Source organism: Ursus maritimus, unplaced genomic scaffold, assembly GCF_017311325.1.
Source record: "Ursus maritimus isolate PB19 unplaced genomic scaffold, ASM1731132v1 scaffold_7, whole genome shotgun sequence".
Classification (NCBI taxonomy): Eukaryota; Metazoa; Chordata; class Mammalia; order Carnivora; family Ursidae; genus Ursus; species Ursus maritimus.
The window spans coordinates 36,475,637-36,547,725 of record NW_024426885.1 but is presented as its reverse complement, the minus strand read 5'-3'; the positions used below and the strand labels follow the sequence as shown (position 1 = coordinate 36,547,725).

Genomic DNA, 72,089 nt, shown 5'->3' with positions numbered 1-72,089 from the left:
CTAAGATAGGTTTTGAGTTGGCTTTGAAGGACGGGCAAGCAGGCAGGGGGGCTGTAGTTCAAGGTGCAGAGACAAGAGGCTGTGGGGTGTGTGTGAGTGCATGTGTGTGCCAGGGCAGGGGCTGAGTGCGCCGTGAGGCTCACAGGACAAGATCTCTCTAGGACTTCACCCTGAGGCTAAAGCCAGTGGGACAGGTGTCTCTTCAGCAGGCATTTTGGCTCCCTTATTGGGATCAGGCCCTGGGCCAGGCCTTGTGGAAACCCCAAAGGCAAGACACGTGTGGCAGTCGCCTCCTCAGAGCTGGGAGAGCCCAGTCAGCTACAGTACCTCAGGGAAGCCCAGCGGCTGAGGGTCCAATGGAGCACCCCGAGCCCCCTGGATGCACTCAAGGAGGCTTCTGGTGGTGTCTCTGTTAAGATCAGAAGGGAGGTGGGCGCAGGGAGAAGGGCTGGGCTGGGGGCAAATGGGAGAGGAGAGGATGGAAACAGCGAGCTGTTGGTCTGGTTACTTAGCCTCTGTAAGCTGCAGGGCCTCATCAGCGAATGGGATGACAGCCATGCCTCCCTTTCCAGTAAGAGGGCTGAGAGGAAATGCCCGTAAAGCACCTGAAACTGGGCTCGGTGCATGGAGAGCTCCCCGTCCAGGCTAGCAGTGATGGTGAGGATGGTGAAGAAGGTCAGGATAGAGAAGGCAGCGTAGCACAGAGCAAGAGTGGCCGGAAAGTCTGTGCCAGGCACCCGAGGAGGGTAGGAGGAGCCTCACCACATGAAGAGCTGGATGTTGAAGACAGCAGAATGGCTGGCCACGAGGGACTCCAGCGACGGCAATATCAGGACTACGTGGCATCATTAAAGAAAGATCCAAGTATTAAAATTAAGTGGATAGGTTAAGATTACTTAGAAGCACACCTTCCCATAATTGCAACTGTGGAAAAATGTACAGGCCTGAAAAAAAGCACGGAAGGGTCTAAGCAAGTTCACGGAGGTCCTTAGACCCTGGGGTTGGGAGTTGGGACTTTTCTCTCTTCCCCAAACCTGTTTGTGCTGCTTGTGTCTAGGACAGTCTCAGTGGCCCCTGTGATTTCAAGTGTTCTGTATCATCTGTGCTCCTCTCTCTTCACTCAGGGAGCCTGGATGTGCAAGGTGTCCATGCCTCAGAGGAATTCCTGGGGGCAGCAGCAGAAGCCCTGGCCCACCCATCAGTGTGTTCTGTGCAGTCCTCAGTCAGAGGCCCTGCGGTCAGCTGCTTATCCAGCCCTCCTGTGTCCACTCCCTCACCCCTGCTTCCTGGGATCACTCTCAAATTAAACACTTGATCACAAGACTTTTCTGTTTTCTTCTCTCTTTTTTTTACATTTAAAGTTTTAATCAGCTGGAATTGATTTTATAGTATGAGGAAGGAATTGATGTTTTCTCAGTGGACTCACTAGTTGTCCCAAGCACACCTGTTGAATAATTCATCCCTCTCCCGTTTCAGAATCGCCTTGAAGTGGCACCACCACTGCGGTCTGCCCGCTGGTCCATACCCCATGAGCCCCCTGGCAGGGCCCTGTTCCATCCCCTGAACACGACCCTGTGGCGGTCTCCTCCCCAAGGGACAGTCTCCGCCCAGGCATAAAATGCCTTCTTGGCAGCCTGCGCATCTCCTGGTGCCTCCGATCCCCACTTCCTTCCCCGAGCAGCCTCTCCATCTTCTCAGCTATGTTCCTTCCGCCTCTCCTCAGGCATGGGGCCACCCTAGGTCTGCCCTCCGTGCTCCTCTCTCTGGACTGTGAAGATACTCCCTGGTCCTCTCCTCTAAAACACGGACCCCAGGATGCATTTGGAGCTCAGCTGCTCTCTTGGGCACCAAACTCCTGCAGTAAACCGCCTTGCGGGCATCTCCCCTTCACTCCTCAACTCCAACCCCTGGGGCTTTAGTGAGCATGTGCAAGCACACACACACAGGCACATACGAGCACACGCATTCGTGCACATACCCCCCACACGCATGTATGTACACATACAGTTGTGCTAAAACATCTCTTTTACGTAGAAGAACCTCAGGCTCAAAGATGTGCCCAAAGTCACACAACTACTGAGTGGCAGGACCTGGATCTCTAGTGCTTTTAGCTCTACTCTGGGTGTTCTTTAATCACAGATTTACAAAAATACAGGGTTTCATAATAGGGAAATAAAATGAGAGAATCCACATTATGCAGTCATCCCAGTGCCTGGGAGTCTAAGTGCTAATGAAGCAATAACTGTAGTGAGTCATAATTATTATTGTCATTGTCAGCCATAGGCCTGGATCAGAGACACGGATGGGCTACCACTCCATCTCCATCAGGCAGGAGGTGGAGCTGGGAGCCCACCAGCTGTCCTTCTGCATTTGTTTGTCTTTGGTGCCCCCTCCTGGCCTCTACATGTAACTTCCGGTGATGAGGGCTGGGAGGGGAGCCCAGGCACGGTAGCATGCCTACCCAGGGACACTGGATACCCAGAATCACTCCGAGAGGTGGGACAGTCCTCCACCTTTATCCCCAGGATCATGAGAGAAAGGAAGTCTTCCGCACTGCTGGGAGCTGAGGCTGTCTCCTGCCTGAACACACATACGCACACACTCTTGCCCAGCCACAATACGTGCACACACTCTTGCACTCTCCTTCTCACATGGGAGCGTCCCTTAGACTTATACCCGGCTTGGCACCAATTACCATCAGAAAGACACATGGTATCAGAGCTGCGATGATTTCATTTGTTGACTGTATAGATGGGGAAACTGAGGCCCCAAAAGAGGACACAGCATTTGCTGACCGTGCACCAGGACTGGGTGTTAGGGTAGCAAGGAATATGCCATTTGTGGTCAGTTTCCAGTTCAGAAAACAGCACCCTGGGACCAGTAAGGATGTTGTCCAGGACCTTAGCATCCACTGGGAGAAGCAGGTGTCTCAAGAAACAGACACAACAAAGTATCACGAGAAATAGGATGGACACCTTCACAGAGCCCATAGGAACCAGGACCCAGTAGGCAGGGGCTGATGGAGGGGACTCCGGGGCTGAGCGTGAAAAACAAGATGTTACTGGAGATGAAGAAACAAGCAGGGCACGATGGGCAGGGAGGACGGTGCTGAGGCTTGGGTGGGAGGAGAAGCATGGCAAAGCCCCCTGGAAGAAGGCTAGCGATTAACAGGATGGCGAACTGAGCTCCCTTTCCCCCAATTCCCACACAAGCACCCAGAAAAGGCAGCAGCAGCCATCACCTAACACGGGGCAAGGAGCACTCCCACAACTCTGCCAGTGTTAACCCCCCAGTATTCCCATTTTAACGTGAGGAATGGAGCACAAGGAGGCTTAGGAAGCTGCTTAAGGTGGTACAACTTAATGGTGAAGGCAGGACTTGAAACAGGCAGACAAGTTCTAAAACCCACATTCTTTTTTAAAAAAATATGGTAAAATATACATAAAACTTACCATCTTAGGCATTTTAAAATGCACATTTCGGTGGTATTATTAAGTGCATCCACACTGTTCTGCAATCATCATCACCATCTATCTCCAGAACTTCATCTTCCCAAACTGAAACTCCAAAGCCATTAAACAACAGCTCCCCCTTCCCCCTCCCTGTAGCCACTGGCAACCCTTATTCTACTTTCTGTCTCCATGAATTTTCCTATTCTAGGCACCTCATGCAGGTGGACTCATGTAGCATTTATCCTTTTCTGTCTGGCTTATTTTACTAAGTATAATATCTTCAGGGTTCATCCATGTTGTAGTATGTGTCAGATTTTTCCTTCCTTTTTCAAGGCTGAGTAATATTCCATTGTCTACCTACACTACATTTTGTTCATCCATTCATCCACCAACAGATGCTTAGGTTGTGTCCACCTTTTAGCTATGTGAATAATGCTGCTATGACCATGCGTGTGCAAATATCCTTGCTTTCTTTTTTTTAAGATTTATTTATTTGAGAGAGAGAGACGGTACGAGCAGAGGTAGGGCAGAGGGAGAGGGAAAGAATCTCTAGCAGACTCCTGCTGAATGTGGAGCCCCTTGTGGGGCTTAATCTCATGACACTTGATCATGACCTGAGCCAAAATCAAGAGTCAAATGCTTAACTGAGCCACCCAGGCATGCCCAAATATCCTTGCTTTCAAAAAATCCACACTCTCAGCACCATGTAGAATCACCTCTCATAAACCCCAGGGAAAATGGGCATCAGTATTGAAGGGCAGAGAATGAGAGGTGAGAGAGCCAGACAAGATTTGGTGCAAGAGAGAAAGAGCTGCAGACTGAGGAGGTGCCCTGAGAGACACCACAGAAGGAGGAATGCCTGCTAAGGAACAGGTGTGGGGCCTACCTCCCAGACACCCTCCATGTCAGAGCGGCAGCAGCCCCAAAGGTGGGGGGGTCTTGGCAGCTTGCAGAATCCTGTGTTCCTCTTCATTCCTGCTAGGCTCATCTTCACACAGTGGGCTAGCCAGTAGCCCAGGCCAGGTGGAAGGCAGCTGACCAGCAAAATCTATCAGAAAAGTGGACAGTGTCTCAGCAATAACAACAAACAGAGGCGGGGGCCCCCCTCCAACCCAGGGCAAATGTACCTCGCTATGCAACTAACTGCCAACCCCCCACTCACTGTGCTCTCTGCAATAAGGGAGCACTTACCTGGCAAGGCACAGTAAGAGCAAATGAAAATGTTCCAGCCTGGACAAACAGATCTGGCCTCTCTCCACTCCCTTCAGCCTAAGCAAACAGAGAAACATTTGTGGATATGTTAAAAGATTCACTAGCTCCAAAGATGTGGGCCAACTATGCAGATAAGGCTGTTGAAAACAGGAGAATATCTCTAACTCGAGTTACAGAAATATTTGAACTCCTACCAGAGCCTTTGGAAACACTGGCCCTGTGCTGGGGGAGCAAGGAAACCACAGAACAGGAAACCAGGCTCAACAGAATGAGAAACAAAAAGACAAGGTTAAAAAATACATTTCGGAAACAAAATTAATTTCCACAATGGAATTTATAAAACATTTGGAACTCCATAACAATAAGGTATTTATACAAAAATTATGGACTTCAACAAAACTGGTAGAGAGAAATTTATATCATTAAATGAATTTGTAATTGGGGCGCCTGGGTGGCACAGCGGTTAAGCGTCTGCCTTCGGCTCAGGGCATGATCCCGGTGTTATGGGATCGAGCCCCACATCAGGCTCCTCCACTATGAGCCTGCTTCTTCCTCTCCCACTCCCCCTGCTTGTGTTCCCTCTCTCGCTGGCTGTCTCTATCTCTGTCAAATAAATAAATAAAATCTTTAAAAATAAATAAATAAATAAATAAATTCGTAATAAACACGATGAAAGAGAAGAGAAAGCTGAAGACAAAAAGCTGATGCGTGAAAAAGAAAACAAACACCAAAGTGAAAAACACTTTAGAAACAGACTACTATAAAAGCATAACCTGTTGGAAATGTCCAAAGAAGTATTCCGGGGGAACTGAATAGTCTTAAGTATATATGCATGTACCTAAATAGTATAAGAAAGATATAATTAGGGGTGCCTGGGTGGCTCGGTCATTAAGCGTCTGCCTTTGGGTCCTGGGATCTAGCCCCGTGTCGGGCTCCCTGCTCGGTGGGAAGCCTGCTTCTCCCTCTCCCACTCCCCCTGCTTGTGTTTCCTCTCTCGCTGTGTCTCTCTCTGTCATATAAATAAAATCTTTAAAAAAAAGAAAGAAAGAAAGAAAGATCTAATTAAGCAAATAACCCAAGAAGATTTCTTAAAAAAGGAAGAAACAAGATATAAAGTAATTTAACTTAAAAACAACCGTAATAAAAGTAGACTTGATAGAATCCACAAAACTGGTTCCTTGAAAAGATCATTAAAATAAGCAAACTTCTGGAAGTCAAGCAAAAGAAAAAACGAAAATGTATAACTATGCAAACATTAGATTAAAAAGTGACACGACTACAGATATGAAGGAGATACTTTAAATCACAAGAAGATAGAAGATACAGCTTCATTCTGACCGATTTTGTTTATCTGGATGAAGTGGAAGATTTACTTGGAATGCATAAATCACCAAAATCGGCTTACCAGGAGGCAGAAAATCTGAAAAGAACAATACACACAGAACGAATGAAGCAGGTAATGAAAGCATTACAGGGACTCCTTCAGCCTCCAGGGACAGGGGATTGCCATGATGGAGTTACCAAAGCACAGGAGGAAATGGGAAGCTCCCCAGTCCTCTCTACAAGATGAACACACTTTCTACAGGATCACACACACACACATATGCATGCCTGCACACAAGAGCTCACACACACACAGGCACCCTTTGCAATGATGCAGAAAGGTCCCCAAGACACATATACTAGCAAAAATAGAGAGTTCCCAAACAAAACAGTCCCACGTGTTGGTTTTTAAGACATCACATGGAGGAAAATAGCAGTATATAAATGTAAGTGCTAAAAGAGATCTGGAAGATGCATATCAGATCAGCACGGTCAGCTGTGGGGAGAATAATGAGATGAGAGGTTCGGGAGGAAATTACAGAGGAAACTGGTTCTGTTCACACTCTTCCTATATTGTTGGAGTGTTTACAAGCTGAATATATTCATATATTACTTCAAAATAATTACATTTTTTCAAAATAATTAAATTAAGTGTAAATCAATCAATAAAACTAAATAAAACCATAACTAATAACTTGTAATATTAACTTGAAGAGAGAAGTAATAGTGTTTTTAAAGATTTTTTTAAAGTAATCTCTACACCCAATGTGGGACCTGAACTCACAATTCCAAGATCAAGAGTCGCATGCTCCACGGGCTGAGCCAGCCAAGTGTCACAAGAAAAGTAATAGTTTAACAATTACTAATTATTTTTAGGCTAAAGAATAAAAATTAAAAATTTAGAAAACATGTGGAAAGATCTTTTATAATAGGATATTTAAAATAGAAGGTCATTTTTTTAAATTAAAGAGGTGGGAATGAATCACTCAAACATGAGGACACAAACTCTCAAAGCCGTAAAGGAAAATACTAGATTAGATTGTATGGGCATTTAAAACCTCTGTATAAAGAAAAGCATCACAGACTAGTTGAAAGACTAGTATGTGTCATATTAGGGAAAAAATATAAGATTTGTAAACAACCACAAGATTCATATCCAAAATACATAAGGAGGTTTTACAAAATTAATATGGCAAAACAACCCAACAAAAAAATGAGCAAATGATATGCACAAATCACAGAAGATTATGAGAATGGCCAATGAACACTGGAAAACATGCTGAAGCCTTCTGGTTATCTAATAAAAATGCAAATTTAAACAATAATGAAATATTTCTTGTGCCTGCCCAACTGGCAAAAATTAAAAGTATTGAGCACATTTACCACTGGCAGGAATTGGGAAAATTCTCCATTATTTTTCAGGTAATTCCTCTTATCTATTGGTCTTTTCTCTCCTCTGGCAGTTGTATTAGATGAATGTCTCTAACTCTCCACCTCCTTGGCCTTTCCTCCTCTCTTCTAGAAGAGCCCCAACCTGATGCCCGTTCAATCATTTTTTTCTTTTGCTTTTTAAACTTCCCATCAAGTTGATCATTTCAGCACCCATATTGTTCATACACAATATCCCCAGCTGGTTCTTCTTCATAACTGCCTCTAGCCTCCTATTTCCAATATCCTCCTGAGGATATTTATTATGCACATGTAAATGCTTTTCCTGTCTTGTCTATTTATCTGCTCCCTCTGGTGTTCAGTTTGTGGTCTTTTCCTCTCTGGGTTTACTCTTCTCATGCTCTATCTCCCCCGGGGACTTCTCATGGCTTTTTATCTTAGGTTCTGGGTTCTATCAATTAATTATCCCTTTTGTGACATCTCTAAGGTTTGGGTTCATAGGATACAGCTAGCAGCCCATATTAATCAATCATCTTATTAGGAACCAGAAGCAAATTTACAAACAAAAGTCATATCATCAGACATTTTCATGGGTAAAGAAAACGGATGTATGCAGGCATTGCTGGTAAAAGTATGAAGTGTTACTCCCTTCGAGGGACAGATATTGTGGCAACATATTCAAATGACTAAAAAATCGATTGGACGTTCCATTATAAGATGGAACAGATCGGTTCTATTATAAGATGGTGTAGACTTGCCTGTCTGCTCCTTCCCTCTAAACATCACTAAATGCACTGGAAATAATCTAACAGACAATCATAAAAGGACTCTATAAGGTTGAATAGGAAGGCAGACTGGCCAGGAGGCACAGGACTTGAGGAATTACTTTAGGAGTAAGGTCCTGGGTTTTCTTTTTATCTCCCATTGTCTTAGTCCATTTGGGCTGCTATAACAAAAATACCATAAACTAGGTGGCTTGAACAACAGAAGTTCCTTTCTTACAGTTCTGGAGGCTGGGAAGTTTAAGATCAAGGCACTGGTAGAAGGTGGGGGAAGTAGAGGAAAGGGAGGGAAGGGGAGGAGAGGGGAAGGTAGAGAAAGGACTAGGCAAAGCATCCTTAGACTTGACACCTAAAGTACAATCCATAAAAGGAAAAATTGAAAAATTGGACTGTATTAGAACTGAATTTTTTATTGCTCTGCAAAAGATCCTCTTAAGATGATGAAAAGACAAATCCCAGACTAGGACAGAATATTTGTAAATCATATACCTAGGAACATCTGTCTAGAACATAGAAAGAACTCTGAACATTAAACAGATAAAATTCAAACTGTATAAAAGAAATGAACAGATATTTGACCAAAGAAAATATATAGTTAGCAAATAAGGACATGAAAGGATGGTCAACATCATTAGCCATTAGGGAAGTGGAGAGCCCCAGGGAACAGGAAAGTACCAGGGAAATCATGGAATGGGAGGAGTTCAGAACAGTGTTTCTGAACTCCTGAGTCCCTCCTGAGTTGTGCATGCATAGATCTGACCCTAAACAGTGTATCACTGACTTTGAGAATGGACCTAAGAGATAGATCAATGTCCAGATCCCATACAGGCCACTGCATAATGCACACGTGAAACTGACCTTGTATAACACCACTAGAGCTTTGTAAATGGAACTAACAACTGTCAGAACTCATAGAAGGCTGATTAGGACTTGTGACTAAACAGCACTTACAGAGACATGCATAGGATTAAATGCTTGTATTAGAAAAGAAGAAAGGTCTCAAATCATTAACCTAAGCTTCAACCATAAGATATTAGAGAAGAAGAGCAGAATAAAATCAAGGCAAGCACAAGAAAAGAAATAATAAAGAACAAAAACCAATGGAATGGAAAATAGCAATAGAGAAAATCAATAAAACCAAAAGCTCATTCTTTAAAAAAAATCAATAAAATTAATAAACCCCTAGGAAGACTGACAAAGAACAAAAGTAGAGAAGACACAAATTACCAATATCAAGAACAAAGGAGGTGCTATCACTATAGACCTCAAAGATGATAAAATGATGATAAGGGAATCCTACAAATAACTCTATGCTCATAAATTTGGCAATTTAGATGAAATAAACTAATTCCATTTCATAATCTACCAAAATTCACTCAAGATGAAACAGATAATCTGAACAGCCCTATAACAATTAAAGATACCGAATTTATTGTTAAGAACACTTTTTAAAAAATCTCTAGGCCTAAGTGGTTCACTGCCAAATTCTATCAAACTTTTAAAGAAATAACACAAATTTCATTTAACCACTTCCAGAAAATAGAAAGGAAGAGAACATTTCCTAACTCATTTTATAAGGCCAGCATTACTCTGATACCATAATCAGATAAAGACACAAAGACTCTCTAGGTCCATATCCCTTACAAACACACATGCAAAAAATGCTCAACAAAACATCAGTGTGTCAAATATAACAAAACAGTAAAAGAATACTATGGCCATAACCAAACGGGGTTTATTCCAAGAATGCAATGTTGGTTCACTATTTGAAAAATAAATCCATATAATCCACCATATTAACAATCTAAAGATGAAAACCACATGATTATATAAGTTGGGGAAGAAAAGGCACTTGGCAAAATTCAACACCCATTCATGATTTAAAAAAAAAAATCCCAGCTAACTAGACATGGAAAAGAATTTCCTCAAACTGAGAAGAGCAACTACAAAAAAATTGGGAACAAGACAATGATGCCCACACTCATCACTCCAATTCCACATTATATGCGAAGTCCTAGTTAGTCCAATGTAACAATAAAAAAAGGCATACAGCTGGGAAGGAATAAAAACTGTCCCTATTTGCAGACAACATAATGGTCTATGTATAAAATCCTAAGAAATCAACCAAGAACAACAATAACAAAAGACTTAGAACTAATAAATGGGTCTAGTAAAGTTACAGGATATAAATTCAACACATGAAAATCAATCATTTCTCTAAAAACAGTGAACAATTTGAAAGCAAAATTTAAATAATTGGTATTATTTGCAATGGCTCTAAATTATTAAATTATTAAAAACCTAGACATAAATCTAATAAAATGCACACAGGATCTGTAGGCTGAAAACTATAAAATGGTGATGAAAGAAACCAAAGAAGACCTAAGTAAATGGAGAGAGATGGCAAGTTCACAGACTGGAAGACTCAACAGAGCAAAGTTGTCAACTCTCCCAAACTGATTCAGATTTAATGCAATCAAAACCACCACAGGATTTTTTTTTTATAAATGTAGGCAAGCTTATTAAAATTTATACCAAAAGGGAAGGGCCCTAGATGAGCTCCAACAATTTTGAAAAAGAGGAATGAATTTAAAGGAATCCCACTACCCATTTTGAGACAATATAAAGCTACCATAATCAGTTGTATGACAGAGTTAGACACATCGGGGTGCCTGGGTGGCTCAGTCGTTAAGCGTCTGCCTTCAGCTCAGGGAGTGATCCCAGGGTCCTGGGATGGAGCCCCGCATCTGGCTCCCTGCTCTGCTGGGAGCCTGCTTCTTCCTCTCCCAATCCCCCTGCTTGTGTTCCCTCTCTCGCTGGCTGTCTCTCTCTCTGTCGAATAAATAAATAAAATCTTAAAAAAAAAAAAAGTTAGACACATGAATCAGTGGAACAGAACAGAAAGCCCAGAAATATACCCTCAAAAATATGCCCAACTGATTTTTGACAAGCATGAAAAGCTATTTCAATGAAGAAAGGTTAGTCTTTCAACAAATGGCATCAGAAAAATTAGTTGTGTGCAAGTTAAAAAAAAAACAAAAACGCCCCAATCCAAATCTTAACATCTTACACAAAAGTTAACTCAAAATGAAAATCATAAAGCTTTAAAAGTTTTAGAAGAAAACAGGAGAAAATCTTCTTAACCTAGGGTTAGGAAAAGAGTTCTTAGTCATGACACCAAATACGTAACCCATAAAAGAAAAAAATTAATAAAATTAGATGTGATAAATGTTTAAAACTTTGCAAAAGACACTGCTAATGAAAAGACAGCTGTAGACCAGGAGAAAATGTTTGCAAATCACGTATCTGACAAAGGACTCATTCCAAAATGTATAAAGAACTCTCTATATCAACATTAAGAAAACAATCCAAATAAAAAGAAGGTGAAAGGCTTGAACCTAAACTTCACCAAAGAAGTCCCTGTATAAAGGCAATTAAGTATATGAAAAGATGCTATTATTGGTCATTAAGGAAATGCGAATTAAACCACGTGAGATACCACTACATACCCACTAGAATGGCTAAAATGAAAAGTACTGGCAGTACCAAGTGATGATGAAGAGGCGGAGTACTGGAACTCTCTCCCTCTCATTGGTGGTAGGAAAGCAAAAATGGTACAGCCACTCTGAAGGGTCTGACAGTTCTATTAGATCATATGACCGACTCCTACGCCTAGGTATTTACCCTGGAGTAATGAAAACTTATGTTCACATAAAAACCTCCACACAGATGTTTATAGCAGTTATATTTGTAATTGCCCCAAACTGGAAAAAACCAGTGTCCTTCCGTTAGTGAATGGATAACTAACTGTGGTCTACCTATACAGTTGGATAATATTTAGTAATTAAACAGAAAGCATCACTGATACACAGAACAACTGGGATGAATCTCAAAGGGACGATGCTTAGAGAAAGTAGCCGATTACAAGAGATTACGTGCCTTATGGTTCTACTTACCTGACATTCTCAAAACAAAGCTGTGGTGTGGAATAGCATGGCAGTAGTTAGCAGGGTGGGGTGGGGGACAGTTGGGAGGGCTACCTTGCATGAGTTAGTGCTTGGGAGAGAGAGGATTGTTTGGTATCTTGATTGTGGTAGTGGTTACATGAATCTATGTATGAGTTAAAATACATAGACTTACACATCTCTTTAAAATTGGACCAGAGGAGAAATAAAAATTTGAAAATCTGTTCTGTACTAGTCACTTTGCATGTAATCTCATTAAGTCCTTACATACTACAAGATTGGTTATTTACCCCAACTTACAGATAAGAAACTTGAAATTCAGAGATACTCAGCAACTTACCTAGTCACATCACAGTGAGTGGCAGAGCTTGAAGTCCACTACCCAGATCCATCCCACACCTCAGCACTGGGATAGTCAAGCTCACCAGCAGCAGTGTAAGACGCTGGGAAAGACAGGCTGTCCTGTTCGTTGATGTCGCTTACATGTCCTGTTCGTTGATGGACCTGCTCAGCTCTAGTCAAGTGAACTGCAACACAAACACTGGGCTTCTTGGGCAGCACTGCTCTGCTTATATGGGTTGGACTTGGTTATTTTGAGGTATGTGAAAATACTGAACCGACTGTGTTCAATTCTGACCCCTCCCTAGATAACTCAATCCACTTCCAGGAAGGTGTTGATGTCTCTTAGGAATGTGTTTTAAGCCCAGATAGTGGGTCAACCCGAGCTTCGGACAGTATTCCTTACTACCTCCTCAGATGTCTCCATATGCCTGTCCCATAGGTACCATGCCCTAAAACTGAGTTCCTCGCTACCCAGCAGCCCAGTCAAAGAAATCCTCAGTGCAAGCCGACACCTAGGAGTCCCAGGGATCTTTCCTGAAAACCCCTTTTTCTCACAACTCTCAGATCCACATACCTCCAACGTTACCTCTTAAAGCTCTGGCATCCACACTTCTCCCTCTCTGTACCATGTTCTAGCACTCCTGTGTCAGCCTCCTTCCAGGATTTACCTCTGGATTCCCTCTGCATTATTCTCTACCCAGCAGTAAAAGGAGTTTCTAAAAAATACAAATCTGACCATGTTTTCCCAGCTAAACATCCTCCAAAGGACTTTCCAGTATCTTGAGATAAAAACAGTTTCTTAATGCAGCCTTATCGCCTGCCTCTCCATTTCCTTCTCTATCTTCCTCTGCAGCTTCCTGCAACCCTCTGCCCATCCTGGCTCCAAACACACTGGCTTACAGGTATCGTGCTGCCTTATGCCACGGGGCCTTTGCACATACATTCTTTTGCCAAGTTAACCTGCTTCTTCAGATCATGCATCAAAAGTCACTTGCTTCCTTTAAGGAAGACTTCCTAGACCTCCTACACTATACAGCCACACTGTCCTCAACATAGCCACTGGCCCTGCAGGCTATCAAGCAACTGAAATGTCTGCTGCTGACGAACTGGACATTCAGTTTTGTTTAATTTGAATTTCAATTTAAAAACTGGTACTAAGTTCAGTTATATTTGAAACAACGAAGGTATGTCAATCTTACTTTTAACACTATAAATTTAATGAAATCTAAGCATAAATCAAGTATTTGCCACAAAATTTAGCATCTGAATTGAGTTGCTATAAGCGTAAAGCATACACCCAAATTTCAAAGGATCGCAAAAAACAGAAATGTCGAATATCTCATTAATGATTTTTGTATTGATCGTATGTTGCGGTAACATTTTAGATATATTGGCTTAAAAATAAAAGTACTAAAATTTGTTTCACCTGTTTGCTCTTCCCTTGCATTAATGTGGTAGTACCGTATTTCTATCAGATTCAGAGGACATTGTCCAGAGGGGAAAGCCTGACCACGCTGGCCCTCCAGGAGGGGGTTCTCGCTACCTACCCTCAGTGGAGGGCAGAAGGGCAGAAGGTTGCGTGGACCGGGATCTGTCTCGTGAGTCGAGCCAGCCTTGTGCACCAGGCCTATCTTCAGTTCCATCTCTTCAGTCAGGAGTCCACAGGAGGGAAAAGAAATTTAAGAGGATGGTAAAACAGCTCCACTTAGGTAACAACTCCCCTACAAGGATCTCATTACAAAGTTAACTTTCCCAGAACCTAGTTTGTAAAGCACAGCATCACATTCAAGTCCACCCCACCCTGTGACTGGCAAACCCCCTCTGCATCTGGGGTCTTGGGCAGGGGAAGTGTGTTCAGGAAGACACAGGGAGGAGACAGACAGCACGGAAGCAGCTCCCCTCCTGTCTTCCTGTACACTTGCTGCCAGGCCACGGCACCTTGGCAGCTAGGGAGAAATCGAAGCATATTCAGTGACAGAGCAGGAATTTAATTAATTCATCCCTGCATTTATTGTCCTCCTACAAGGTGCCTGACACCATGAGCATTCAGTTCTGGGTACAGAACCGGGAGCGGGCGAGCAGCACAGGTGGCCACCTCAGGAGGGAGTCGTTCAGGGCAGCACTGCCCAGGTATTTGGATCTCAAGGTCTTTCCACTCTTAAAAACGACCAAGGACTTCAAAGAGTTCTTCTTCAAGTGTGTTGTATCTATCAATTTTTACTATGTAAGTAATGACAGCTAAGAAAATTTTAAAATATTTTTTATTAATTTGTTTTAAAAGAACACAAACTAGCCCATTACATGGTTAACATAAATTAACAGAAGCCGCTGGATTCTCCCATCTGTAGTCAGGCTACTGAGCTACTGCACATCACACGGCCTCTGGGAAACTCAGCTGTGCACTGGACCATACGTTCTTTTCTAAAATTTTAAAGCTTGAGTTTTCCAGTCAATATTTTTCCCCCTCTGGAAGACCCACCATGAAGGTGGCAGAATAAGCAATTATCCACAATCATCAAGCATTCATCCCTAATGAAAACTATTAGGCCAAAATTAACAGGAAAGTATTTTAATGACATTTTCATAGCATAAACAATTAAACTGAGACAGGTAAGAGGAATGGGAAGGAATCTACAAAACCATAAATAATATTCCTTTAAATCTTGACAAAACCTAGATGCTGAGAATGAACAGGTGTCCTATCAGGAGAGTTTCCATTTCTCTTCTCAAAGGCACAGTGTGGGCGACAAATCCAACAAAGAGGCCTTTCTTGGGCTCCAGTGCCCTGTTGTCATTTACAAGTACTGTGATATTTGAAACCATCGATCTCTGCAGATGCAAACGACAGTGTCTGTCTGAAGCTCATTTTGATGGCTCCTCAGGCCCCTTCAGGCTGGACTTCTGATTTCTCCTTTCTTTCTGACCCTGAATTTGGAAGAGCTTCTTCCTGAGGTCCTTCTGCCGCTTCAGTTTCTCTTCCTCCTCCTTCTGCTTCACTTTGAAGTGTTCTTTATTGTGCACATGTCGTTGCTCCTTGGCCTTCTTCATCTTCTGACTGTGCACTGTACTCAGAGCATCCAGCAGTGCAAGGATCTGACAAGGACAAAACCCAGTGAACATCACGATACTCATACACCGTGCTTTCCTTCTATGTTTCAGGGGACCTAAACACCTCAGCTGATGTATCAAAACTAGAATCAATCCATGATCCAAATGAATATTAACTCAGGGAAAATTCATCCTGAACTAGGAAATCATAATTGCATGGAGGCATAAGTAGCAGCATATTTACTGAGCAAAATACTTAAATAATGGCCTTTACCACAAAACCACCTTTGTTAATCACTGTGGATATTATGTCCAACTAAGACAGAGTGACTTGCCAGCTGGGTGCCTATTACTCTCCATTAAAATGCGTAAGACACAGCATGACTAAACAAAAGAAGAGAAATGGACTCTGCCCTTTCCTCTAACTTCCGGTTCTAGTGCCTCAAGTAAGTCTGGCTCTTATCCTTCCCTGAAGAAAAATGAGAATGCAACGGAAACACTAACTGTGCTACTGAAAGCATTATTTTCACATCTAAATGCAACACGCAGGAAGCCATCTGCTGACAGTACCTTCCGCTCATGAGGTTCCCGTATGACGGCTGGTCTCAGCCTGTCCTTCGGCATCTTGCCTGCCTTTGCTTGGGTCTTAGGCTTGTTCTTAAATGGCAGGGCCTTCTGCAAGGCTTTTGGAATGTGCAGTGAATTAAAATGTTTCTTTTGCCTCACGATCGGCTAAAAAGAAAAATAAAAACAGCGATGTATTTAAATTATGATCTATATGCATTTAAAACTTGACTAAAATCTTCTCACTGGATTGACTTTTCCACATGATTTAACACCAGAGTCTGCTGATCATCAGAAATGGGAATTCAATCATCCATCAAATGTGATTGCCTCAATGGATGTACATTGCTCTAGGTGAAACAGACAAATACACAGAATATACTTACAATTCTCCCAAAAAATCAACTGTGTCCATGTCTACAGTATGAACTATGGAGATCTCAGCAGAGCAGATGAACATATTCAAAGTTTCTTTTAATGGAAAACCCACACCTTATTTTGGGGGACTGAGGTAGTTTCTTCTAGCCTAATAACAATAATCTGGGCATTCATCTTCACTATCAACGTCTATGGATTTAAGGACACAGCTCTTCTTCTAATCAGCAGCAGCTTAAGTGTTCCCATCCCTGATTCTCATTAAAGAGTTTAACTTTATTCTGTTTCTGACGGAAGGCCAGCTGAGAAAAATGAGATTTAAATGACATATAAAGCCCAAACACTCTCTACATTCAATGTTTAAGGTAATCTAAATTCTATGCTTAAATTGAGATGACCAAAATTCTTAACTGCCTCAGAAATAGTTAATAAGTGGCAAGTCTTGCCCCAAGGTCAATGTCAACTATATAGAGAATTTTTCTGCTATGTCTTTAAATTTATTATTAAAGACATCATCCACGATAATATTCAATATTCTCTGCTTACACCTAAAATGTTTAGAATAAAGGAACTCAGAGAAATCACATTCTGAAAAAAAGAGTAAGCACCACAAGCTAGAAGTGGTACTTGGAGGTACCATGTCCTATAGTATATTTTATTAGAAATTCATGTAACATGATTCAAAATTTTATTTTTAATTATTTTATTAAAAAAGTAATGCCTGGGAAATTTCTGTTTCTGGCAGAATGGCAGACTGATATCCTGAACCCCCTCTTATTTATAAAACAATTTATATTTATCCTGAATTAAAACAAATCTTTTCAAATGCACTGTTAACCTGTGAAGAAAATAATGAAAGTTCTGAAAGACCAAAATCCAAATGAAACGGGATTTTGAAAGGCACTGAGAACTTAAAATTAAAAAAATACTGATGATGCCAACTACTGGCAACTACTGTTGGAGGGAGTCTAACCTGGTAGTGTACACCAGAATACTATAGGCATCATACAGTGAAGCTGGACACATGCATACCCCGTACCTGGCAATCCCAACCTGGGGGGATCAAAGCAAAAGAAATGTGTGCACATGTACACCAAATAAGTTACATGTAAGTGTTCAGGGCAGCATTTACAATGGCCAAAAGTTGGAAATAATGTCCATCAATGAATAAACTGACATTATAACATAATAGATTTCTACTCAACAATAACCACAAATGAAAAACTGCAAGAACATGAATGAATCTCATAAAACTGAATGAAAAGAAACCACGCAAAACAGTATATGCTATATTTTATAAAACTCAAAACAGGCAGAACTAATTTACATGCAGGAGTCCAGAGAATGGCTATCTTTGAGGTGGAGGTGGGAGAGTGACAAGGAGAAGTCACAAGGGGGCTTTTGTTGTGCTGGTAATTCTATTGTTCCATCCAGGTGATGGCAATTTGATTGTGTTAAATTCATGAGCTGTATGTTACGATCCATATATTTTCTGTATTTATGTTAATACTGCACTACAAAGTTTATTAAAACTTTCCCCCAAAAAAACCCCACTCACATTGCTTCAATAAAAATTAGCACATTAATGTTTTTAAAAGTAATACATGTATCTGATGGGAAAAAAATAGTTCAAAAGAGCATACAATGAAAAGCTGGTCTCCTTTCCAACCCATGAAAACCCCTATTACCATTTTCCTGCATTCTTTCTAAAATATTCTATGAATATATATGTTCATTCAAATTTAATGGTAGACTTCCTACTTGAAAATTCAAACCATAGAAAACATTATGTACAAAGCATCTGGATGACCCCCATCTATGGAGCACGTGTGTGAGTGACTGTACCTTATACAAAGAGTCCTTGTTGGGCTTTAGTTTGACACCATGGGCAAGCCGGAGTTGACCAGTGGTCCGCATCCCTGACCAGGTGTCTTTCTCACCAACTGGTTTCAACAAAGATGTTAGTGGGTTATAGAAGGCTGGAATGGAGACAGGATACCAGGTTCTCATGAAGACAATATCTGGAAAAAGAGATAACTTACTTTAACATTTTCAAAAGAAGATTCATAACCATCTTGTCAAACAAAAGAACAAAAGCACTCAATCCCAAACTTCTCTAACTGGCTGCACAGTTTTAAGAGAGACTTCACCAAGTAAACTACTCCTGAATATCACAAATCTTGTACTGGGTATGAATCACATGGCTCCACACCCAGCATGACTTGGAATACTGCATAAGATGCTCCAACCAGGGAGAGCTGGAGCCAATTCTAAATTTCAACAACGAACTACAACCTCTACTCCACACTGACTACAAATCAATAGTGAATGGTAACACGCTGTTATGATTACACCACAAAGTTATATTTACCACTCATCAGCAACTTATCCTCAAAGCTGGCTCGGAAAGCTCCTTCTGGAGCCCGGAGTGCTTTCTTGATCTGTCCCCTTATGCCACTGACAGTTCGAATCACAGCGCCTTCAAATTTGGCCACTTCCAAGGCAGAATTAAACATTCCCTATAGGTACGTGAAAAAAAATACGTACACACAAAATCAGATATTTTACTTCTTAGTTCATAAATGAATCCTTGGTTTAAAAAAAACCAACTTCTTTAATAGTGATAAAATAATCAAAATGTTTTTTCCCCAGTAAGAGTGGAATTACTAGGTGAAAAGGAATACAATTCTATTTCATCTTCCCCAAAATAACATTAATCAAGATTCTACTGCAGGTTCATCAGCATGCTCATCACTGATATCTTTGTAGAAGAAAAGATCAAAAAGATATCTATTAGACTGAACTGGCCTAGAGAACCTTTGCTGTCATCGACCAGGGCTGGGCTACAGCTCATATCCTATGACTTAGGTGTGCATGCTCTGAAAATAAAGAGAGCTGGATAAATGCCGGTGACATTATTACCTGATATTACAAGAATATTTTATGATCATCTTAACTCAGGACTTTTATGGAAACCCCCACTAATAAGATTTTCAATAAATGTCACTCAAACTACGCTCCCACGTTATACTGCATAAAAGAGCATCCATTTCTCCATACCCCTGCCAACAAGTATTTTACAAAATGTCTATTTTTCTACTGAGGTGTTTAACAAACCTATGATTTCCCCCCTTTCTTAACACAAACCCAAAAGGCAGGAAAAAAAAAAAAAACAGTGAATGAGATTACATATTTTCAATATTAGTTCTGCCAGTGTCACATGGAATAAGGAATAACTTGATTAGTAAGTATCTCTATTAACGTCACCTTAAAATTTTCTGAGCATATTTAAGTAACATAGAGACCAATACAAAGAAGTAAACCAAAAACAGCAAAGACTAAGTTTATAAAAGATTCCAAATACTCTTTTGAAAACATCAGATTATATTTTAGAAGTATTTCATTCCTCCTTCAATAAAATATTCATTTATAAATATGTGAGTATACAGATATACGGACCTTAATGAATGACGTATTCTTGAAAATTTTATAAGGAAAACCAGTTAGCTTTAATTTCTTCACAATTTTTATGGATTTATCCAGATCGAGGACAACTCCCGTGGCAGCTATCCGGAAATCAGGCTGGGAAGAACCCCCAAAATTTGAATATAGGAATAAATCAGCAAGAGAAAAACTATAATTCTATGATGCAATAAATTACTAAAGTACATTTCACTTACAACCAGCTAAAATAGAACAAGAAAGAATATCTGAACATGCAAAGCAGTATTTTAACAAAACCAATTTCAAGCTACAATACATGTAAGCCAAACTAATGATGATGTCCTGAGTATTCTCTGGAGGGTGATTTTACTATAACATGATTTCAAAACAATGACCAATTTGGTATGGAAAGGAATAAGAAAATTTGGTTACAATGTTTAAGAAATTAAATCGTGGATCCCCAGGGGAGATTTCATCTGCTCATTATTCTGTTTTCTGTCAAATAGGGCCAATAAAACCTGCTCTAATCGATCAAATAAAGGCTGTGTGAACATACTTTGCTAAACCAGCATTACTAGGAGGTAGTCTTATGTAGCTGGTATCCAAAGTATCCTTAGAACCTAGTACAATGATTAGTACACGGTGAGCACTACTTAAATATTTTTAGAAAAGTAGGTTAAGCGACCGACTCTTGATTTCAGCTTGGGTCATGATCTCAGGATTGTGGGATCGAGCCCCATGTTGGGCTCCAAGCTCAGTAGGGAGTCTGCTTGAAGATTTTCTCCCTCTCTCACTCTCTCTCTGCCTCTGCCCCCCCACGCATATGTGCACACTCTCTAAAATAAATCTAAAGAAAGAAAGAAAGGAAGAAAGAAAGAAGCCCAAAAAATGCATAAAAATATAAAATATCATCAATACCATACTAATTCTACCTCTCCCTCATTCCCACATCCTACTTAAAAAGATGTAGGAAAATTAAAAGCAAAGAGAAGTTTGCTATAAGTACTAAAAATGAGTCATTTTCAACTTCAAGTTTCATGTACATGTTCCATATTCAAGACATACTTCTCAAACACAATCTGGAAAATCAAACATTCAAGATATTTACCATTATGCCACTGACAGACTGTACCGCCAAGAAACCAGTTCCCTGTGGAGTGATCGGACCTTAAAGAAAATAGGAAAAAGAAAGAAAGAAAAAGAAATACAGTGAATCACAAATTTTGGATTCTGTTTTACATATGTACTTCAATCCAAAAAAAAGAGAAAAATCTTATGAATTGGGATTTAATGGCGAAAAGCAAAACTATTAATGGCTTAAATTAACCTACAAGCAAGTTATTCCAATCACAAATTACCCCAAAAGGTTGCTCCACAATGCATGTGCTGTGGGGTGTATTTTAGAAGCCTTTGTCTTCCATTGTGGTCTTCGATATAATAGAGTGGAATAGTCTGAAACCTCCTCCACCCTACAGAAAAAATGATTGGATCTCGGGACTTGAGGATTTTCTTATACCAACGATGTTTCTTCAGACGCATCTGAGGGGAGAAGAGATTTCAATGAGATTAGTGGTGGAAGTATGTCCCAAGAACCCCAACTGTCGAAGCACGCAGCAAAGGGTACCTACCTGTACATATCCGACATTGCCTTCACTATTGCCCAAACCACCCAAAATCATTGGGTAATGGGGGTCAAAGTTAAGCACAAATTCACAGGGGACATTTTCTATCTCAATTCGAACATACATCCCAGGTCGAAAACCCTCATATTGAACTCTGGCTTCGTCATCTTGATCCTCAAATTCTGCTCGGTTAAGCTGTATATGAGAGCAGGAAAAAAAAAACCAACAATAAAAAACCAACAATGCTGTTATCTTTAACATATGTAAGATTAACATTTAAAAAAACGAGCACTTTCTCATAAAGGAACATGGACATAATCACTTACGCTTTATCCTAATTAAAAATAACATACATTCTTATCTGTACAGTTTGTTCAGGATATGACCCAACTGTCTTCTCCTTTGTTGCTCCAAGGTACAGCAAATGCGAACAACTCTGAAAGCAACCCTTATTGCTGGTCAGCCAACCAACACTCTCAGCTTCCCAGTCCACACTTTCTTTTCTTACTCTCCAATATCCAATATCCACTATCCAATATCTCCCTCCCTCATCCTCAGTCTCAGCCATTGACTGTTTCTTAGTTCACTCAAAAACTAAGCAGTCTGAAAGAATTTCCACAGCCATCTCTTTTACCAGGGTTTACACCCACATCCAGCCTTTTAGTATATCTTGTTTTTATTATATTACTTATTATATTATTGAAATTAATTAAAATTAAATAAAAATTTTAAATTCAGTCCCCTGGTCACAGTAGTCACATTTCAAGTGATCCGTATCAACACATGGCTAGTGGCTACAATATAAGACAGCACAGACAGACAGTTCCATTATTACAGAAAGTTCTACTGGGCAGCTGCTATAGATTTATTTTATGCCAAACTTCACTTGCATACTAGATATCATTCACTTCTACTGAAATTTATTCCAACAGGTCTTGCCTGTTATTTCTCCCATCTTAACATCTTCTTTTGACTCCACTTCCTCCAACTATTGCCCCATTTCTCTGCTTCTCTCTGAAGTAAAATGGCTTATAAGTTTTCTATAGTCATAGTCTCTAGTTCCTCTGCTCCCATTCTCTTAAATCCTCCCAACTTGGACTTTAACCCACACTCCATAAAAATGCTTGCCAAAATCACATAGGGCCTCCACATTCCAATCCAGTTGTCAATTTTGTCTTCATTGTGGTTAATACATCAGCAGGATTTAAAATAATTTATCCCTCCTTCTACAGTGGCTTCCAGATTACTTCATGTTCTCTTCGATTTCTTCTCTCTCCTGAGCACTGCTCAAACCCCACTGCTGCTTCATCGTCTCCGCCCAGCCTCTTACAATGGAGCACCCGCTGTCAGTCCTAGTCCTCTCCTCACCTGACTGCACGCTCACTTCCCAGGGCATCCCATCCACTTCACGGCTTTAAGTAGCAACCAGATGCTGAGGACTGTACACCTAAGTCCCTGGCCCCAACCTCTTTCCAGGGCTCCTCACTGACTACCTGAAGCTCCACTTGTCTGAGAGAGATCTCAAACCCAACAGCTCTAAACCTCATCTTTTTAGACAAACCTGCAGCAACTAGAGGCTTTCCTATCTTACTGACAACTCCATCCTTCCAGCAAGTTATCCTTGCTTCCTCTCACACACCCCACAGTCCATCTACCTTTGATCTACCTTTCAAAAGCATATTCAGAATCTGACTTTCTCTTTCGTCTCCACTGCCACACACCTCCTGACCCCCCCCCCCAAAGAGTCACCTTAATCTTACTGAACTCTTGCCACACCAATCCTTTCAAAGGTAAGCAGGTCATACATGTCTCTCCTCTGTTCGAAACCCCCCACGGGTCCCCACTTTACTCAGAGTAAAAAATTCAAAGTACTTTACAACAGGCCACAAGATTCTGGGTGATTTTAAGTTATAAATGGACTGAAGCAAAGACTTCAGAACTAGCTTTACACATCTTAGTTACTTCTATCAAAAGTCAGTACAGACTTAGAACCACTATGTTAATGACTAACCTGGAGATATTTTCTTCGAATAGATGAAAGCCTAGGTTGGGCAAAGCCCGCTGATCGCATTTTCAGAAATCATATACTTAACCTCTATAAGATATATTAAGGTATGTTCTAGCTTACAGGAATTATTGGTAGCCCCCCCTTGTCAAAGCACAACAAACACTCGCCATCAACTGCATACACATCTTTGTATCTCCTTCAGAGTGAGTTCATCAACTCAGTCTGTTCGGCATCCTGGGCAGGGGGGTCAGACCATCTTCTTTTTAGCAATCCACATGTTCCCTTTATCTCCACATCTGACCTGACACTTGAAATAGCCTCTGAACTCTGACCAAGGTGAGTTTTTAGAAAAGCTTCCCTGGAGAGCACTGGTGTGTGCATAGAATCACCTACCCATTCAAATTATTTAATTATGGTTCCAGGGAGCAGTAAACAGAATGCAAAGGCAATGCCTGCATTTAAATAAACACGGTCTCAAATCACTACACTGAGAGATCCTCAGCAGTAGCTGCCTATCTCAGCCATTTCTGCTTCCTCCAATGCTTGCTATAAAATAGACACTGATATCTTTCTGGTCAATTTCTGACTGAAAAAACAATCAGATGACTGCATGAATAAACACACTTATCTGCATCTTGACCTAAGAGTCCAAACCTGAGGCACAGAAGCAGGTCAAGAAGCAGAGACCTAAACAAGATTATGTATTCACAATACTGTATTATAGCCTTGAAATAAAGCTGATAGGAACCAAGTTTTCTTACCTGTGCTTGTTTATGCATTTCTCCTTTAAGATCATCAAAATACGTGCTTTCTCCTTCATCATATTCTGCATCAAACATCTCCTTCAATTTTCTCTTCTTATCCAAATGCTTTTTCTTGGCACTTTCCTCTGCACCGGGGTCAATTTCTTCCTTAACTTCTTCTGCATCTTCAATCTTAAATTTCCAGAAGAGAAAATTTTGTAAAAGTTTGTGGAGATCTGTTCTTTAAACACTGAAGCAGATTTCTAAAGTTCTATGTGAGCTGCAAAACTCTTGGTTATGATCATCATGAAAACAAAACAAAAAACAAACCAAACCAAAACACAGCCTTTGGTTCTAAATAACAAGTACAACTGCAAGAGACATTTAGACATCTGCACTACAATACACTGTCACTCCTTAATCTGGCTGGGAATGCCAAACATAAATAAAAATAACGGCAAGTGTCCCCCCCAGATGCTCCCCAAACAGTGTTCTAAAGAAATATCAGGGCGAATAGGGATTTAGTTTTTTTAAATGGGACTTAAATTTAAGAAGAGGAGAATGATGGCAAAAGGAATGGTAGAGAGAAAGACAATGACTCAGGAGCTAAACTTTCAGACTGAAGAATCAAAATGACAGCAAAAGGTAGCAGGTGTCACCCAAAAGATCAAGAAAAACAACCCAACAACTTCAATCTGTTCCCAAACTCCGTATTTTTAGGAAGGAATCTATCTACTCTGTAATCTACACAGATAATAAGATTTGCATTTCTTAATATGGGCCTCTCTCAGAACATATTGACCACAGATCAAGGACCAGTTACTGACAGCCAGCCATGACAAAATCATACCTGAGTATCTGCGCCCGGTTTTCCCTTGTGCACGTCCCCTGTTTCCAGGTCTTCAAAGTCACCATAGAGCTCCTCTGGGAAAAGAACACCCAAATGTCCTCTGTGAACAGGGCTTGCACATGACACTGTAGCACCACCAGGTGCACTGTGTACTCTGAAGCCCAAATTTCATTTTTACCCTTCTTATTGCTACACATCCCAGCAGAATCCTGTACTTACACAGGCTTCTTTTTCTTGTTGAATTGTCAGTATTTCACCACCTGTTTGGATGAAGCACATGGACCCAGCCCATATTTCCTTACTTTACTGCGATATCCCACTTAGCCAAGAGCTATTTTTCCAGTACAGGTGGTAAACACTTTGCAGCAGAGATGCACACAGAGATATATGCATGGCCCTACAGGTGAGTCCCTAAGACCAACAGTGACATGAACAAACCATGGCTTGATTAACAGCACATAAGGACTAAGAGTCTCAGTAGTAAGGTCAACACAACACAATGCATGGCATACCTAGGAAAAATCTTGGATTACATAAAAATACAGGACTTAGAGTAAGAATGGTACCCAAAATAATGCTGAACCACATGAAAGAGCTCATTAATTCACTCATCCATTTGTTTTTAGAACTCTAAGTTTGGCTATGGGTCCTATCCTTAAAAGAAAAAGATGCTAAAACTCCTTTGGGAAGCAATATTTAGAAGTAATATTTAGATAAAACATTTTCATATAAGAAAGGGCCAAAGAACTAAAGAGCCAAAGAAGATACAATAGATGGGAAGATTCTATTTGTAATAAAAACGAAAAAGGTCAAAATACTTAGGAATAAACCTTACAAGAAATGTGCCAAAACTTTAATTAAAAAACTTAAAAAGCTTTAATATGCTACCAAAGAACCCATGGAATAGACATCAGCTAACACTTTCAAGTGCTTTACAGACTTCGTTGCTCTAAGTACCTTAACTACATTCTTTTAACAGGACCTAATGAAGTAGGTGTGGTTCATGTTATCTACTGAACAAATAAAGATTACCATGTATTTGAAAAAGAAGACTCAATATCTAAAAGATGTTAATTCTGCTTTTATCACAGTTATAATAAAAAACACCACCAAGAGAAGACACCCTACTGAATGGGAGAAGATATTTGCAAATGACATATCCAATAAAGGGTTAGTATCCAAAAAATATATAGAACTCGATACCAAAAAAAAACCCAAATAATTCAATTAAAAATGGGCAGAAGACATGAACAGACATTTCTCCACTGACCAACAGACACATGAAAAATGCTCAACATCACTCACTGTCAGGTAAATGCAAATCAAAACCACAATGAGATCCAACTCACACCTGTCAAAATGGCTAAAATAAAAAACACAAAAAACAAGTGTTGGCGAGGATGTGGAGAAAAAGGAACTCTTGTGCACTGTTGATGGGAATGCAAACTGGTGCAGGAAGATAGTATGGAGGTTCCTCAAAAAATTAAAAATAGAACTATCACATAATCCAGTAATTGCACTACTGGGTATTTACCCAAAGAATATGAAAATACTAATTTGAGAGGATATATGCATCCCTATGTTTACTATGGCATTATTTACAATAGCCAAATTATGGAAGTAGCACAAGCATCTATTGGTAGATGAGTAAAGAAGATGTGGGTTGTGTGTGTGTGCAAATATATAAAATGCAATATTATTCAGCCATCAAAAAGAATGAAATCTTGCCATTTGCAACAACATGAACGGAGCTAGAGAGTACAATACTAAGCAAAATAAGTTAGTCAGAAAAAGACAAATACTATATGATTTCACTCATATGTGGAATATAAGAAACAAAACAAACGAGCAAGGGGGAAAAAAAGACAAACCAAAAACCTCTCTTAACTATAAAGAACAAAGAGATGGTTACCAGTGGAGAGGAGGTTGGGGGGATGACTGAAATAAGGGGATTAAGAGTACACTTGTCATGATGAGCACTGAGTAATATACATAAGTGTTAAATCACTATATTGTACATCTGAAACTAATATAATACTGTAAGTTAACCATACCAGAATTAAAATTAAAAAAAAAAAAAAACCAACACAGATTTCTGGTCTGGAAAAGACAGTGTAGACTTATTTCTTCTGTTCCTCCCAACTAAGTATAAACAACTCCAAAAATAACACAAGAGCCCAAGGAAAACCAAGAACTCTGAAAGGTGTAAAGAAAAAAAGGGCTGGTGAGAGTCCCCGGGACCAGAAGAATGACATAATGGCCAGTGGCTCACTATATCACAACCCACAGAAAGGCAATTCAGAGCCACTGTTTCCCAACCCCTAACCTAGCAAAAGAAGGTAGACCAGGTGGACTCAATGTTTCCTCAGATCAAACTCAGATCTTAGCAGCAACACCAGGTAAACTGGGTGCTTTGAAAGCCCCACTGACAATAAGTGATGAGGGGAAGTGTTTGCCTTCCCCGAAGAGCCTGAATCTCCTTTTATCCACCAAGATACACCAGGTGGCCAAGGGTTATTGGCAAAGGGAGATTCTGCCAGGCATGAGGCTCTCCTCCCCCATCTAAAAACAGGTGTGCTCTGGCAGGACCAGCAAAGATATCCCCACAGCAAGCAAACTATCCCTTCAGGCCAAGACAATCTTTGCCCACCTAGCCACAACAGGGGGCCTAGATGAGGGAAGCTCCTCTGTCTCCTCAGGCAGCACCTGAAGAGACCAGTGGCATCAGATAAACTAAGCAGATCAAAATAGCGTCAAAAAGGCTCTAAAATTAAATTGTCATTGGAACCATAGCCCATAAAGTAGACCAGGACTTGCACACTAAACCTAAACAAGAGGACAGCATGCTAAAATAAAAAGATTACATAGGACCCAGTGTCTCCTAACATAAAAACCAAAATGTGTAGGATACAATAGAAAATCACCTGTCATAACCCAATCCGGGAAAATTTTAACTGAAATGTGAAAAGACAACTGAAACCAACAATAAAATGAATCAGGTGTGGAAACTATCTGACTTGTATCTTAAAGCAGCCATTACAAAAATGTTTCATCAAGCAAATACAAATCCTTCGGCAACAAACAAAAAACTGAAAATCTCAGCAAAGAAACTGAAGAACGAAGCAGAAATTATAGAACCGAAAAATACAACAGAAGAAATTTTAAAAGCTTGCTGGATGGGCTCAATATTAAGAGTGGAGATGACAGAGGGTAGAATCAGAGAACTTGAGGTCAGGTCAACAGAATTCATCCAGTCTGAACAACATAGAGGAAAATAGCCAAAAAAAAAAAATGAGCAGAGCCTCATCGACCTGTGAGGCAGAAACAAAAGATCCACCATTTATATGATCTCACAAGGATACCTGGATTGAAGAAATAATGACTGAAGCTTCCCAAATTCTGTAAAAGACATAAACTTAACAGATTCAAGAAGCTGAGCAAATTTCAGAGTAAACCCAACGAAATCTTCACCGAACTACTGAAAACTGAAAACAAAAATAAAAATCTTGTGAGCAGGGGCGCCTGGGTGGCACAGCGGTTAAGCGTCTGCCTTCGGCACAGGGCGTTATCCCGGCGTTATGGGATCGAGCCCCACATCAGGCTCCTCCGCTATGAGCCTGCTTCTTCCTCTCCCACTACTCCTCCTGCTTGTGTTCCCTCTCTCACTGGCTGTCTCTATCTGTGTTAAATAAATAAATAAAATCTTTAAAACAATAAAAATAAAAATAAAATAAATAAAAAATTTTTTAAAAAAATCTTGTGAGCAGCCAGAAAGAAATGACAGATTCACAACAATTCAAAATGACAGTGCATTTCCCCTCTGAAATCAGAGGTCAGAAGGAAGTGGTACATTTTTCATATGCTGAAGGAAAGAACTGTCAGCTACGAATTCTATATCCAGTGCAACTATCCTTCAGAAATGAAGGGTTGGAAATAAAGACATTCTCAGATGGAGAACAACTACAGGAATCCATCACTAGCATCCTACTCTTAAAAAATAGCTCAAGTGGGGCACCTGGATGGCTCAGTTGGTTAAGTGTCTGATTTCAGCTCAGATCATGATATCACGGTCCTGGGATCGAGCCCCGCATCAGCCTCCCTGCTCAGCAGGGAGGTCTGCTTCTCCCTGTCCCTCTGCTGCCACTCGTGCTCACTCACTCAGCTCCCTCTCCAATAAATAAAATCTTTTTTAAAAAAATGGCTAAAGAAAGTTCTTAAGCAGCGAGTATTAATTATAAAAGAAAAAATCTGGGACCACTGGGAAAAAAAAGAAAAAACAAACAAAAGACCAGAAATATGAATACATACAATAAAATAGCCTTTTTCTTATGAGTTTTTAAAATCATATTTGAAGATTGAAAAAAAATTATAGCACTATCTACTACACAAACCAATAATATTTAAAAGTGGGAAAGATAAAGGGACCAAAATGGAAGAAAAATTTCCACGTTACTCAAAATGATAAAATGCTGGCAATCCAGGCACGCCTGGGTGGCTCAGTCGTTAAGTATCTGCCTTCGGCTCAGGTCATGGTCCCAGTGTTCCGGGATCGAGCCCCGCATTGGGCTCCCTGCTTAGCGGGAAGCCTGCTTCTCCCTCTCCCACTCCCCCTGCTTGTGTTCCCTCTCTCGCTGCCTCTCTCTCTGTCAAATAAGTAAAATCAATCTTAAAAAAAAAATGCTGGCACTCTAGGCTATTATATTACAATGAGCAACCACTACAAAAACTAGATGAAGAGATACTCAAAAACACTGTAAACATATTTAGAAGAAAGAAAATGAAAACAGAGGAAAAACAGAAAAATTAGAATCAGAGTAAACAAACAACAAAATAGTAAAATATCAGACTTACACAATTACATATCAATAAGTACCCTAAATGTAAATGGCATAATATACCAATCAAAATACAGACTGACAGAACAGAAGCACATAACCTACTATATATGCTGTTTACAAGAAACTCCCCTTAGATTTAACAACCCAAGTTTGAAAGTAAAAGAAGGGGAAAGATATACTGCGCAACTCAACTCTTAAAAAAGCAAATATGGCTAAATTATTACCTCATAAAATAAACTTCAGAGCAAAGAAAATTATCAGAGCCAGAGAAGGACTTAACTGAACTGGAAGACCTAAGATTCATGGGCTGCCTTGACATCCTTGAGCCTCACAGGGTCCCAAAGGTCTAGCTGTGAGTCGGCCTGCCAGATATGTCCCCACCCTATGGGAAAGGCTCCCCATTCTGACAGTTCTTTTACAGTTGGACGACCCGCATCCCACCTATCCTTCAACCTAACAGGTTTCACTTCACCTCTCTGCCAGCCCATGTATTATTCAATACATTAATCACATCCTGTCAAGAGAACCAGAGGTCATCCTATGCTCATATAGGTGCAAAAAAGCCTTTGTCTCAATGCCCCTGGTTGTTCAATCTCCGCATGGCATGCAGTGTTCTCGTCCCTCAGGCTGTGAGTGTATGTGACTAATAAACTGCTGTCAATCGCATCTGTCCAGTGTCAGCTGTTGTGTGTTCGGCCATCCCCATAACCCTAGAGCTGGAATCTTTCCTTCACAAATGGGGTGAATAGGAGGTGATCATAATACACAACAACAAAAGGATCAATCCACCAGAAAGACATAACAATCCTAAACATATGTGCACCAAACAGAGCCTCAAATGTAAGCAGCAAAAATTGATAGAGCTGGAAGAGACAGATAAGTCCAAAATAATACATGGTGACTTCAATATCCTTCTCTTGGGAACTGATAAAATTAGTCAGAAAATCAGCAAAGATATAGAAGATCTGAACAATACGTCCCACCCAACAGAATCTAACTGACATATATAGAACATGATACCCAACAATAGCAGAATAAACAATTTTTAAAGCATCCACAGAACATCTACCAAGACAGGGCACAGTGTGGACAATAAAGCAAATCTAAACAAATGTAAAACATCTGAAATCATGAGTATGTTCTTAGAATATAATGTAATTAAACTGAAAATCAATAACAAAAAGACAAGAAAATTCCTAAACATTTTGTAGTTTGTTTGTAGGCAAAAAACACTAACTAATGCATGGATCAAAGAGAAGTCTCACAGGAAATATAAAAATGCATACAACTGAATGAAAATGGAAATAACAACATAGGAAAATTTGGGGCGAGCAGCTAAGCAGTGCAGAGAAAGCAATTTACAGCACTAAATGTTCACACTGGAAATGAGAAAAGGTCTCAAACCAATAATCTAAGAAAACTGAAAAGTACAAAATAACCTAAAACAAGCAAAGAACCGAAATAATAGAGAGCAAAAACCAGTAAAATTGAAAACTGGAACACAGAAATCAATGAAACCAAAAGCTGATTATTTGAAAAAAATCAACAAAATTAATAAACCTTACTGACAAAGAGAAAAAGGAGGAGGACACAAGTCACCAATTATCAAGAATGAAATGGGATTACCGCAACAGGTCCTGCAGCCATTGAAAGGTTATTAAACAAATACTATGAGTATTTTACTAAGAATACCCAAGCTAGCTTCTTGGAGAAGGCACTTAGTGAAACTTTCACTTCGCCAAAAGCCTTTGAAATTCCTTGAAAACCATAAGATAGCAAAATTCAGCCCAGATGGAATAAATAACCTAAATTATTTAAATTATCCTATAACCATTAAAGAAATAAAACTTGTCATTATAAGCTCCCAAAAAAGAAATCTCCAGGCCCTAACCATTTCACTGGAGGTTATACCAAACATTTTAAAAATTAACATTGCAATTCTACACAATCTATTCCAGAAAGCAGAAAAATTGGGAATACTTTTGAATCATTTTATGAAGCCAGTATTACTCTGATACCAAAACTAAATGAAGACAGTACCAAAAAAAAAAATCCCCCAAAACAAAAAACCAACAACACAATAGACCAGTTATCTCTCATAAACTTAGATGCAAAATTCCTTAACAAAATACTACCAAATAAAGTTCAACAACATATAAAAAAGAATTATATATCATGACCAAGTGGGATTTATTCCAGATATGCAAAGCTGATTCAAAATTCAAAAATTAATCAATGCAATCCACTGTATCAAAAGGGTAAAGAATAAAAAATTCATATGATCACATCAACTGACACTGAAAGACATTTGACAAAATTCACCACCCATTCATAACTAAACAAAACAAAACAAAACAAAAAAAGAAAAAAACCATCTCTCAGAATACCAGGAATACAGAGGAATGGAGCACATAAACAGCATCCACAGAGAAACCAAACTAACATCATACGGAACAGTGAAAAATACTGAGAACAAGGCAAGGTTTCTTCTTAGCACTAATCCTAGTCATTTATATAAGAAAAAATTTAAATTAAATATAAATATATTTAATATACATATAAATATAATTATAATTGCACTGCTGGGTATTTACCCCAGAAACACAAAAACACTAACTCAAAAGGATACATGCACCCCCATGTTTACGGCAGCATTATTTTCAATAGCCAAACTACAGAAGCGGCCCAAGTGTCCATTGATAGATAAATAGATAAAGAAGATGTGGTATGTACATATATACAATGGAATATCATTCAGCCATCAAAAAATGAAATCTTGCCATCTGCAACAACATGGATGGATCTAGAGAGTATAACGCTAAGCAAAATAAGTCAGTCAGAGAAAGATAAATACCATATGATCTCACTCATATGTGAAATTTAAGGAACAAAACAAATGAGCAAAGGAAAAAAGAGGGAGACAAACCAAGAAACAGACTCTTAGCTATAGAGAACAAACTGATGGTTACCAGAGAGGAGGTAGGTGAGGAGACGGGGATTAAAGAGTACACTTAACACAATGAAAAAAATAAATAAAATGATTATAAATAAATAAAAATAAAAGTCACACAGGTTGAAAAGAGAAAAAATAATACTGTTCCTATTTGCAGATAACACAAATATGTAAAAAATCCCAAGCAATCGACAAAAAGAAAATTCCCTCCCAACTAATAAGTTGAGTTCAGCAGAATAAAAGATCAAAACATAAAAATCAAAATGAAATACTTTAGTATAAACTTATCAAAATATATTCACCATTAGGATGCCAAAAATTATAAAATACTGATGAAGGAAATTAAAGAAAAATAAATGCTCCTGGATTAGAATACTCAATATAGTAACTAAGATTCTCCCCAAACTGATCTATAGGTTTAATGCAACTCCTATCAAAATCTCAGCAGTTTTTTTTGTAGATACAGACAAGCTTATTCTAACATTTATATGCAGTCACAAGCCCTAGGATAAACCAATCTTGAAAAAGAAGAATAAAGTGAGAGGAATCACTCTACCCAGTATTAACGATTACTATGTAACCACAGTAACCAAGATAGTGGGGTATGGGTGGAAGGACTGACACATGAATCAATGGAACACAAGAGAACCCAGAAATAAACCCACACAAAGATGCTCAACTAATTTTTGACAAAGGTGAAAAAGCAAATCAATGAAATAAAAAGTGCTTGAGGACTATACACTTCAGGCAAAAATATAACCCTTAACCTAAACCTCACACCTTATAAAGAAATCAAAATAGAGGTGGCTGGGTGGCTCAGTCAGTTAAGTGGTCAATTCTTGGTTTCAGCTCAGGTTGTGATCTCATGGGTTGTGAGAACCCCACATGCCAGACTCCACATTCAGTGGGGAGTCTGCTTGAAGATTCTCTCCTTCTGCCCCTACTCGCATGTATGCCCCCCCTGAAAGAAATAAATCTTGAAAAAAAAATCAAAACAGATTGCTGCCATAAACAGAAAATAAGAGTATAAAATTCTTAGAAAACAACATAGGAGAAAATCATCAGGATCTAGGAATAGAAAATAATTCCTAAACTTGACATGATCCCTAAAGAAGATAAATGATAAATTGGGCCTCATCAAAACTAAAAGCTTTTGCTTTGTGAAAGGCACTATTAGGAAAATGAAAAGACAAGCTACATACTAGGAGAAAGTATCACAAACCACATAGCCAATAATGGAATAAAATATATAAAGAACTTCCAATATTCAACATTTAAAAAAAGAAGCCAATAAGAAAAAGGGCAAAAGACATCCATGAACATTTTATAAAAGAATACACTGCAAATAATAAAATGTGGCAAAAAAATGATAAAATGCTCACCATCATCAGCCATCACGGAAATATAAAATGAAACCACAGTGAAATACCACTATTAGACTGGCTAAAATAAATAACAGTGAGGACACCAAATATTGGCAAGGATATGAAGAAACCAGATCATTCATATTACTGGTGGAAATATAAAACAGCCCAACTACTTTGGCAGTTTCCTATAAAGCTAAATATGCAATTACCATACAACCCAGCAATTGTATTCTTAGGTATTTATCCCAGAAAAATAGGAAGTTCACATTTATATAAAAACCTGTACATAAATGTTCACGGCAGTTCAATTCTCAATAGCCAAAAACTGGAAACAACCCAGATGTACTTCAGTGGGTGAATGGTTAAGCAAACTGCTACATCCCTATCAGGAAATACTACTCTGCAATAAAAAGGAATAAACTACAGTCACATGCAACAACTTGGATGGATCTCTCTAGGGAATTATGATGAATGGAAAAAAAATGAATCATAAAAGGTTACATACTGTATGATTCTGCTTATTTAACATTCTTAAAAATTATAACATTATAGAAATGAAAAACAGATAAGTGGTTGACAGGTAGGAACTTGGAGATGGGTAACAGCAAGGAGCTAAATGTGTTTAAAAAAGAGCAATACGAGGTATCCTATGGTGATGGAAATGTTCTGTATTGTAACTGCTTGCAGATACATAAACCTACACGTGATAAAATAGCATAGAACCAAATACACACAGACAAAACATATGAACACAAGTAAAACAGGAAATCTACATAAGATCAGTGGGGGCGCCTGGGTGGCACAGCGGTTAAGCGTCTGCCTTCGGCTCAGGGCGTGATCCCGGCGTTATAGGATCGAGCTCCACATCGGGCTCCTCTGCTATGAGCCTGCTTCTTCCTCTCCCACTCCCCCTGCTTGTGTTCCCTCTCTCGCTGGCTGTCTCTATCTCTGTCAAATAAATAAATAAAATCTAAAAAAAAAAAAAAAAAGATCAGTGGATGGTATCAACATTAATATAAAAGTTGTGGTGTTGTACTATACAGGACACAGAACAATATAGAAGAGACCTCTCCGTATTAGTTCTCACACATGCATGTCAATTTAATTCAGTCTACAATTATCTCAAAACAGGAAGTTTATTAGAGAAAAAACACTACCAACTTTTCTTTTGGAAATAGAAAAGATGATTCTGAAGTTCACATGGAAAAATAAGCAAAATCAGGACAAAGCAAGGATGTCTACTTTGTTTTTTTTTGTTTTTTTTTTTTTTTAAAGATTTTATTTATTTATTCGACAGAGATAGAGACAGCCAGCGAGAGAGGGAACACAAGCAGGGGGAGTGGGAGAGGAAGAAGCAGGCTCCTAGCCGAGGAGCCCGATGTGGGACTCGATCCCAGAACGCCGGGATCACGCCCTGAGCCGAAGGCAGACGCTTAACCGCTGTGCCACCCAGGCGCCCCAAGGATGTCTACTTTGAGTTCTAACCAACACTGCACTGGAAGTTTTAAGCCTGTGTCAAGGCAAGAAAAATAATAAGTCATCCAGATAGAAAAGAAAAAAGTAAAACGGTCTTTATTTATTTTTTAGTAAAACTGTCTTTAATCACAGATCATACATGATGTCTTCGCAGAAAATTCTATGAAATATACAAAAAAAGCTGTGTATAACTAATGAGTGATTTGGCAAGGTTGCATCATAGAAGATTAATATACAAAAATCAACTGTGTTTCTATATATTAACAACAAACAAATGCCAACTGAAATTAAAATCTCATTTAAATATTAATGACAATATGAAATACTTAGGGACACATTTGTTAAGAGATAAGTAAGAACTGTATCCTGAAAACACTGCTGAGAGATATTTAAAAACAAAATAAATGGAGAGACGTACTATGTTCACAAATCAGAAAATTCAGTATTGTTAAAATGTCAATTTCCCCAAAACTGTTTCACTAATTCCATGAAATCCTAATCAAAACAGCAGGGGGCTTTTTTGGGTAGGAATCGGCAAGCTGATTTTAAAACATATGAAAGTGCAAAGGACCCAAAACAGCCAAAACAACTTTGGAAAAAGAATAAAGTTTGAAGACATAAACTACTTAATTTTAAGATTAATTATAAAGCTATTGTTAATCAAGACAGTACAATATTGATATAAAAATAAACAAATATAGGGGCACCTGGATGGCTCAGTTGGTTAAGCACCTGACTCTTGATATTGGCTCAGGCCATGATCTTTGGCTCATGGTCCTGGGAACCAGCCCTGTGTCAGGCTCTACACTCAGTACGGAGCCTGCTTGGGATTCTCTCTTCCCCTCTTCTTCTGCTCCCTCTCTCGTGCTCTCTCTCTCTCAAAAAAATAAGTAAAATCTTTAATAAAATAAAATAAAACAAAACAAATATATGAATGGAACAGAATAGAATCCAGAAATACTCGCCCATATGTGGTCAACCAATGAAAGGCAATTCAGTGTGAGTAAAGGATAGTCTTTTTAACAAATAGCACTGGAGAAAGTGGATATCCACAAGCAAAAAAAAAAAAGAAAAAAAGAAAAAAAAAAAACCAGAAACCTTTGACCCATACCTAATACCACATAAAAAATTAACTCAAAATGGATTACATACCTAAATGTAAACCTAAACCTTAAGAGTCATAGAAGAAAATACATGAGAAAATCTTCATTACCTTGGATGGGGCAAAGATTTCTTGATACACTGTCAAAAGCATAGTCCATTAAAAAAAATTGCCCTTCAACAAAATTAAAAACTTTTGCTGTACAAAAGACACTATTAAAAATATGAAAAGACAAACCACACACTGGGCAAAAATAATTAAAATCACAACTGATAAAGGACTTAAGTAAATTAAATAGATTAAAATACTAGACAAGAGATTTGACAGACACTTCACCAAAGAAACAGATGGAATATAGCACACAAAAATGCTCAATATCATTAGTTATTAGGAAAATACACATTAAAACCATGAGATATCATTCCATACCTAAAGACTGTCTAAAACTAAAATGACTGACCATATCAAGTATTGGCAAGGACGTGTAATAACTGGAAATCTCATTAAGTGCTAATGGCAATACAAAATGGTACAACCACTTAGGAAAACAATTAGGCTATTTCTTAAAAAATTAAACATAACATCTACCACATGATCCATTTAGCCCACTCTGAGGTATGGAACCAACAGAAATGAAAGCAGTTGTTCAAATAAAAACTTGTACAAGAATGTTCACAGTAGCTTTATTTGCAATAGCCAAAATCCAGAAATAACCTATATGTCACCAACGGGTGAACAGATAAACTGCAGTGCATCATACAAGGGAATACTACTCACTAATAAAAGAAATCAACTATTCAGTAATAAAAAGAGACGAAGATGTAACAGGATGGACTATCCCAAAATACTTATGCTGAGTAGAAGTTAGAAAAGAGTACATACTGTGTGATTCCACTTATATAAAATTCTAGAGGGCACAAACTACTCTATAGTGACAGAAAGCAGATGAATGGCTAAAAGCAGAAAAATATTTGCAACCAATGAAGGAGGATAAATATCCTTTCAAATCAGTAAAAAAACACATTAATATCTCATTAGAAAAATGAGCAAAGAACACAAAGAATTCAGCAAAGAAATGCCATAGGCAACATACCTTAAATATTCTCACTTATTAATAATCAAAGGAATGCCAGTTATAAATATAAGAAGAATATTTTCATTTATCAAATTGCCAAAAATAACATTTTTTTATGGGTAGTATTCAATATTGAATGAAAGCAGTAAAATGTAAGTACTAAGATACACGGCTTATGGGCACATAAATAAGAACGACTTTCTGAAAAACCTTTTGGCAGTTGTGGTTCATAAAAATGACTCAACAATTCCAAGTTTTATGAATCTAACTTATGAAAATAAAAAATGTGATCCAAGAGTTATTTCAAGGTGCTCCAGTGCAGTTATTTATAATATGGAAAAGGTAAATTGCTTAAATGAGAAACTGTGAATTGAATTAGGATATGATAGAAATAAATCGTAAAAATGAGACCTCTGAAAAAATTTAATGATGCAATTTATATAAAGTAAGATTATAACTAGAAATTTTAAAAATCTATAAATGACTAGAAGTAAATAACCTCAAAAACTTAACAAAAGTTTTTTAACAGATGGTGGAGGTTATGATATGACTTTTTATTCTAGATGCTCTACAATGTACACTACCTTCATTATTAAAAAGAAAAATACGTTACTTGAGTTTATTTTTCACACACACAAAAATCCATTTTTAACAAGCACATGGTAAAATTTATGGAAAGCCTCCCACTTTTCTTTAAGGTCCATATCTAATAAGTCAGTTAACTGGGGGAAGAAAATAAGATCATCATAAAAAGAAGAACCAGAATATTACCCATAAACTCCCCCTGTCAGCGTTCTCCAAAGCATTTCACATTTGCCTATTACTTCCAACTTTTAAAGACATGGAATAAAATATAGAGAAGACAGTCTACTCTGAAAAATATGGCACTTTACTTACCATCTTCTGCTAAAATCTTGGCTGCATCTTTATCCTCTTCCCACTTCCCAGTCACAAAGCAATCTCTGATACTGTTCATAACCTTACACAGAAAAACCAGCACTTAGTTGACATGCTCCACTCACTCAACAAAACAATTGAAATTAAGAACAGTAGTAGGTGACAACTTACCTTTAAATACTTTTCAAGACACTTTTTTTTTTTGGAAATTCTCATTCCAAGTAGACATACAAGATATATTAATCTTTAATGTTGATAGTAAAATCATAGAGATAAAAACTTTAATGTCATAATATTAAGGAGTAGATGGGGAGGTACTATTAGCTCACTGACCTTATAAGTAAACAAACAGATATTTACTAAAGCAACTGATTTTCAAAGATTATTAGTATTTCTAAAGCAATGCAGTTAGAGAGCATTTAGAAAGTTGGTTTTACAGAGACGTAAAGGACCTATATTCTAGAAACTATAAATCACTCTTGAAAGACATTGAGGAAGACATAAAAAGATGGAAAGATATTCCATGCTCATGGATCGGAAGAATTAACATAGTTAAAATGTCCATGCTACCCAGAGCAATCTACTGGAAACAGAAAAGGCCCCGAATCTCCAAGGAACTGTTGAAAAGGAAAAACAAAGCTGGGGGCATCACAATGCCGGATTTTGAGCTGTACTACAAAGCTGTGATCACAAAAACAGCATGGTACTGGCACAAAAACAGACACATAGACCAATGGAACAGAATAGAGAGCCCAGAAATGGACCCTCGGCTCTTTGGGCAACTAATATTTGATAAAGCAGGAAAAAACATCCGGTGGGAAAAAGACAGTCTCCTCAATAAATGGTGCTGGGAAAATTGGACAGCTACATGCAAGAGAATGAAACTTGACCACTATCTCACACCATACACAAAAATAAACTCCAAATGGATGAAAGACCTCGATGTGAGACAGGAATCCATCAAAATTCTAGAGGAGAACATAGGCAACAACCTCTACGACATCGGCCAAAGCAACCTTTTTCATGACACATCCCCAAAGGCAAGAGAAACAAAAGATAAAATGAATTTATGGGACTTCATCAAGATTAAAAGTTTCTGCACAGCCAAGGAAACAGTCAGAAAAACTAAGAGGCAGCCCACGGAATGGGAGAATATATTTGCAAATGACACTACAGATAAAGGACTGGTATCCAAGATCTACAAAGAACTTCTCAAACTCAATACACGAGAAACAAATAAACAAATCAAAAAATGGGCAGAAGATATGAACAGACACTTTTCCAATGAAGACATACAAATGGCTAACAGACACATGAAAAAATGTTCAAAATCATTAGCCATCAAGGAAATTCAAATCAAAACCACACTGAGATACCACCTTACGCCAGTTAGAATGGCAAAAATAGACAAGGCAAGAAACAACAATTGTTGGAGAGGATGTGGAGAAAGGGGATCCCTCCTACATTGTTGGTGGGAATGCAAGTTGGTACAGCCACTCTGGAAAACAGTGTGGAGGTCCCTTAAAAAGTTAAAAATTGAGCTACCCTATGACCCAGCCATTGCACTACTGGGTATTTACCCCAAAGATACAGACGTAGTGAAGAGAAGGGCCATATGCACCCCAATGTTCATAGCAGCGATGTCCACAATAGCTAAATTGTGGAAGGAGCCGAGATGCCCTTCAACAGATGACTGGATTAAGAAGTTGTGGTCCATATATACGATGGAATATTACTCAGCTATCAGAAAGAACGAGTTCTCAACATTTGCTACAACATGGACAGCACTGGAGGAGATAATGCTAAGTGAAATAAGTCAAGCAGAGAAAGACAACTATCATATGATTTCTCTCATCTATGGAACATAAGAACTAGGATGATCGGTAGGGGAAGAAAGGGATAAAGAAAGGGGGGGTAATCAGAAGGGGGAATGAAACATGAGAGACTATGGACTATGAGAAACAAACTGAGGACTTCAGAGGGGAGGAGGGTGGGGGAATGGGATAGACCGGTGATGGGTAGTAAGGAGGGCACGTATTACATGGTGCACTGGGTGTTATACACAACTAATGAATCATCGAGCCTTACATCGGAAACCGGGGATGTACTGTATGGTGACTAACATAATATAATAAAAAATCATTAAAAAAAAAAAAAGAAAGTTGGTTTTACTGTTTGTTAATCCAGACTTATTGTGGCTACTTGAAAATATAATTACTTGACCAATGATAATATTCTGACAAAGGCTAAATGTCCTGGATAAGCACAATAGGGCAGAAAGTACTGACAAGGTTCCCAATCTCAGACCTGCTAGATCATCTAGTATATACATGTAGCAGATGCTGGGTGCCCCTCTTAAATACAGAGTAAAACCTTGTACCCAACTGTTTCAGAATCTCTTTCCTAGGGAAACTGACCTAAGACAGCACATGTCATTCACTGACAAGGCTTTAAAAGCACACTTACAGAAATCTTCAGATAGGTCCTGGCTTTCACCTCAATCACATTTTGGTCATGAATCGTGTTTTTCATATAAAACCTCACTCTCAAAGAGCAGCTTTGAGGCTAGCATGATTACAATGGATGCAAAAGCAAATCTGTTCATTCACTCATTTCTTCATGTCTATAATCACTCCCTAAATATTTACTGAATATCTGCTCTATGCCAAGAAGCTTCGTAGGCACTGAAGGATGGCAAACTGTTAGAAGAAAATCCGCACTTTTACGAAGATTAACAACTGACCTAGGGGAACCAAAGACCAAAAAATTAAAAAATAGACCCTCCGTGATAAAAACACAAGAGGGAAGGGAACTTCCTCAACCTGATAAATAGTGTCCATAAAAAACCCACAGCTAGCATCATACTAAATGGTTAAAATTGAGAACTTCCCCCCAAGATCAGGAGTAAGATAAGGCTGTCTCCTCTCACCACTTCTATTCAACACTGTGCTAGACGTTCTAGCTAGGACAATTAGGCAAGAAATTGAAATAAAGGCATCTAGTTTAGAAAGGAAAACTACCTCTACTTATAAATGATATGGTCTTATATATAGAAAATCCTAGGGATCCACTGAAAAACTTTCAGAATAAATGAGTTTAGTGAGGTTGCAAAATACTAGATCAATATACAACAATAAATTTTATTTCTATACACTAACAATGAATATTTGGATTCAAATATGAAATTGAGAAAATAGCTCCTTTTACAATGGCTCTGAAAACTATAAAATACTAGGAATAAATTCAATAAAAGAAGTGCAAAGCTTATACTCTGATAACTACAAAATGTTCTTGAAGATATTAAAGATCTAAATAAATGGAAAGGCATGCCATGTTAATGGAACAGAAGACTTAATCTTGTTAAGATCCGAAGTGATCCCAAGTGATCTACAGATTCAACACAATCCCTACTAAAATCTCAACTGGCTTCTTTGGAGAAATGAAAAAGCTGGGGCGCCTGGGTGGCACAGCGGTTAAAGCGTCTGCCTTTGGCTCGGGGCGTGATCCTGGGGTTCCGGGATCGAGCCCCACATCAGGCTCCTCTGCTATGAGCCTGCTTCTTCCTCTCCCACTCCCCCTGCTTGTGTTCCCTCTCTCACTGGCTGTCTCTATCTCTGTCGAATAAATAAATAAAATCTTTAAAAAAAAAAAAAAAGAAAAGAAAAAGCTGGTCCTACAATATAGAAAACCCAAGGGATCCAGATAGGTAAAACAATCTTAAAAGAGAAGAACAAAGCTGGAGGACTCACATTTTCCAATTTCAAAACTTACTACAAAGCAACAGTAATCAAACAGTAAGGTATTAGCATAAAGAAAGACATAAGTTAGTGAAATACAATTAAGAGTCCATAAATAAACCCATGTATCTATGGTCAAGTGATTTTCATTCAGGGTGTCAAGACAAGGCAATGGGAAAAGAATAGCCTTTTCAACAAATGGTGCTAGGACAACTGGGTATCTACAGGCAAAAGAATGAAGTTGAACTTATCTCACATCAAATACTAAAATTAACTTGAAATGGATCAATGACCTAAATATAAGAACTAAACTATAAAATTATTAGATGAAACATAGGAATGAAGCTTCATGATCTCAGATTTGGCAATGGTTTCTTAGATATGATACCAAACACAGAAACAACAGATATATAAATAAGTTAAACCTCATTAAAATTTAGAACTTTGTTGGGGCGCCCGGGTGGCTCAGTTGGTTAAACGTTGGCCTTCGGCTCAGGTCATGATGCCAGGGTCCCGGGATCAAGCCCCACATCAGGCTCCCTCAGCAGGCAGCCTGCCTATCCTTCTCCCTCTGCCCCTCTAGCCCCCCCATCCCACTTGTGCTCTCTCTCATGTGCTCTCTCTCTAATAAATAAATAAAATCTTTAAAAAAAATTTTTTAATTTTGTACTTTAAAGGGACAGAAAAGACAACCTACAGAACGGGAGAAAATATTTGTAAATCATGCATCTGACAAACTGAATATATAAACAACTCTTAAAACTCAATGACAAAAAAAAACAAAACCACAATTTTTAAAATGGGCAAACCATATGAATAGATATTTCTTCAAATGGCCAGTAAGCACATGAAAAGATGCCCAATATCATTAGCTGTCAGAGAAAGGCAAATCAAAACTACAATAGAGATACTACTTCACACCAACAGAACGGTTATCATAATAACAATTTTAAAAAAGGTAACAACTAGTGTTGGTGAGTATGTAGAGAAATCAGAAGCCTCATACACTGCTGGTGGGAATGTAAACCTGTGTAGCCACTTTTGAAAAGAGGAATGGGGGAACGTATGAGGGAAAAAAACTGTTTTCAGTAGTCATATTAATAGTAACAATGTGTAATGTTATTCTGACACTATTATGTACATAAGTGGGGTAAAGCAAATGAGTGATTATACACTTTTCTAATTTCATCATCTTCAGAGTCAAACAGAATTAATTCCCCAGTGGAAAAACAGAGATACAAATGTAAAATAAAAGAGGTTAAATAAGAACTCTGTGATTCTGAATCTGAATTGGAAATAACTGTATGAATTCTAGCTCTGGTCACTGAAAGGCCTAGAAACAATGACCAATCCACAGCAGTGCGTATTCCTATGCCTAGATTTTGATGCTGAAATACCATTTTGTACTAAAAGATATCAGGACTTCTTATGTCTGCTTCCAAGTCTGGCATCAGAAATGTAGACAATCCTGGAATACCTCATCATATTTGATGGCAAAGAAGCAATCAAAAACTAACAGGATCACATCAAAAGAATTTAGGAACCAACTTAAAGAGACGGAAATGGCCAGAAATGGGATAATATGAGTATCCATAAGGATAACAAGTTCAGTGGAAGGAAACACTCAACATTAAATTCTGTGAGTTCAAAATGATACCTAAAAAAAAAAAAGTCACATCTGGAGACTCATTCTGAAAACTAACAAAAAGAATCAAGTATTTATCCTGCTTATATGGAACTGCATAACCAAATAGTAGATGAGGGGAAGTTTCTCTTTATAAGTATTCCAGATAATAAATAAAGAACAATTTGAACAGAATCTCACCATTTTATAACCTTGATAAGTTAATGGATCTAGGCATTGAGAATCAACAGATCTTAACATTGTAAGATGATTTTATGTGCCTCCTAATGAACAAACACCACCATCTAGGAAGCAGTCTTCCCAAATAAAAATCAAACCTAAATCTAACCAAATTTCTAGATGTCCTGTCCATAGGGTAGCTACAACCACATGGTTATTTAAATTCTAATGAATTAAGATTAAATAAAACTAAAATAAAATTAAAAATTTAGTTTTTCTGTCTCACTAGCTACACTTAAAGTACTCAACAGACACAACTGGCCACACTGGACAGCTCAACGATCTATAGCTCATTTCCATCATCACAGACGGTTCTGTTGGCATTGCTCTACACCATTTTACAGGAAATACAGAAGACAGGAGCCTGATACACTGCACATAAGGATGCAATGCAATGCACAAAAACCAGAACATGAGAAACTCTAAACATCAAACACTTAGCTTCTTAAACAAATAAAATATAAGGGGAAAAAAAAAGAGATGGATGGAGGGGACTGTAGATTAAGAGACTGAAAAGGCATAGTGAAAAATAACCCCCCAAAAATCTGATAAAACTAACCTACAGTACAAACTTGGAAGATGACATTATGAAGAAAAGTAGGAAATGATTACCATAAGAGTCCTGGTTCCTTCCGCAGGGAGGACAGGACTATGACTGGGACGGACACACGGTGGTTACAGGGGTCCTCACCTAGTAATCCATGAACTTAAACAGTTGTTTTTATGTGGTTTTCTATAATTTGTATGTTTTACTGCAAAAAAAAAGTTACATAAAATCTCATAAAGTGCTTAAGTGCTACTCAGCGAATTAAATTAAGTAATTTGATCAAAAGAAGCCAGCCTTAAGAACGTCAGAACACTCCAGAAGAGAAAACTGAGGGGCAAGAGGTCTAAGATGGGATTAAGCCTGGCGAGTTTGAGAACTCAATGAATTCCAGTGTAACTAAAGAGTGGTGAGCAATGGAAAAAAATTCACCAGCGTCATGGATTTTTTTTGTTTACAAATAGTAGAAATTATAAATGTTAACTCAGGGACATGAGGTATATCCTAGATATAAAACACAAAATATTTCTAATCTATGAAAATTTATATGTAATGCTTCAAAATAAAGATCAATACCACCATCCACATTTTCCATTTCTTCATAACTTAAGCACACAGTCTGCCTAAACTCAAAACACATTATTGCTTAGGATCCAGTCCAATATCTGGGGGAATGTCCTATTATCTCACAGAAATGAAAAGCTAGTAACAGGCAGGAAATACTGAAATCACATAATCTTCTTTTAGAACAATTCCGTAATTGTCTCAGAAGTCAAACATATGATTCATATTCAGCCTTACCTCCTCTAAATCCCAATCATGGGGCGCCTCCACATGAAATCTGGAGCAGTCTAAAGAGTCAAGCTTATGCTTACATTCTCTTGAAGGCTGGCTGACACGAAACAACCCTCCAAGTTCTTCCCTGGTATCACCATCTTCTTCTTCATTATCCTCTGTCACTAAAGAGACCACCATGATGAAAAAGTGAGAACAAATCTTCACCCTAAAGGACCTGGAACTATAGATCCCTGTTTGTGGTAGGTATGGTGGTGTCCCTGAGCACATCAGCTACAGACGGAGAAAAGGCCAGGGAACTACTGCTCAGTGTGTCTGGAGGATTTACGCTCTCCTACAAGAAAGCAGCAAAGAGTTCAGTGAGGAGACAGAAAGCTGGGGGCTATGAAAAGAAAAGGTATTTAAAGGCAGAGCTTTTAATTAGCATAAAGAGTTTCTCTTGAACACTGCTGAGTCTCTATTCACTAAGAGTACTTAGGCAAAACCTGAATGGAAACCAGTACACACCAACCCTTCAATTCAATGCTCCTAGATCCCATACACTCCTTTGGCCTTGTTCTAATCACACAGTAACTGGGGACCACAATATAAAATGCACCCCTCTGTTCTTTTCTGGCACTAAATTCTACCCAAAAAAATGTCCTGAAGGACTTCGTATAGAGGATATAAAATCACATAATGGAGAGTATTCTCACCAAAAATTTTACGGCAAACCCATAAGCTGATGATTAAAAACATCCACTACATATAAACTATGACAGCCAAGGATATCATATGGATTTCAAAATACCACCCAAATCCTCCAACCATTTTCCTCATCTCCTTTCCAGAAAACAGTCTAAGAAACTAAAATACTTCTAGATCTGAACCAGAGCTCTCTTACCTGTGCCATAAATAAGCTTTCGAAGGTTTGGAGTTGCTTGTTGCTGCCTCAGAAAGGCCTCAGCTGCCTTCCTGGAAAGGTCTTCCTTCCACTTGAGGGCGCCTGAAAGGACCAACGTCAACATCGGTTAAATGTGTTTATCTGTCCTTTCTGCCTCAAGCTCGCTGCTCATTCATCCTCAAATCTTTTTGACTGAAGTATCTGAAAAGCTAACAAAATCTCCAAAACAGCAGGCTCTCAAAAGTAGACAGTCTATTTGTAGAACATTTCCAGTGCCAAGTTTATAACAACAGTTACGTTAAATTTAAGCATACCTGAAGTTTCTGTGGAATAGCTGTTTTCTTCCTTGTAATCTTCTTCCTCTTTGAGTAAGTCTTCCACATCACTGGTCTCATCAATTAAGTTCTCTGACCCCAGTCTCTGACCACTGGCCACTTGAGAAGACTTTGGAAACTTTTTTCTAATAACCTCTTCATTTTCTGAATCCTCTTCCTCTGTACTGAGAGAGGAGCTTTCTTCAGTTTCATCTTCAGATGCAAATGCTTCTTCAGCTGTGCAATGGCCTGAATCTGAAGTGGTGAGGGCTGCTTTCTCCAGATTCAAACTGTTACTCAAACCATTAGTTTGTAAAAGTCCTGTTTTACTACCATCTCCAACAACTTCAGATTCCGAAATATCCCTCTCCCCTGCAGGGGGATCCTCTTCTTCACTGCTTTCATCGGCTTCCTCTGCTTCTCCTTCTTCCTCTGAGCTCCTCTCAAGGTCATCATCACTGTCAGCAAATGCTGGCAAATCCACCTCAAGGTCTTCCATCTCCTCCAGTCTCTGCCGTTTGACACTTTTGCCCGTCGCATACACCATATCTGTGATTTCAGCATCTGCCTCCTCTTCTGTTTCGTCATCACTACAGCTATTGTTCACCCTTTCACTTTCAGACATTTCTTCATCATCCTCATCATCAGAATCTCCAGACTCATCTTCTTCGTCTCCAAAAATGGCTTTCCGACGCACTCGACCAGTTTTCAAATCCATCTGCTTTTCCTCTTTTGGCATCCACTGCCTATATTACCAAGTAAATGCAAAATAACTCAATTTGTACAGTAATTGGCTACTCCAGACATGGCAAGTCAATACTTATGCAAACAGAGTATCAAGGAATGGTTTTAAATAACATAGCATAGAAAGGGATGATCTGATAAATACTGGAATAGATACTAAGCAAACTCATGCACAGTTCCCTAACAACTTTCTTCAAAAGAACTTATAGAGGGGGTGCCTGGGTGGCTCAGTCGTTAAGCGTCTGCCTTCGGCTCAGGTCATGATCCCAGGGTCCTGGGATCGAGCCCCACATCAGGCTCCCTGCTCAGCGGGAAGCCTGCTTCTCCCTCTCCCCCTCCCTCTGCTTGTGTTCCCTCTCTCACTGTATCTCTCTCTGTCAAATAAATAAATAAACTCTTAAAAAAAAAAAACTTACAGAGAATAACGAGGTACCTTTAAAAAACAAAAAGTCTAACATTAGGGAAAAATTGCTCTAAAGGGAAGTGAGTGCTTGATCAATCTTTTAGAAGACTGATCATTTCCAAGCTTGAAACAGATGATCTTTAAATGACTGATTCCAGATCCAAAGCAAGGAAAATGCAAAATTAAGCCTGGAACATCTCGTGTCAGAAAGCCAGAAGTGCTCAAAGGCTAATGGGAAAGTGCCAAAAGGACAGAGGAGACAGAATGAAGGGACAATCTAGGCATCAGAAAGAATGCTAGTAAAGGGATAATAACAAATGGAATTTTTAAAAAGTCAATTAGTCAACAATGGTATTAAAATAAAGGGGTGGAGGCGAGAGTTTCCTGTTAAAGAATGCCAGCTAACATATTAAGAATACTGTACTTAACTATGATCTATACCATCTGCTAATTAGAGGGCAGCAGATAAATTTTTCCAAAACATTTTCCTTTGTATACATTTATAGTAAGTTATAAACTAGATAATTTCAATCATTTTCAGACTGATTTTTATTGGGACTCACATATAAATCACTAAATAAAACCAAAACACTCATTAGTGTAAGATACACAAATTCCCAACCAAGAGTAAAAATAATTCAAATAAGCTACACGTTAGTGGATACTGACCCAGGACATACTACAACACAATCTAAAGAAAACAAGATACGTAGCTTCTCAATAGCTACCGGAACAAGCTTTCTTGTCTGTACTAGTATTCGGCCACTAAAAGAAAGCCAAATGGCCTTCGGTCTCCTAAGAAACCAAAAGCAACCTATAGAAAACATTTTGTGATATCTAAGGAATATTCTGGGTCTGCCAAAAACTGAATCCTGTATAATATTTCAAGGATACCTCCATGTAAGGTCACATAACTGAAAAGCCCTCAGAAACATATATATATATATAAAGCAAAGCATCGACAAAAAAAAAATCCCAAAAAACCTGGAATGAATCCCACCAAAATGTGTCCTGATGGCAGAATGATAGGTGATATAATCTTCTGTAATATATTTTCTTATGAAAAACAAAAAAATGGCAAACTTACCCTTGATTATCTATATCCTCTGACCCCAGTGGTTTGGAATCAGAAAAAAGTGTCACTCTACTTGAAGCCATCTTGGCATCAATAGTGGAATGGGTGGAAATGAGACTCTGTACCAGTTCATGGGTGGGCCTCACCTCATCCTGTCAAGGCCACCAAGAAAGGGAAAGTGAGGAACACACAAGAATTCTGAAGAGACATACTGGTTTCAATTAGTTTCTCAAAATTATCCTAAATATAGTTCCTTAAAACATTTCTTATTGCCTCAAAAAAAAAAAAAAATCTTAAAGTCTAAAATTGACCTCTGTCTTCATTAAACTTTTCCAAAGTTCATGAAGTATACAACCTGGTAACCTAACTACTTAGCCAGAAAAACCTTAAGTGCCAATGTTCCACAAAACATTTAGCTTGCCCAATAAAATTCCATCGCAGAATAAAAAAATGAAAATCTGGGGTTCATTTAAAAAAATTTTTGCTGCCTTTGATTCAAAATTTTCACTTCAAGGAATTTACTACATAGAAAGATCCCTCCCAGTGAGAAAACTGCATGCTTGAGAGTGCTAACTGCAGCAATATTCAAGCCAGGGGAAGCTAGGAGTGACCTCCCCACAGACTTCCAAGGGTTGATTCAATAAATAAGATTTATCCAGACAATGAAATACCACAGTTGTAAAAAAAAGACCAAAGCAGCTCTCCAAATACTAACAGGGAACAATGGAATCACAGATTCTTAGGTGTCCCCCAAAAGTTGCAAGAGCATTTAAAGTTGGAGCCCATATAAGAAATATTATGCGGCCCCTGGGTGGCTCAGTCAGTTAGGCATCCAACTCTTGATCTCAGTTCAGGTCTTGACCTCAGAATTATGAGTTCAAGCCCCATGTTGGGCTCCATACTGGGTGTGGAGCCCACTTAAAAAAATAGAAGAAAATAAAATATGAGGGCCTTGGTGGCTCAGTCAGCTAATCGTCTATCTTCAGCTCAGGTCATAATCCTGGGATCCTGGGGTCCTGGGATCAAACCCTCTATCAGGCTCCCTGCTTGGAGTGGAGCCTGCTTCTCCCTCTGCCCCTCCCCACTGCTTATGCTCTCTCTCTCGTTTTCTCTCTCTAGCCCTCTCTCTCTTTAAAATAAATAAATATTTTAAAAATAATAATAAAATATTACTTCTCTCACACACAGACACAAAGACCATCTACACATATACAAATACATGGTATTTACATATAACATGTAATAATCTAAATACACATAATATAATCTAGATAAATATACATATGTTCAGGGAGAAAAACAAAAAAAGAGAAAGGCCAAAGAGAGCTGGAAAACACACTGATATTGTATAGGCATACCTCAGAGATACTGTGGGTTCGATTCTAAACCACCACAATAAAGCAAGTCAAATGAATTTTTTGGTTTCCCAGTGCATATAAAAGTTATGTTTATACTATACTGTAGTCTATTAAGTGTCCAATAGCATTATGTCTAAAAAAAATGCACATACCTTAATTTAAAAATACTTTGCTAAAAATGCTAATCATCGAGATTTCAGTGAGTGATAATCGCTTATGACAGATACTCCAACAAATATAATAACAATGAAAACATTTGAAATATTGCGAGAGTTAACATAATGTGACACAGAGACACAAAGTGAGCAAATGCTGTGGGAAAAAAGGCACTGATAGACTTGTTCAATATAGGGTTGCCACAAACCTTCAATTTATAAAAAAAGCAATATTGGTGAAATGCAATAAAACAGAGCACAATAAAATGAGGTATGCTTGTATGAAGAGAGACTGGATGTACAGCACCAAACTGCTTGCAATGTTCACACTAGAAGACCTAGGGTCCCCTGTGTGTCTTGGCAACAGAATGGAGAACATGACTTTTACTTTCTGGTTGCTGCAATTATGTATTCTGTATATTTACAATATACATTGTAGCTTTTACCATAAATACAAATAAAGATAAAAAGCTTCAGTGTATAAAAGCTGACTACATTACTTCCTGTCATTTTCTTCTTACCGATTCCTGGAAGCCATGACTGCCACCAAGATCGACATAGACAGCATCTTTGTCATATAGGACACCACCAACTCCAGAGAGAGGTGCATAAACCAACTTCTCCTTCTCATTTAAGCAGCGCTTCTTTTGTTGCTCGGGAAGTGCACAGGGGTCCGGGAGGAAACTGACATCACTCACAGCAAAATCTCCTACACCTAGAAGACAGAAGAAGATGGCTTCAGCTGTAAGTGTTATCAACTCTCAACAAAAAAAGCCCACAGTTGGAAGGCTTCAAATACAAGGATATTGTTTGTCACTGGCACTCTGCCTCTCTAGCTAACCAACATCATCAGAGCAGAGGGGATTTGGTCAACTCAACACCTTTGCTAGCTGAGGCAGAGCTGAGTTAGTCTTAAAACTTATGGCCATGTGGCTCTATCTTGTTTGGCCATTTTTCAGTTTTCCTGAGAAATGAAGTAACTCATCCCAAGAGTTCTACAAATTTGATACATTTTACAACAAAAAGATACCTGGCATGTGAATTTGGCTTTTATTTTTCAAGTGTGCTCCTCTTAAATAACCATAAAGAGACACCTTTCGGTCACACTTGATATTTGTTCGAATGTCTTCTGGGTTTGTCAAATCTTCCATCCTAGAAAAATAAAACCCAATCATATGGCAGAAATGAATGTCAAAGTTTTTGTACCTCCCTTCACATGTCAAAGACTGATCAAATCCACTAGTTCACTGAACACGTTGTTTAGAAAATTATAGGAAATATAGAAATAAGAAAGTGCAGTTCACTATCTACCAGAGGAAAAGAAGCAAACACATGACTGCACTGCTCTTAGGCTCTATGTAATACACATTCTGTGAGTAAGATACCAGAAATGGGAAATAACGTGCACCTGAGGTTAAGGAAGAATGAAAACAGATCCAGAAAAACCCTTTATGGAAGAGGATTAAGCTTTGATTTGGGTTCTTTGGTGTGCCTTGGATTCTGGCAAGTAGAGAAAGGGATTACGGGCTGAGAAAACAATATGGAAAAATCATAAAGGACAGAAAGCACAAGGGCACATCTGAGTGACTAGAGCACCATGGTCCAAAGACAGTTATCACTGAAGATTAAGGTTGAAAAAGCAGGATAGGCCCATATCATGTAGCCTTAAATACTTCAAAATTCTCACATTTTTCTAAATATTTCATACTTTACTCCTGACGCCACACCATCTTTAGGTAATGATACAAAAAAGTAGATATTTTCCACCAACTACATTTCTCCCTCACTATTCAAAAATAAGCACAAAATAAGCTCTATTACTGTTCTTTTTCTGACCTTTGTAACTTTGAAATATAAAGGCCAGAGACAAAAACTTTATATGTACTTTTTACCTGTCTGCTAGGATGTAAGGATGAGAGGTTTGCCATGTAAGAGGCCTAAACTTCATAACTGTAATAAAACGGCCCAGATTGTGAATTTCTTGGTTTTGATATTCTCCATGTACCATTCCAGAAAGGTAGAACAGCTTGGCACCCTAAACATTAAAAGAGCAAAAAATTAAATTTCAATTAAATTCTTGTCAATACTACATCAAAATAAAGACCTGTAAATAAGAAGCTATCGTAAGGAAGACTTTTAGCAAACCACGTATCAATGCTTCCCAAACTTCTCTGCCTTCTTTCAGTACTCATCTTGTTAGGGTCTAGCAGAGGCAGAACTACAAATACATTTAGCTTCAAGACTGCTCTCCAGTCAAGCAGTGGCATATGTCTAGGGTACTGTAGAGAGAGGATAGTGAGGCTCCTGGGCACAGAAAAAATTCTAAGGCCAATGGGCCACAGCAGTATGCAGGGGAGGGTGGAGTGGCTGTACGTGTGCACTACAGTTCCTAGTCCTGTAATTAGGAGAAACTTCAGACAAACCCTATTAAATAATCACAAATCTAAAACACTTAGAGCCAGGTGTTGCCTGGTGCTGGGAGGCTACAGAGACAAATGAGATACACCAAGAGTTCTGAAATACAGACTATTCTGAGGAAATATTGCAGGGACTATGAACAGATATATATAAAAGAAACTCCAGAGGTGAATCCTGAAGGGGATGTTTTTAAATTTTTTTAAAGATTATAGTGTTAGTACTCAATAATTAATTCTCTTCCTACCGGGTAGACTTCTGTCCAGAACCTGTGTTTTAATCGCTTCTTTGTCTTCTTCAGTTGCTTATTATACTTGAAGGAATCTAAGTGAGTGAGAACGCCCATAATTTTGGGAAAGCCATGTACTTGACAGATGTTTAGAAACTCAAATGTTTCCATTTCAAACCCAAAGCTGGCATCTATAAGCATCAGAACCTAAAACAGAAAACACAATTACTCAAGGAAGCTACTCAAAATAGACCATAAGCAAACTATGGTCCTTGAGCCAAATATGACCCATGACCTGTTTTATAACTAAAGTTTTACTAGAACACAGTCATATTAATTTATTTATGTATTGTCTACACCTGTGTTTGCACTACAATGACAAAGTTAAGCAGTTGCAAGAGAAACTATGACCCACAAAGCTTAAGATATTTACCATCTGGCTCTTTACGGAAAAAGTTTGCCAAATCTTATTCGGGACTATATCAAATAATTACTTAGAGATCATCGTAACAGAGAAAATACCACCCTTTGACTTTCTCTAGAAGGCAACCATGAGACAATATACACCACAATATAAATTTCCACTTCCAAGAATTTGGATGTATTGGAAATAACCCAGAAAAGGCTGGGTCTAATTTGGCCCTCACCTGGAAAGTCCTCGCTTCAGGAAATCAAAATTTTTGTAAGGTAATTTTAGGCCAAATAACAGGTCTCTAACAAGAAAACCAAGTAACAGATCTCTGACATCCAAAAAATGGGATGAAGTGGTAATCAATGAAAAATACCAAAAATGTAAGAAAATCAAACATTTTTGTTTCAGTCATCTCAAAGGGAAAAAAAAAAGTTTTTTGCTGGGAGGTATATAGTAGGAAAGCTCTATCTTATGTTAACTTGTGACATGCAATTGCTCAGAAACTGAAAAGAAAAAAAAAAAAGCTACCAGTTTAGAATTGAGCCAAAAAATAGTGAAGTTATGAATGCTAATCTATAAGGCAATATAAGCATGTAAGACTAATTTTTAAAATTGATTCTTCAAACATGCAAAATAATCCGAGCTGATTCCTGGATACTTCTAGTTTTAATATATTAAAGACATCTCTGTTCTCATCTTTCTGTAGCTAATTAAAACACACACACACACACACACACAGAGAAATAGAAACAGGAACACTTATCTTTGGTTAAATTAAGGAACATTCATAGCCCTAAACCACAAAAATACACGAAGATGGGCCACTAAGCATTGCAAGAAAGTACAGCTGCCACTGCAGACCACAGGCCACGCTGGCAGGCAGAGTTCTTTCACACCACTGAACAGGCTGAAGATGAGCGGGCTGGCAGTGGAATAGCCCTATATGCCATTTGACACCACAGAGTGCCAAGGGGCAAGCAATTCACTGTAGGAACAGAAGAATAGGTAGCAACAGCCCCTTAGCAGACAGTCTTGTCAGCTAAAGACAAATGAAGCCTGTATTATTCCTTCAAAGCACACACGTGCACATACACACAAATCCATGTATGTTTATGCCTTTGCTGTGACTTAGAAGGCTTTATGACAACCCAGAGCAGAGCAATCAAAACTTTTTAAAAAGTTAAAAAAATTATGGTACATGCAACAGAATACTTAAAAAGAACAAGGTTGAGCTATAGTACTTATATACTTTTAAGACATATTGAGTGAAAAAAAAGCAAAGTACAGGACAGTATGTATAATAAATAGTGTATGCTTTAAAAGGGTTGCATGTGTATTTATATACATATCTAGGATATTGCTTTGAGGGAAACTGAGAGACTAGGGATCAGAGCAGGGAAGAGAAAACATGCATTGTATTCTGTAATACAGTTTGAATATTTTACCAAATGCACAGGTTCCTTTTTAAGTCTTAAAAAGATGTATATGAAAGACATCTTTCTTAATATGTCTATGCTTTTAAAATTAGGGACTTGGTATACCTTACATAAAAAAGAAACCGATTACTCATATGCTAAACTATTTTAATCATTTCAAAAACACAAGATATAATAAGTTTATATTATTTTATGTTGACAATGACACACTTATTTTATTAATAGTAGCATTACATGTTCAAAATTTGAATGCCATTGAGTTTGCTGATATTAGAATGGCACAGCTATAACATCTACATTAAATTACATTTTATTTTATATTTTAGGAGACTTCCTGGGCCAAAGGATAAAATCTGTAGCTCTTTGTCACCAAACAGCTTTCCAGAAATTGTTGAAACAAAAAACAAACAAACAAAAAAACGGCCTCTGTTAACCCACTCTTTCTAATCAATATGGCTTTATTTTTTTTTCTTAGATTTATTTTTGTTAATTTAAAATGTAATTAATGAACATTATCATTAAATGCAATCAAAGCTGGACAATTTCCATATGCTGTGTACCGTCTAGATTTTCTATTACAAACTCTGACAACTTCTCAAAGGCAATTCATGTACTTATTTTGTCATAATCATTAAGAACTATAGAGTTTCTGGCACCACCAAGAGCAGAGTTCCCATCCTCAGATTAACTTCTAGGGCCTCAATTTCATCCTATGTAAACTGGAGATAATACCTACTTATCTCTAAGACATAGTGGGGGATTTGATTAACTAAATTTTGAGAAACCTGTTAGCACAGTGCCTAGTAACTGTTCAAGAAATGGTCTTACTACTTATATATTTGTATGTCTGTATGTATGTCTATCTGTATGTATATCTTAATTAACTATGTTTGTTACAGGTTTTTTTCTGTAATTTGCTTTTAGATTTGAGACTACATTTCATTGTTCATATTCCACTTTTATTATAACAATATTATCACCATCATGAATTCAAACACATCTATGGTAACCCTGATTATATTCAGCATTCCTTTAATAATCCTAAACCTTTCTTTCCTTCAACATGAGATAAATAATCTACCACACTGCTGTTAAGTCCTCATCATAAATTCACACTGCCCCCACTGACTTACCAAATCTGCCACTTTAGCCAGATCAATCATCATGTTAATGTCACACCCACATTCAATAATGGTGAGTCTGCGCTTTTTACCTGTAAGTGAAAAGATAAAAATTTTATTTTTTTAGGGGCGCCTGGGTAGCGCAGTCGTTAAAGTGTCTGCCTTCGGCTCAGGGCGTGATCCCGGCGTTCCGGGGTCGAGTCCCACATCGGGCTCCTCTGCTGGGAGCCTGCTTCTTCCTCTCTCACTCGCTTGCTGTGTTCCCTCTCTCGCTGGCTGTCTCTCTGTCACATAAATAAATAAAATCTTTAAAAAAAAAAATTTTATTTTTTTAAAGATTTTATTTATTTATTTTAGAGAGAGAGAGAAAGAGCACGCTAGTAGGGGGAGGAGCAGAGGAAGAGGGGGAGAGAGACAGAATCTCAAGCAGACTTTGCGCTGAGTGCGGAGCCCCACACAGGGCCCAGTCTCACCACCCTGAGATCATGACCTGAGCCTAAATCAAGAGTCAGATGCTTAACTGACTGTGCCACCCAGGAACCCCCCATAAATTTTACTTTTAAAAAATCTTGAAAAAATATATCCATTTACTCTAATTACCATTTTAAATTCTATCCAGTAAGGTTTTCTTGCTATGTTCCCTAATTTTAAAATAATATCGAAAGTCAACCCACATGAATAAAGTGCTCAAACAGGTAAAATTCTGACTGGAATGGACAGAGAAGCAAGCTTCATGATGACCGTGATCCTGCTGTTCAGCAGCAGGCCAACACTTCTATCTTTATCAGTTTTCCACGTTCCCACTATAGCTAAAAACAACCTCAAACCTCATGTAAGAGACTCTTCATGGAACAATCATTATTTCTAACTTAAGTTAAAAGGAATCGGTCTGTAACTCTTGATCTTAGAGTTGCGAGTTCAAGCCTCACGTTAGGGGTACAGTTTACAATCAATCAATCAATAAAAGTGGGCCGCCTGGTTATCTCAGTCAGTGGAGCATGCGACTCTTGATCTCCAAGTCAGGAGTTCAAGGCCCACCATGGGGGTAAGAGTTTACTTTAAAAAAAAAAATTAAAAAGAAATCTGTCAAAATGANNGGAATGCCTTTAAGATAAAGAAAAGCCTTGGGGCACCTGGGTGGCTCAAGCTGGTTAAGCATCTGGCTCTTGGTTTTTGGCTCAGGTCATGATCTTGGGGTCCTGGAATCAAGCGTTGCATTGGGCTCTGGGCTCCAAGCTCAATGGGGAATCTGCTTAAAAGATTCTCTCCCTTTGCCCCTGCCCCCACTTGCTCTTGCATGCTCTCTAAAATAACTAAATAAATCTTCAAAAAGAAAGAAAGAAAGAAAGAAAGGAAGGAAGAAAGGAAGAAAGGAAGAAAGAAAGAAAGAAAGGAAGAAAGAAAGAAAGAAAGAAAAGAAAAGAAAAGAAAAACCTCAATCCAACTATATTACTGCTATAATCAGAAATTTCTGAGGCTCAGTCAGTAGAGCAAGCAACTCTTGATCTTGGGGTTGTGAGTTCAAGCCCCATGTTGGGTGGAGATATTACTTAAAAATAAAATCTTAAAAAAAAAAAGAAATAAATTTCAGATTCTTCCATTGTCATTTTGGGAATTTGTTTCATCTTCCCTCAAACAGAAAGGTCACCATCTCCCAGACCAGACAAATTCTCACAGAAAAAGAGAGGAAATCCCTCACTTTCCTAATAATGTGGCTTCATGAGGGCAAGCAACATGCCTGACACACAGCCTGTTAAATGAAGGTGGTCACCACGAACAACCCAGGCTGCCCAGGCCTGCCAAACCTTTCAGAGGAACACGCTTGGTAAATCCATATAGCAGTCAGAATAAGGTATACATTTACATCATTATTGTATTGGGGAATCTATCCTTTTTTAAAGCTGTAACCAATTTAGTACAAAAGAGGTAATATGAAGTGAGAACATTACTTTAACATTTACCAGTCAAGAAAATGTTCAACAAAGACATGCCTGCCCCTCAGATGACATATGCCCTATCAGCCTGGGGTAGCACACTCCTACCTGACACGATCGTTACGGGGCCTCTGATCTCTGTCAGCTTCTGCCTGGTGAAGTTCCGAATGAGGCACTGGATCAAAGTGCTCTTTCCAACTTTTGGAGGCCCCATCACCACCACCACTATAGGTGGGGGCTCTAATGGAGTTCGATCAACCACTGGAATGTGATGCTTTTTTGTCTTCAAGTCCTGAGTTCTATTTGTAAAAAGAAAGAAAAATTAAATCCATTTTCAAAATATAAAAGGCATCATCCTTGGAGCACCTGGGTGGCTCAGTTGTTAAGTGTCTGCCTTCGGCTCAGGGCATGATCCCAGCATTCTGGGATCGAGCCCCGCATCAGGCTCCCTGCTCCGCTGGGAGCCTGCCTCTTCCTCTCCCACTCGCCCTGCTTGTGTTCCCTCTCTCACTGGCTGCCCCTCTCTCTCTCTCTGTCAAATAAGTAAATAAATAAAATCTTTAAAAAAAAAAGGTATCATCCTTATAAATAAGATTTTATTTTATTTTATTTATTTATTTTTTTTTAAAAGATTTTATTTATTTATTTGACAGAGATAGAGACAGCCAGCGAGAGAGGGAACACAAGCAGGGGGAGTGGGAGAGGAAGAAGCAGGCTCATAGCGGAGGAGCCTGATGTGGGGCTCGATCCCAGAACGCCGGGATCACGCCCTGAGCCGAAGGCAGACACTTAACCGCCGTGCCACCCAGGCGCCCCATAAATAAGATTTTAAAGAGAGCAGAACAGACGATATGGATACGATTAACTTGTTAACTTCTAGACCCAATCCAAATAACCCCTTTAGTAAATATATAACAGAGTGACTTCAACAGTACAGAGTACTGAAAACTATACACATCTTAAATCTGATTGCTTTATTAGCTGACTGTAATAGTTTAAAATAAAAAGATAAACGTGCAGGCAGTGTATCATAATAACAGCAGAAGCTCTGGAGTTAAATTTGGCTCTCCTATTAGAATTTAATTCAATAATATTTAAAGTACACTGCCTGGCTTATAATAAGAACTCATTAAATAAAGCTATTTATTACTACATATTATATGAAACATGTCCAGAAAAAAAAAAAACACAAGCATATCTATTACCATAGAAATTGTTTAAATTTTTTTTTTAAGATTTTATTTATTTATTTGACACAAAGAGACAGCCAGCGAGAGAGGGAACACAAGCAGGGGGAGTGGGAGAGGGAGAAGCAGGCTCCCAGCGGAGGAACCTGATGTGGGGCTCGATCCCAGAACGCCGGGATCACGCCCTGAGCAAGAAGGCAGACGCTTAATGACTAAGCCACCCAGGCGCCCCAGAAATCGTTTAAATTTTACAAACAAATTCACTCTTTCTTTCTAGTAGGCTCCATGTGCAGTGTGGGGTTCAATGCCAGGCTTGAACTCACACCAGAGTCGGACGCTTAACCAACAGAGCCACCCAGTAGCCCCACAAAACAAAGAAATTCTATAAAGAAAAACTCTTAAGCTTTTCTTTTGGGAAAAAAAGCCAATACAGGGCAGATACTGGAGGCAAGCTTCCACAGGAAAGACTACTTGCTCACATTTTATTTATTTTTTTAATGTAGGGTCCATGCCCAGCACGGATCCCAATGCAGGGCTTAAACTCACAACCTTGAGATCAAGACCTGAGCAGAGATCAAGAATTGGACACTTAGCCAACTGAGTCACCTAGTCACCCTGCTCACATTTTAGTAAAAGGAATATGGCATGCATCTTCAAGTCCTTCAAAGCTGTTAAAGACTCATGAATCCAAACATCATCTGGGGAGGCTCCTACTGTTTGAGAAGAATAAATGGAATGAACAACTGGAATCCAGCGAAACATACCTGTGAAAGGATCGAGCCATCCGCACAGCAGACTGGACTGCAAAAGCTTTGGGGTTTCTCTTCCGGGCATCTTCCTCATCTCCAAGTTGGAGATCCTGCAGATGCCGTTTCTTTTTCTTCTCAGCTTTGGGCCCACTGTTTTTCTTTCTGTGTTTCTTCTGGTCCTTAGTCTCCATAATGGCTTTTTACCAATTCACAAGTAACTATAACCTACATTGATGAGGCAGGGATGTGGGAAACATTTTACAATCCAGAAAACACCCAAGGAAAAACAGTAAATTTCATTTATTTCTTTATGAAGAGATAAGGTATTCCGGCAACAAGGACAGAAACTGCTTAATACTATTCCCAATTTCATTTCTCTCTGTTATGCTATAAATTAGATTTGCTAGTTATTTCTGCTTAAATTACTTTTTATTCATCTTCTCTATATCAACACTATTTTTGCAGTATGGAAATACTCTATACCTATACTTTTCAATACAGTGGCCACTTACCACATGTGGCTTCTGAGAACTTAAAATGTACCCAATGAAACTGAGAAACTGAAATTGAATATAATTTTAATTAATTCCATTCTAAATTTAAATGGCCATATGTGACTAGTAGTTACCATACTGGACTGCTCAGCGGAAAATATCAATTGGACTAATGAAGTAGTTTCCAAACTTAAACCATCTTTAAGACATTTTAACAAATTAAAGCATTTTAATAATCCTCCAATATGACAGCTTCCATTACTTTTAGTACCTGTTGATTCTGTAAAACTTTTAAATTACAATAATCATTTACATACATTTTAAAAAACAGTAACATCTAGATGTGTGAGATATGGTTGGTTGTGGGTGATGCCTGGAGACCACATGGATCTGCAGAAACCCTTACAAAGAATTCTGAGTGTCCCAGGAACTCATGGAGCATAAATTGAGAACCACCAAATTAGTGAGCTTTTTTAGGAAACCAGGCTGCATATAATCTGAGCACTTGGCTAACTAAAAAGAAAAAGAAACTAAGAAAAAAGGTCACTTCACTCAGTTAAGGTACTGAATCAATTTCAGTTCAATAAATATTTGTAGGGGCGCCTGGGTGGCACAGCGGTTAAGTGTCTGCCTTCGGCTCAGGGCGTGATCCCGGCGTTCTGGGATCGAGCCCCACATCAGGCTCCTCTGCTATGAGCCTGCTTCTTCCTCTCCCATTCCCCCTGCTTGTGTTCCCTCTCTCGCTTGCTGTCTCTATCTCTGTCGAATAAATAAATAAAATCTTAAAAATAAATAAATAAATAAATAAATAAATAAATAAATATTTGTGTCTGCCTATGATGTACTAGGCATTTTGCCAAGAGAGGCTGTGATCTGACAGCGAAGAAAATCCAAATAGTATCTTTCATGCCTTGCAGTAAAGGGCCACATGAGAAGGCTGCACTCGGATCAGAGACTTCCCACGGACACACACAAGCGCAAATAAAAAGTCCACATATACCAGCATAATGTAATGAAACACCAGCCAGGAGTTAGGAGAGCCGAGTCCTAGGGAACGCTTTGAAACTAAATGGCTACGTGATTTCAGGACGTTATTTTTCTTTACTAAATGTTGGTCCCAAACTTGTATTGACACTTTTCTCCCTTTCTTGGGGAGCAGGGAGAGGGACGGGAAAAGCACAATTTGGAATCAACAGATGTGGCCCAGGTCTGAGTCACCTGCTAGGATTACCCCGTCAAGAAACGAACTTTCTTCTCCCTGTCACCTCTCCACCCCGTTCGGGCTCTCTACACGAATTCATTCAGCCAGTCCCAAGGACCTCGGAGCAAGACTTCGGCAGGTACTATGTGTGAAAGGTCCAGTGCCTAAGGCGCTCCTCAGAGGCAAAAAGTGTCCTGGCAGACCTTGCCAAGGACGACTCGCAAAACTCTCAGAGCCCCAGTCCCCGGGACCCCACCGCCGCCGCCCCCCGTACCCCGCGGCCGTTACCGGGTTCACAACTGCTTCTTCTCAAGCCCGCATGGACAGCGCCGGAAACGGAAGTGCGCCCTACGCGCGGACTTTACAGGCCGGTAGGAAACAAGGCGACAGAAGAAAGAGACCGGCCAGAAGGAAGGCTTCTGATTGGCTGAGGACGGTCCGGCGACAACTGCGCGGTGGGATCCAACCTGAAGCCGCGCGCCGCTCCGCCCCGCCTCGCCCCGCCGGATTGAATCCAATCCCGGCCCAGCGGGGACGACGGCCGCGCTGTCCACGCTGCGTTGGGGCTAGGAGCCGCATTCGCCGCGCACACCCACGTTCCCGGGGAGGCCGTGGCGACAGTGCGGCCTACAGCCCGTTCCTCGGTGTAGGACGAAAGACGAAGTAACATATTTAGTCTCGGTCAGCCGTAGTCATGGCACCCGTCCCCTCCGAATGCCACCGGCATCAGGTCCCTACATGGCCTATTGGAATATCCCACGGTTGGGAGTCTCTCTGGCTCATCTGCCTGCTCATCTTTAAAGATGACAGAGCTGGACATTCTCGGACTTCGTTAGTGCGGTAATTCCCTCTTTTGCCAGCACCAAGACTGAGGGCAGGGACAAACTCTGACCCAGCACGTTCTCTGTTCCTGGAAATAGAGCTTTCCCTGGAAGAACGCAGCCTCTTGCGTTTCTTCCAGCGCAGGTTTGCCTTCCCAGGGCCCTGCCCATTCCCACCTAAGGGACTGCCTTGAAGTTCATCTAACCCCCATCTCAGGTGAGCTGGATGTCCTCGTGACTACAAAGCTGTGTACATTTTCTGAGTTTATGTCTCCCTCTTGTCTTGAAGGTTTTCTTTTCAGTATGATCTCACCAGTGCTCCTGAGGCTCAGTTCTACCCCCACAAAACTAGGCTCACTTTGGTACGTGAGACCTCTATGCTTCATGCTTTTCACAGTGATCTCATTCTCTCCCTCAGCATCCCACAGTTATTCACTCTGCGGTGCTAGGAAGGGCTACCCTACAGGAAACACACTTCTCTCATCTGTCAAGAGTGTGTAATTTTGTAACTCCCTCCAACAGTATCCCTCTCACTTCTTGGAGCTTTCAGTTTACAGGTAGATAATCCCAACATTCTCTTGGCTCCATGAGTCCCACTTTTGTCCTCTGTCTTACATCAGCCCCTCACTCTGCCTGTGACCAGACCCTAGACCTTGTCAGGTCCAAGGATTGCAATCCCCGAAGCATCCCACACTGACTGCCACCTCCCATCATACCAGGTTACTCCCTCTAATGCCCTGAAACCGACTGTAATCCATCCAGTACCTCCGACCCAGAGCTTAATACCTTCCTCCCTTGATGACTTCTTCCCTATAATAAGCTAGCTTAAACTCCATGGGCAATCATTATCATCAGTGCCTTGTATACTGCCTCACCTCTCTGTCACTCATCATATCTTCTTGGTGAAATAAGAGCCCTGGGTAAACCCAATTCTCCATCTACTTACTGCATGCTACAACAAATGGCTGGAAGAAAACCCGGAACCATGCTGCTAACTTTGCCTGGTCTATGCCATTCTTCCAAACGAGTATTTCCCATCTCCTCTTCTCTCTTCATCTTTCCCACCACCTTTCCCCTCCTTGCTTCTGACGTCACAAAAAAAATGGAAGTGGAGACTCCCACCGTCACAGACTTTCACCATCACATCCACTCATGCCCGCCTCTGCTGCCTCCCTTACTGTAGGTGAGCCACCGCTATGTCCACCTAAAGGAATCCTGCACTCATGAGTGCAAGATCCCGTCATCTACAGGGTATCACTCCCCCCAGTCTATTCTCTCCCCAACAGCATCAGTTTTGACTGGACTATTCCCATCACCGTACAACACGCAGTTATTCCTCTCATCTTCGAAACAAACTCCTCTTGGCCCACTTCCTATAACAGATACTACACCTTTTCTCCGTGCCCCTTTGTAGCAAAATTTCACAAAGGAATTGTCAATATGTTCTCCAGTTCCTCTCCTCCTATTCTTAGATTCTTTTTGCTCCCAGCACACCTCCCACAGTCTTGGCTGCTCCTTCTCAGCCTTTGCTAAAGGTTCTTTCACTCCTACCTGACATGTTGAAGTTAGCCCACAGGACTTGGCCTTTGATCTTCTTCTCTTCTGTGTCTGTACTTCTTCCCTGGGTAATCTCATTCTGCCTTGTAGTTTTATATGTCATCTGTATCAGTTAACAATTTATTGTATCTCTGCTACAAATTCATTCTTAATTGCCTACTCTAAAAATTTGTCCTTTGACACTAGTATATGTTAATTTTTGTCAGTAGGGGGCGATGGAGAGACTTTGCAGGAGCCAGCAGTCTTTCTCCCTGATTCTACTCTGCTTCTTGGCCAGGCTCCTGCAGGTGGGTCATTTTTCCAGGGCCAGCGCCTCCAGTGTGTGGTGACCAGCAGCGCGCCACGCTTTCTCCCCTTACCCCCACCTCCTGGCACTTTTGTCATGGATTGACTCTCCTGAGACACCTACCTCTTCCCCAGCACCCAGACAGGGATTGCCAGCAAGTTCCAGTGGTAGAACACTACAGAGACCGCCATGACACCAGTGGGGCGTAGTCATACCCCTTCAATAAGGTCTAGATCTTAGATGATAAGACTTGGAGTTGAGGAGGGGGACTCTTCCTGAGCCTTCTATCCCTGTCCTAGGGTAGTGGCTGCTCCTCAGATCTGCCATTCTTAATATTCTTTAGAGTTCTCTCTTTATGAGCCCATATCCCGTTGCTCCAATTCCCTGTTGTAGTTAATAATGCTTAATGTAAACTTTTCCTGTTCATATTACAGTGAGTTTCTCTTTCTTGATTGATTGGACCCTTACCATTACATCATCATTTGCCAACAACTCCTAAATTTATATCAATGACTCAGACCTCTTTCTTGAACTCCAGCTGCCTCCCTGACCTATCCATTTGTTTTGTTTTGTTTTGTTTTGTTTTGTTTTGTTTTGTTTTGTTTTGTTTGAGATAGAAACTCCCAATTATTAATGCCAAAAAAAAATTTTACACATCATTTAAAGATACACAATAAATCAGTTATGTCCTGGTAATGGAACCAAATGGCTTGGGGACAAAAGTATGGGGACTCTTCATGCATACATTTACAAATCTTTTGAATTTTGAATTATGTGAATATATTATCTACTTCAAATTAGAATAAAAACAAAAATTTTAAAAACTTTCCAAAATCTTTTCTGCCAATTATCTTATTCTCCCCCATCAAAAAGTTTGTGTGATGTGATGTGTGGTGGGGCCGTTAAAACTGAACTGACATATCCATTTGTATGTATAATAGACATCTCAAATGTAACATGCCCAAATAGACTGCCTGCCAAGTTTTTATCTCAGTTGATGACTGTTGTAGCCATAAAGTTGATTAGGCCAGACTCTTCAGACACATCCATGTCTCCTCTCTTTTTCTATCCTCCATATCCAAACTGTCAGGAAATTAATGTTGACTTGACCTTTAAAATACAACTAGAATCCAACCACTTTTCACCATCTCCCATACTACTACTCTGAGCTGAGTCCCATCTTATCACACATGGATTAATGCAAAACCTCTTGATGATCTTCCTGCTTCTACCCTTGCCCTTGCAAATTCACAGTGCAGCAGCCAGAGTGATCCTGGTAAAACATAAGGTGCCATTGGGAATTTAAATTGGTATAAACACTGGAAAATAGTTCAACATATTATTACTGAGCATACACTTATCCTATAAGCCAGTGACATAAATATATACAGAAAGACATATACAAGAGTGTTCATAGCATTATCCAAACTGGGAAAACAACAAAAGTCCATCAACAAAAGCATGAATAAACTAGAAATATTGATACAATGGAATAATACGTAACAATGAAAATAAACCACCATGAGGGACAACATAGATGATGTTTAGTAAAAGAAGACAGACACAAAGGAGAACATGTTGTTTCTGTTTAAAGTTTGAAATTAGGCAAAATTGACATATGGCAATGGAAGTCAGGATAATTGTTACTTTTGTAGAGGAGGGGAATATATGACTGGGAGGGGTCTGTGGACAGCTTCTGGAGTGCCTAGGAACATTCTCTTTACTCCTCTGGTGTTAGTTGATGGGTTGTTGACTTTGTAAGTAATTATCGAGCGGTACACTTGAGCTTTGTGTGCTTTCTGAGTATACATCCTATCCTATTCAAGTTTACAAGTCATATTATAAGTCAATGTATATTCTGTTCATGTTTATAAATCATGTATTTTATAGTCAATAAATTGCCATTTTACATTCTTAGCCATTTTTCTTTCCTATTAATACTTAACTATGGATTAAGATTTCCCATGTATATCTAGGAACCTTCCAGAGATTGCCGAGGGGCTTCTTAGAGAAAGTGATTCTTAGTCTATTTGGGGTAATAGATCCCTTAGAGAATTTGATGCATGTCCAGAAAAATGTACTTTTTTGTTAAAATTTCACACATTTTTGGACCCATGAAAGCCTACAATAGCCCAGATTAAAGTTTTCCAGAGTCTACTTCTGAAATCCTCAGGAGTTCTCCTGCAGGGAGAGGAGCAGATGCCCAACCCCAGATGGGCCTACAGGGAAGAAGGGGCAGTCTCCTCCACATTCTTTGCCTTCTGGCCAGTGGGCCAGGCATGAGGCAGTGTGTCCCTAGCCCACAGGGGTATGCCATGGAGAATGGACAGCAGTCAGTGAGGCTCTTATTCAGGTCAGCTGGAGGTGAGGCTGTTCAACCATCGCATAACCTGCTACCGTTATCCATGGCCTCAGGGGGTGACTTCTGGGCCACTTATCAGTGGGATCACCGTGTCAAAGGTTTATCATGAGCGCACTATGGTCAAGCAGAGGCACCCAGAGTGTGTCAGGTTGTGCGGCCACCAGCTCAGTCCCCATGGCAGCATAAAGATGTTTTGTGTGAAGGACAGGACCATCTCTACTTCCTGGGTCTTCCACTTGCAAGAAAAGGACTTGTGTCCCGGAAAAGAGAAATGCTCAGGGTGGTAGAAGATAGTATAGGACAAGCACCACTCCTCTGGGCTCCTCACCTGAAAACTCAAGATAAGCCTCATCAGACCAATTTCAGAAACAGGCTGGAGGACTTGGGAAGGTGGGATTGGAAGGGCTGATGGCCACAGGGAGTCAGAGATGGTCTAGGGCCATGGTCTTCAAACCCTAGCAAACATTCAGAATGTCTCGTAGGGCTCATAAAAACAGAGATTGACAGTCCCGCCTGAGTTTCTGATTCGGTAGAGCTTGGGTGGGGGCTGAGGATTTGCATTTCAAGAAGTTCCCAGGTGAAGCCGCTGCTGCTGGTCCTGGGACCAGCATTGAGAAGCACCAGTCTACAGGATTTCGGGTTTCCAGGAGGCCCTGCCCCTATGGATGTGTTACCTGTCCAATTGATCTTGGAGATTCAGGTCCTGCCCATAATTGTGGCTTGCCAAATCCCTCTGTATGGCAAAAAGTATGAGCAGGAGCCAGTAAGAGCCACTTCCTGGATGTAGCAGAAGCCAGTCAAAGCTCCTATCTCCACAGTTCATCTCTCAGTAACGTCAGCCTCCTCTCCTCTCACTTGCACCTGCTGGGAAAGAGGTGTGGACCTGGCCTCCAGAATCAGCCCTGGCATTCATCATGGGTGGCAGGTCACTGAGCCTCACTGGCCTCATGTCCTAAATTGTCAGGTAGGTGAAGGCAGGCAGGTACTCACAAGAGCCATGATGACTCAAACATGGTCAGGGTCAGACACCCAAACTCGCCCCATGACTCAGAGGCCTCGAGGGCAGGCCCAGCAGCCCTAGGGGTCCAGTTCTCCTCTGCCATCCTCAGCTAAGCAGCATATCCAGTTTGTAGAGAGGAGAGTGAGACTTAGAGAGTCTGAACACTGCTTTGTTCTTCTGCACTCTATAAATCTGAGCTCTCTTGCTCAACCCAGAGCCCTTGCTTTCTCCATCGAGCTACACACTGGGGCTGCCTGTGAAAAGTGCTAGGATGGGAGGACACAAGTCAAAGTCGCCAGCCCGAGTGTGTCTGAGGTGGCAGCGGGCCTGCTGCTCCTAGGAACCTGGATGGATCTAAAAGAGAGAGAAATGGGCCACGACCAGTCAGGTGGAGCTGTGCATTCTGGCCAGGCTCCTGGCCAGACCCCTGCTCCCCTTTCTCCTTCCCCTCCACCTACCAGCATCCATGAATACCCACTTGGTACTAGGCCCTGGCAATCTAGAAGCCATAGGGACAACCCTGCCTTCAGTGACCTCACAGCCTAGCTGTAAAGATCAGACACATCATGTACACCTAGAAATGAAGTAGAAATAAATCAAGAAAGAAAACCACCACTTATTTTGGGAGCACCCAGGAGTGACATCCGGGTATGCCCTTCTGGCTGCTTTATTCAAGGCTTGTCTAGTAGCAACCTTCTAAAGCCCCCAAGGAGTAGAAAAGGCTAGTGTGATTGGGACAGAGATGGAGAACCATTTCCAGGCCAATGAGTCCCTTAATTCCACTACATGGCTTTCTCCCCATACTCATGTGGCTTGGTCTAGGGAACATCAAAGTGGTTTCAGATATAGTATGAAAAAAAGTCTGTGCATTTGCTCTATCAATGAGTACATCTGTTTTCACTCAATAAGCTGTCAATATTTATAAATAACCCACTATCTTTGGGATAGCTTAATGATGAGATAATTATATTTAGAGCTTCACTTGATGGAGACAATTAGATAGCAGAAACCACAGTAGTCATGTGGGTCTAAACGATGGTATCTAGGCTGCTGCTGTTGGTTTGTCCTGAAAGCAGCCCTGAGATTGTTATTTAAAAAAAAATTTTTTTTTTAATTTATTGGTCAGAGAGAGAGAACATAGTGGAGGGAGAGGCAGGCAGAGGGAGAAGCAGGCTCCCCACTGAGCAAGGAGCCCAACGTGTGACTTGATCCCAGGATCCTGGGATCATGACCTGAGCTGAAGGCAGACACTTAACCGACTGAGCCACCCAGGCGTCCTACAGCCCTGAGATTTTAAACTCATTGTTCTGTTTATCTATTACCACTTAACAAACCAACCAAAAACTTGGAATAACCACAAGATTTTGGGATCTTTGGCCAACCCAAGATCACAAAGATTTTTTTCCTTTGTTTTCTTCTACAAGTTTTATACTTTTAGGCTTAACATCTAGGTCTATATCCATTTTTACTTCATTTTTATATATTGTAGAAGGTGTAGATCAAAGGTTTTTTTGCATAAGAATATGTAAATGTTCCAATGCCATTTATGGAATATCCTACCCTTTCTCTACTGAATTGCCTTTGCATTTTGCTCATAAACAGTTCTCCATATATATGCTGGTCTATTTCTGGACTCTATTTTCTGTCCAAGTAATATATTTGTCAATATTTATGTCAATACCACCCCGTCTTGATTGAGGTAGCTTTATAAAACTTGAAACCAGGAAATCTTAACCCTCCGACTTTGCTCTTATTTTTCTAAGTTGTTTCATTATTCTAGGTCCTTTACATTTCCATGTGAGTTTTACAACCGACTCCTCAATGTCTGTTTTTTCATGAAAGCCACTGAAGCAGATGGACAAGGGCCTCTAAAGGTGGCTGCCAGCAGCTCCGTGCTCTGGTTTACAGCAGGGTATAGCGATGACCCTCCCCCTAGCTGTAGGCATCTCACCCTGTGCCCTGGTAGCAGAAGGGACCTGGGACCTAGGAGAAACATGAGCCTTTCTCAGAAGGGGTGGCTCGAGGAGCGGGTCCTGCGGCAGGCCCAAGCTGGCCCAGAGACAGCAGTAGCCATCTGGGGATGCTCCACTCTATCTAGCACTGGAGATAGACTGGGTACACGAGCAGGTGGAATGGGCCAAACTGCAAACCCCGATAGCAGTTTTGCAAAGAAAAGGAAAAGATCAAGAAAACTTGAAGCACTTTGTGAGAATAATGGTGTTAGCATATGCACTAAAACAAGAAAGGGTAAAATATCACAAATTATATGGCACAAAACTGAACCATGATGATTTCAAAATGCCACCCTTTGAATCAGAAGAAACCAAAGATACAGAAGCTCCCACAGGACCTCAGAAGAGCCGGTGAGAGTGGAACAAGGCAGACGGCTATTAAGACAACATCTTTAGGAAGCAGGTTACACAGATACATTAGATGTACAGCGTCAGCAGGTCAGGCCATTACTTGGACTGTCTAACCCAGAACCAAATGAATCATTGGAAACAAAGAATTTAAAACAGATCCTGAATGGAGGGGAGTCTCCTAAGCAAAGAGGACAAATCAAAAGGTCCTCTGGTGGTGTTCTTGAGACATTCAGTTTCTGAGAAAATGCTGATGATAGTGATGAAGAAGAGGATAACGTCATGACTGAAGTTCAGTATCTTAGAAAGAAAAGACAAACCTCGGATGAATAAACACAAACTAGGTAATGAAGGTTTAGCTGCTGACCTAATGATCCCGATACTGAGAAAGAATGGAGAGAATTCGATTTTTGTGGGACTGAAGATGATGAAGGAGCTGAAGAAGCATGAGGTGCAGGGATGGCACAGAATGGGCTGAACCAATAATGTTTCTGTTAGGAGGAGGCTAGTCATTTTCTGTGGGTTCTGATGATGTTTTGTGAAGTGTAATGGGCCTGGAAACCTTGCAGACTTGACAGTAATAAAACACGCGGACTAGAGTTATGGCTTGTTTGGCTGTCAAAAGGGATGTCTTTCAAAAGACATGGAACCCCAAGTATACACTACATAGGCATTTTGATGGAGTACGGCTATTAAGGCATTCGCTTTTCAGCCTGTAAAACTTGCCCTGGTTACTGCGTCTGAGGACCGCTCTGAAACTTTGGAACTTGGAAAGAAACAGCTCCTGCTCAAAAGAGTGTCTCTTTAGAGGTAAAGCCTACCTACACATGTAGGGCCTACACTGGCCGTGCTCTGTCATTTGCTATTAGTCCTAGTGGAGAACAGTGTTGTAGTGGTAATCCGGATGCAACCATCCAGTGGTAGAACAGGCCTAGCCCCAGTGTGGATCCTTATGCTACATGTGAACCAAATGTTCTAGCTGGCACTTTAGTTGCTTATACAGATGCTGTTTCCGGTCTTGGAATTAAAAAAAAAAAAAAAAAAAATCAGTTACTGTCTTGTTCAGCAGATGGCACTGTTAGGTTATGGAATCTGGGAAAAACTAGCATGTATTTTCACTTAGAGACAAGCAGTGTGTAACACCTACATCAGTTCACTCAATAGCTGGGGTCCAGTTCATAAGGTGATCTCTTTCAACACTGAAAGTACAGTTAATTTATGGTTTAGAAATATCAGTCATTGGTGATGATTTCATCACAGATAGATGCTGGTTTACAATCCAATAAACACATTAACAGAGTAGTAAATCATCCCACACTTCCTGTTATAAAAAACTGCTAATGAAGATAGACACATCAAATTTTTGCAATAAAATGGGTAAAATGATCCATTCTATGGTAGTTCATTTAGATGCTGTTACAAGTCTAGCAGTATACCCTAAGAGAGTCTATTTGAATTTAGACAGTACATAGAAAGAGATTAAATTGGAATTTAGACAGTACATAGGAAGAAATTAGATAAATCAACATATGTTGTTTGCCATCCATCAAAAGCATGTATTACCAGTGTAGGGGCTGATACCCTTGCCAAAGTATTTGTGTGACTCAACAAAAACTTGCATCATAACAACAGATTTGCTTGGACAGAAAGAGGGTCTGCATCATGGCCATCAAGTGGTCACCGCTGTGAAACTACATGAGATCTGCCTGGTGAAGAGTATTCGGGGCAGGCATAAATCAGTGGAGGTCACATCTTAATGTCTGGCTCATTCATTTAACTGTAATTACTGTATTTTGTGGGACAAAGAAAGATTCCAGTATTTGTGG

The 72,089-nt window shown here is 39.6% G+C and overlaps 1 protein-coding gene and 1 pseudogene across 1 annotated transcript; one reads left to right on the top strand and one right to left on the bottom strand.

Moving 5' to 3' along the window:
• Positions 1 to 15,018: 15,018 nt before the first annotated feature.
• BMS1 (BMS1 ribosome biogenesis factor) lies at positions 15,019 to 62,239 on the bottom strand. Its single transcript, XM_008696225.2, has 23 exons — positions 62,166 to 62,239; positions 60,198 to 60,407; positions 58,355 to 58,545; positions 56,325 to 56,404; positions 53,362 to 53,550; positions 52,592 to 52,734; positions 51,730 to 51,851; positions 51,221 to 51,414; positions 49,199 to 49,338; positions 46,965 to 47,710; positions 46,651 to 46,752; positions 45,774 to 45,931; positions 38,828 to 38,909; positions 25,120 to 25,193; positions 24,288 to 24,461; positions 21,525 to 21,713; positions 21,255 to 21,435; positions 21,005 to 21,063; positions 19,912 to 20,034; positions 18,824 to 18,971; positions 18,298 to 18,473; positions 16,084 to 16,245; positions 15,019 to 15,558 (listed from the first exon to the last, which is right to left on the bottom strand). Exons 2-23 carry the CDS (start codon positions 60,371 to 60,373, stop codon positions 15,328 to 15,330), a joined length of 3,840 nt encoding a protein of 1,279 aa, XP_008694447.1. The 5' UTR covers positions 60,374 to 60,407; positions 62,166 to 62,239; the 3' UTR covers positions 15,019 to 15,327.
• Positions 62,240 to 62,571: 332 nt separating this feature from the next.
• LOC103668072 lies at positions 62,572 to 71,629 on the top strand (annotated as a pseudogene).
• The last annotated feature ends 460 nt before the right edge of the window (positions 71,630 to 72,089 follow it).

What these genes read in the sequence shown, in the direction of transcription:
- BMS1 (XM_008696225.2), bottom strand. Translation starts at nt 60,373, where the DNA reads ATGGAGACTAAGGACCAGAAGAAACACAGAAAGAAAAACAGTGGGCCC. An exon ending in ACAAGGACTCTTTGTATAAG is followed by an intron (nt 16,246 to 18,297) that starts GTACAGTCACTC and finishes TTTTCTTTTTAG; the next exon opens with CCGATCGTGAGGCAAAAGAA. An exon ending in GGGAACCTCATGAGCGGAAG is followed by an intron (nt 15,559 to 16,083) that starts GTACTGTCAGCA and finishes TGTCCTTGTCAG; the next exon opens with ATCCTTGCACTGCTGGATGC.